Raw genomic sequence first — 72,089 nt, forward strand, 5'->3', positions numbered from 1 at the left:
TGGCTAGTAAAATAGTTTATAAACCATATAGAAGTTGGAATACAGTAGGTTTAACACCATATAAATAAATAATGAGTTCATTACAGTACCTTGAAGTGGTGTTGTGTTTTCTTTCGCTAACGGAGCTTACGAGTTTTCTGTTAAGTTTTGTGTTGTGAAGTTTTCAAGTTTTGGGTAAAGATTCGATGGACTATGGAATAAGGAGTGGCAAGAGCCTAAGCTTGGGGATGCCCAAGGCACCCCAAGGTAATATTCAAGGACAGCCAAGAGCCTAAGCTTGGGGATGCCTCGGAAGGCATCCCCTCTTTCGTCTTCGTTCATCGGTAACTTTACTTGGAGCTATATTTTTATTCGCCACATGATATGTGTTTTGCTTGGAGCATCAATTTATTTTGTTAGGATTTGCTTTCTGTTATTTAGAAAATTGTTTTTCATCTTTTATTTCAATAAAAGTGGCATTGATAGCCTTTACTATGCCTATGTTAGAAGTCCGCATGTTGCTGTTTGAAAACAGAAAGTTTACCGCTGTTGCGATAATTCCCTAGAAAATTCAGAATGTGATAAAATGTTGAAACCTTTTGCATATTAAGCTCTGATAAATTTAATACAGTGGGAATTTTATTTCATAATTTTTGGAGCTAGGGAAGTATGGATGTTGTTGCATTCTTTACAGACTGTCCTGTTTAGGCAGATTGCTGTTATGTTTGCAGTGTTTGCATATGTTTGCTTCTTTAATGATTCTATTTGAGGATAGGACTATTAAATATGCATAGGCATTTAGTATGCAATGTTGAATAATAATATTAGCGATTTGCTAAAGTAGAGTATGATAAGGTTTTGGCAATGGTTTATACTAACTTATCTCACGAGTCCTTGTTGAGTTTTGTATGGATGAAGCTTTTGAGATTTAGGGAGACCGTGATATGAGAGGAATTAAGGAGACACAAAAGCTCAAGCTTGGGGATGCCCCGGTTGGCATCCCACCTTTCTTCTTCAACAACTATCGGTTAGTTTTGGTTGATCCTAAGTTTTTGCTTCTTCACATGATGCTTGCCATTCTTAGAATGCCATTTTCTTTTGTTTTGCTTGCTGTTTGAATCAAGTATCAAGATCTGAAATTCTTAAATGTTAGAGAGTCTTCACATAGTTGCATAATTATTCAACTACTCATTGATCTTCACTTATATCTTTCGGAGTAGTTTGTTGTTGCTCTAGTGCTTCACGTATATCTTTTAGAGCACGGTGGTGGATTTGTTTTATAGCACCTATTGATCTCTCATGCTTGACTTAGATTATTTTGAGAGTCTTAAATAGCATGGTAATTTGCTTAAATAATCCTAATATGCTAGGTATACAAGATTAATAATAAAATCCTCTTATGAGTGTTTTGAATACTAAGAGAAGTTTGATGCTTGATGATTGTTTTGAGATATGGAGGTAATAATATCAAAGTCGTGCTAGTTGAGTAGTTGTGAAATTGAGAAATGCTTGCGTTGAAGTTTGCAAGTCCCGTAGCATGCACGTATGGTAAACGTTATGTAACAAATTTGAAACATGAGGTGTTATTTGATTGTCCTCCTTATGAGTGGCGGTCGGGGACGAGCGATGGTCTTTTCCTACCAATCTATCCCCATAGGAGCATGCGCGTAGTGCCGAGGTTTTTGATGACTTGTAGATTTTTGCAATAAGTATTTTAGTTCTTTATTACTAATGTTGAGTCCATGGATTATACGCACTCTCACCCTTCCATCATTGCTAGCCTCTTCGGTACCGTGCATTGCCCTTTCTCACATTGAGAGTTGGTGCAAACTTCGCCGGTGCATCCAAACCCCGTGATATGATACGCTCTGTCACGCATAAACCTCCCTATATCTTCCTCAAAACAGCCACCATACCTACCTATTATGGCATTTCCATAGCCATTCCGAGATATATTGCCATGCAACTTTCCATCATTTCGTTTATTATGACACGCTTCATCATTGTCATATTGCTTTGCATGATCATGTAGTTGACATCGTATTTGTGGCAAAGCCACCTCTCATAATTCTTTCATACATGTCACTCATGCATCATCGCAATCCCGGTACACCGCCGGAGGCATTCATATAGAGTCATACTTTGTTCTAGTATCGAGTTGTAATCATTGAGTTGTAAATAAATAGAAGTGTGATGATCATCATTTTCTAGAGCATTGTCCCAAGTGAGGAATAAAAAAGGAAAAAAAAGAGAAAGGCCAAAAAAAGAGAAGTCGCAAAAAAAGAGAAAGGCCATAAAAAAGAGAAGGCCCAAAAAAAATGAGAGAAAAAGAGAGAAGGGACAATGCTACTATCCTTTGCCACACTTGTGCTTCAAAGTAGCACCATGATCTTCATGATAGAGAGTCTCTTATTTTGTCACTTTCATATACTAGTGGGAATTTTTCATTATAGAACTTGGCTTGTATATTCCAACAATGGTCCTTCTCAAGTGTCCTAGGTCTTCGTGAGCAAGCAAGTTGGATGCACACCCACTTAGTTTCTGTTGTTGAGCTTTCATACATTTATAGCTCTAGTGCATCCGTTGCATGGCAATCCCTACTCCTTGCATTGACATCAATCGATGGGCATCTCCATAGCTCATTTATTAGCCTCGTTGATGTGAGACTTTCTCCTTTTTGTCTTCTCCACATAACCCCCATCATCATATTCTATTCCACCCATAGTGCTATATCCATGGCTCGCGCTCATGTATTGCGTGAAAGTTTATGAGTTTGAGATTACTAAAGTATGAAACAATTGTTTGGCTTGTCATCGGGGTTGTGCATGATGAGAGCATTCTTGTGTGACGAAAATGGAGGATGACTAAACTATATGATTTTGTAGGGATGAACTTTCTTTGGCCATGTTATTTTGAGAAGACATGATTGCCTAGTTAGTATGCTTGAAGTATTATTATTTTTATGTCAATATGAACTTTTATCTTGAATCTTTCAGATCTGAATATTCATGCCACAATTAAGAAGAATTACATTGAAATTATGCCAAGTAGCACTCCGCATCAAAAATTCTGTTTTTATCATTTACCTACTCGAGGACGAGCAGGAGTTAAGCTTGGGGATGCTGATACGTCTCCAATGTATCTATAATTTTTGATTGCTCCATGCCTATATTATCTACTTGTTTTGGATGTTTATGGGCTTTATTATACACTTTTATATCATTTTTTGGGACTAACCTATTAACCCAGAGCCCAGTGCCAGTTTGTTTTACCTTGTTTTAGAATATCGCAGAAAAGGAAAACCAAACGGAGTCCAATTGACCTGAAACTTCACGGAACTTATTTTTGGATCAGAAGAAGCCCAGAACTTGGAGTGCACGTCAGGGAATTCTACGAGGAGGCCACGAGGCAGGGGGCGCGCCCACCCCCTGGGCACGCCCTCTACCCTCGTGGGCCCCTCGTGGCCCCCTGACGTATCTTCCGCCTATATTCTCCATATACCCTAAAACATCCGGGAGAACAATAGATCGGGAGTTCTGCCGCCAGAAGCCTCCGTAGCCACCGAAAACCAATCAAGACCCATTCCAGCACCCTGCCGGAGGGGGCAATCTCTCTCCGGTGGCTATCTTCATCATCCCGGTGCTCTCCATGACGAGGAGGGAGTAGTTCTCCCTCGAGGCTGAGGGTATGTACCAGTAGCTATGTGTTTGATCTCTCTCTCTCTCTCTCTCTCGTGTTCTTGAGGTGATATGATCTTGATGTATCGCGAGCTTTGCTATTATATTTGGATCCTATGATGTTTTCTCCCCCCTCTACTCTCTTGTAATGAATTGAGTTTCCCCTTTGAAGTTATCTTATTGGATTGAGTCTTTATAGATTTGAGAACACTTGATGTATGTCTTGCCGTGCGTATCTTTGGTGACAATGGGATACCACGTGATTCACTTGATGTATGTTTTGGTGATCAACTTGCGGGTTCCGCCCATGAACCTATGCATAGGGGTTGGCACATGTTTTCGTCGTGATTCTCCGGTAGAAACTTTGGGGCACTCTTTGAGGTTCTATGTGTTGGTTGAATAGATGAATCTGAGATTGTGTGATGCATATCGTATAATCATACCCACGGATACTTGAGGTGACATTGGAGTATCTAGGTGACATTAGGGTTTTGGTTGATTTGTGTCTTAAGGTGTTATTCTAGTACGAACTCTAGGGCTGTTTGTGACACTTATAGGAATAGCCCAACGGATTGATTGGAAAGAATAACTTTGAGGTGGTTTCGTACCCTACCATAATCTCTTCGTTTGTTCTCCGCTATTAGTGACTTTGGAGTGACTCTTTGTTGCATGTTGAGGGATAGTTATGTGATCCAATTATGTTATTATTGTTGAGGAACTTGCACTAGCGAAAGTATGAACCCTAGGCCTTGTTTCAACACATTGCAATACCGTTTACGCTCACTTTTATCATTAGTTACCTTGCTGTTTTTATAATTTCAGATTACAAATACTATTATCTACTATCCATATACCACTTGTATCACCATCTCTTCGCCGAACTAGTGCACCTATACAATTTACCATTGTATTGGGTGTGTTGGGGACACAAGAGACTCTTTGTTATTTGGTTGCAGGGTTGCTTGAGAGAGACCATCTTCATCCTACGCCTCCTACGGATTGATAAACCTTAGGTCATCCACTTGAGGGAAATTTGCTATTGTCTGACAAACCTCTGCACTTGGAGGCCCAACAACGTCTACAAGAAGAAGGTTGTGTAGTAGACATCACCTGGTAGATATTTTTGTATGAGAACTCCGCGTAGGGTAAATTGTCGTCCCAACTAGATCCATAATCTAGTGCACAAGCTCTCAACATGTCCTCCAGAATCTGATTGACTCTCTCGGTCTATCCATCTGTCTGCGGGTGAAAAGTTGTGCTGAAATCTAGCCTGGTACCCAAAGTCTGGTGCAGCTGGTGCCAAAATTTTGAAGTAAACTGCATTCCTCTATCTGATATGATGGTCCTCGGAACTCTGTGCAGACATACGATCCTGGTCATATATATCTTGGCCAACTTTGCACTTGTATAGGTGGTCTTCACTGGGATAAAGTGAGCAACTTTGGTCAAACGACCCACTACTATCCAAATAGAATCATATCCCGATCGGGTCCTGGGCAATCCGGTGATGAAATCCATGTCAAGCTTGTCCCACTTCCATTCGGGTATCGGCATAGGCTGCAGTAATCCTGCTGGCTTCTGATGTTCTGCCTTCACTTTCTGACATACATCACATACGGCCACATACTCGGCAATATCTTTCTTCATTCCAGTCCACCAGAAACACTCCTTCAAATCCAAATACATCTTGGTGTTTCCGGGATGTATTGAGTAGGGCGAGTCATGAGCTTCCTGAAGTATCAGCTTCCTGATCTCTGCATTATTGGGCACTTAAACACGGTCCCCAAACCACAAGGTGTCATGCTCATCCTCCCGAAAACCTTTGGTTTTTTCCTTTGCTCATTCTCTCCTTTATCTCAGCAATTTCTTTGTCATCCTTCTGAGCTTCTCGAATCTTTCCCAATAATGTTGACTGAACCTCCATTGCTGCAACAAAACCTCTAGGGACTATCTCCAAACGAAGCTCCCTGAACTCCTCGGCTAACTCCTTTGGCAATCCTCCGCTTATGAGCGTAACTCTTCCGGCTCAAGGCGTCTGCTACGACATTGGCCTTACTTGGATGATAGTCCAGCTTCATAACATAATCCTTTATGAGCTCCAACCATCTCCTTTGCCTGAGGTTCAGCTCCTTCTATGTAAAAATGTACTTCAAACTCTTATGATCCGTGTACACATCACAACGGTTTCCAATAAGAAAATGTCTCCAGGTCTTGAGCGCATGCACTACGGCTGCTAACTCCAAATCATGCATGGCATAATTCAACTCATGTGGTCGAAGCTGTCGTGAGGCATATGAAACAACTCTTCCGTCTTGCATAAGTACTCCTCCAAGTCCTAAGCGAGATGCGTCGCAATACACTTGGAAATCCTTGTGTATATCTGGCAAAGTCAGCACTGGGGCTGTAACCAAACGTTTCTTCAACTCCTGGAAACTTGCTTCACATTCTTCTGTCCATTTGAACTTAGTATCTTTCTTCAAAAACTCCGTCATAGGCTTTGCAATCTTGGAAAAATTCTCAATGAATCTCCGATAGTATCCCGCGAGTCCAAGAAAACTGTGGATCTCTCCAACTAAGGTGGGTGCCAACCACTCAGTGACTGACTGAACCTTGGTGGGATCCACTGCTATACCTTCTCCTGATATAACGTGTCCAAGAAATCCAACTTCCTTCAACCAAAACTCACACTTGCTGAACTTGGCATATAACTGATGTTCCCTGAGCTTCTCGAGAACTAAACGCAGGTACTCCTTGTGTTCCTCTTCATTTTTTGAGTATACCAAAATATCATCAATGAACACCACAACAAACTTATCCAAGAACTCCATGAATACCTTGTCCATCATGCTCATAAAATAGGCAGGGGCGTTAGTCAATCCAAATGACATAACCATATACTCATATAGCCCGTACCTTGTGGTGAAGGCGTTCTTAGGTATATCCTGTTCTCAGATCTTCAACTGGTGGTATCCTGAACGCAGATTGATCTTGGAGAATACTTTAGCTCCTTGCAGCTGGTCAAATAGATCGTTGATCATCGGCAGTGGGTACTTGTTCTTGATCGTCACTTCATTCAACGCATGATAATCAACAACCATTCTTAATGATCCATCCTTCTTCTCAACCAAGAGCACTGGGGCTCCCCATGGTGAAGAGCTTCGTCGAATGTAACCTTTCTCCAATAACTCCCTAAACTGCTTCTTAATCTCCTCCAGATCATTTGCGGGCATCCGATATGGTCTCTTTGATATTCATCCGGTGCCTGGTAATAACTCTATCAAAAACTCAATGTCTCGATCTGGCGGCATGCCTGGTAACTCCTCTGGAAATACGTCTGGGTAATCCTTCACTATAGGCACTTCCTCCTGAACAACTCCTGAGAGAGAATTTACTTGGGTTCCCCTCGGCGCATGCGTGGATACATACTTGATCCCTTTTCCCTCCGGGGTGGTGAGTAGAATTGACCTACTAGCACAGTCAATATTTCCTCCATACTTCGATAACCAATCCATTCACAGTATCACATCCAATCCTTGTGACTCCAAAATTATTAGGTCTGAGGGGAAAACATGGTTACCAATGGTTAAGGGTATCCGATCGCACCATCGGTTGGCCATATACAATGCACCTGGTGAGCTTACTAACAAGGGTGTCCTAAGGGCTACGGTGGGTAACTTAACTTGTCCACAAATCCCCTTGAAATGTATGAATGCGATGCACCAATATCAAATAGAACAAGAGCGGTAAATGACTTAACCAAAAACTTACCGATAACTACATCTGACTGCTCTTCAACCTCCTCCACGTTCACGTGGTTCACTTGTCCCCTGTTGAAAGGGTTGGGCTTCTTCCCAGTGCTTCCATTGCCATTTCCGTTCTTCAACTCCGGACAATCATTGGCATAGTGCCCAGTCTTCCCGCACTTGAAACATGTAATGTGACTTTGATCCTTCTTGGCAAGGGTGGCTGGGTTAGAGCGGTTCTGATTGCTGCCTGCTCCATTCCCGTTTTTGTTCTTGGGGCCACTGTGGTTATGCGTACTTCCTCCATTGTGAGTGTGGCCTCCATGTTTATGGGTATATCCTCCCGAGTACGGGGTAAATCGAGGCTTCTGCTGGGCTCCTGAATTGTACTTCCCTTGTCCATACTTCCTTTTGCGGCTCTCAATCTGATGTTGCTTCCCTTCAATCATAAGAGCCCTGTCTACCAACTCCTGGTAGTTAGCGAATGTTGCTACCATCAACTGCATGCTCATCTCATCATTCAACCCTTCCATAAACTTCTCCTGCTTTGCGGCATCTGTGGCCACATCATTAGGGCATAGCGAGATAACTTACTGAACTCATCTACGTACTGAGCCACAGTACGATTTCCCTGGCGTAAGTTGCGAAACTCACGCTTCTTCATACTCATAGCTCCAGTTGAGACATGAGCAGTGCGGAATGCTTGCTGAAACTGATCCCAAGTGATATTTGCTATAGGGAAAGTGGTTGTGTAATTCTCCCACCATGAGGCTGCTGGTCCATCCAACTGATGTGCGGAAAAACGCACCTTCTCTGCATCTGTGCAACATGCGGTGGTCAGCTCCCTTCCAATCCTGCGTAGCCAGTCATCCGCAACTATTGGCTCGGTGCTACTGGAAAACACCGGTGGCTGCAACCTCAGAAAACGAGCTAAGTTGTCAACTGGAGGTGGTGGTGGCGGGTTGTTGTTGTTGTTGCCTTGGTTCTGGACTAATAGTTGCATCAAGGCATTCTGCTGCTGGATCAACTGGGTGAGCTCCGGTGGGAAGGCAAATTCGGGGGCACGTCTTGGAGGCATCTGATGGGTTTAGAGGGGAGAGATTAGAATAGAATGAGGTCTAGTGAGGAAACACTACCCATATGCACATGAGTCAAACACAATCATATCACACTAAATCAATTCAAGCAAGGGCATACAATCGGTCTAGAACTATCGTTACAAAAGTGCTCGGACTACTACTATATACATGGGGGAATACTACTAATCTTATGTTGGTCATCTAGAAATTTTGATCTATGGAAGACTCCATGATATCCACTCCAGCTTCGTCTTCATAATCATCATCACTATCGTCAGGGTCGGAGTCGGTGTCGTCGATGATGATGTAGTCTTCAGAACGAATTTCCTTGGGCTCATCGTCTTCTCCTCCTGGCGCGGGGTCTCCCATGAATACTCCGAGCTTCCTTGTCAGGTCGTCACTCATCTCCACTAGTATTGCGATTTCCTCCTCATATCCGTCGCGTGTAGACTTGAGTTCCTCTTCTAGCTCCATGTTCCTGGTCATCGCCTTCTTTAAATCTATCATGCTTGCGCACATCTGGTTCTCCTGTCGACGGATGTGCTAGTTTAACTCCTGGATGAAAGCTGCAATCGACCTGTCCTTCTTGGTGTTGATCTTCTCCCATTGCTCATCTCGGCACCCGCATATCTGGTAGATAGTGTCCTTCAGCTCCTGTTTGTAGACTTCTCCAATTCTTCCCATAGCAATGTGGGCTGTCATGCTCTTGCCTAGACTCCATGTGGGTGCATCAAAGGAAAACTCTATGGGCTCAGTGACTGGCGTGAATGTCCTTCCTGGAACTTGAACTCGAATCATCCAACGCTCCTCTTCTGGTAAAGTGACGGTGTAGGTCCCGGTGAAGCTTGGTATTTCGATGTTTAGGTACCTAGTGACTTCCTTCAAGTGTCGTCCAAAAGGTGTGTCTTCATTCGGTTGTAAAAACTTGTTCCTTGAGTCCGCCATCCTAAAGGGTAGAAAATGGAGAGGAGTCAGAAATGAGTAGAGAAGAGTGACCCATGGCTCATCTTAGTGGTCGTGTCCTACATTCAGCGTGTGCTCTGATACCATCTTGTAGCGATCTGACCTCAGACGGTCAAATCTCTATGTTCAGTGTCATCCCTAGATCGGTAATGCTGACACACACAGTATTTGAAGGATTTATAACAGAGTAGCAATCACACACTTATTACATCGAAAGTCTCAAAAGAGAACTTATTACAATAAATATGGCTTAAGGCCATCTAGACAAGATAACAGCAGAAGACTTGGAAGATAAAGTGAGTCCATCAACTCCAACAGCATAGCTGAGTGCATGACAAACGACCTAGCGCACCTTACTCCTCGTCTGAAAAGTCTGCAACATGATATGTTGCAGCCCAAAAACGGGTCAACACATGGAATATGCTGGCAATATAACACAGTAGAGCAATGAACAGATAAATGCTATCACTATATGCATATATGGCTGGTGGAGGCTCTATGGTTATAATGTTTTTTGCGAAAAGCCAATTTTTCCCTACGACAAAGGAATATATTTTATTTAACTATCATTATGGTTGAAACATTGAGAATGGTACCCCCATCTCAATCCCAATTAAAAAGTGTACATTAGCAACCCAACAAATTAATTTAGAGTGAGAGATCAAACCAATAATTCAAGTACCAGATACTCAAGTTGTCCATAACCGGGGACACGGCTAACCATGATTAGTTTGTACACTCTGCAGAGGTTTGCACACTTTTCCCCACAAGACTCGATCTCCTCCGTTGGATTTCTCGCACTACATGGTGTTTGAGAAATGGATGACCGAGACACAATCTTTCAGAAGCATTAACTCTAACCCCGGGTAGACAGTACCAACCTACATCCCCTACATCTGCTAGCCTACCACTGGACGAGGTCATGCAACATACTCAACTATGCTAGATCCCATAATATCTTGTGGCTGCACACGGAAGTTTCTAGCATGAATAATCTTATGATCCCTTTGAGCCTGGGTGGCGGACCATAGGAGGATCACACGGTATAACCCCGGGATCTCCTAGGACAACACTGGTATAACCCCATGTGCCCAAACCAACAATCCACCCAGATGTGTATTAAAGTTGCCACCTTAAGTTGTACCATTAGTTAACAATCTCACATCTGTCATGGATACACTCAAACCCAATCAACGTCTACGAGCATAGCATGGCGATATAAGCATAACGTAGAAGTAACTCCCAAGGTTTGATAATAAAATAGGTAATAGGTTCTACCTCATTATCTACTTCCCAATACCCACAAGTTAAACACATCCTAATCATGCAGTGTTTGAGGATTGTAACTAATGCATAAAAACTGGGTATGAAAAGAGTATGATCAATGTGTTACTTGCCTTGCTGACGATCTGCAAAACCTAGTGACTCGTAGTAGCACGCTTTGCACTCCGGGAATTCTATTGCAAAAAAACAATAGCATACATAAGCACTCAAGCAAAGATGCACGGGTAAAACTCAAATAAGAAGATATAACCAGAAAGTTCAACTGAAGAACTCCGGCTTGTAAAAAGAATCAAATCAAACGGAGCAACGAAACTCAAACTACGAAAGAAACAAGATCCGTTTACTAATCTGGACTAAAGTCAAATTTTACATTAGCAAAATCTTGTTCAAGTTGGTTAAACAGAAAGAGGGCTTCGAGACGAAGATCTAGGCGCTTGTTTCACCTGATTTGGATAAACGAGCAAAAAGATAAACTAAAACGAAGATCAGGGCAGAAATCGTGATAAAAAATAATCATGGAAAAACCCTGGAAAATAAAACGAGACAAACAGGCTAACGAACGAATGTTCGCTGTCTGCGGCTAATTGACGAACAGCGTTCATTAAAAGGAACATTTGGACGAACGTCCACTATTTAACAAAACCGAACAAAAATCGATCTAAAAATAAAACTGATCTAGGGTTTTTACCAAAAACAAAACCGATGAAAACCGGCGAAGAAAACTGCCGGCGCGAACTCCGGCGAGGCGGTGGGCGGCGGCGAGGCGACGACCGGCGGCGCGGGAGGCAGCGCGGCAGCGGGCGGCGTGCGCAGCGGCGGCGGCGGCTGGGCGGCGCTAGGGTTTGGGTTTGGGGAGACGGCGGCTGGGCCTCGGGGCGCCTCGGGCTTGGCTTATAAAGCCTGAGCTCGGACGAGTCCGGCTCGGGCACGACCCGATAGGTCGGTTGACTTTTTTGTTAAAATAATCCTGACGCGGAAAAACTAACAAAATAAATACTAAACAGAGTCCAAAAATCCTGAAATAAATTTTCACGGTCCTCTAATAATATTGCGGACATAGTGAACATTTATTTGGGCCTCTAATGCAATTTTGGAAAACACATATTTTTCCTAATTCAAAATAAAATAGCAATAAAATCCAAATAAAATTATTTATCTGATTTAAACATGTTTCCACCAATATTTCTTTTATTTTGGAGAAGTCATATTATCTCCTCTCATAATATTTTCGAAGCAAAAAAATAATTAAAACCAAAATGATCCTTGTTTTGATATTTGAAAAAAAATCAAATATGAAAATCGTGAAATCCCAACTCTCTCCGTGGGTCCTGGAGTTGCTTAGGATTTTGTAGGATCACAAAGCAAAATGCAATGAAATATGATATGCATGAATGACCTATTTATAACATTCCAAATTGAAAATTTGGGGTGTTACACCGTAAGAGGAAGCTATCGCCCGTTCGTTATCAAACATGCATTATTCCCTCTCGAAAGCACGAGCCTTCTAGTGAGTTGCTTCGGTTTGCGAGGGGTGTGTGTCCAAACTTTCGTCAAACATGCCAAATTTTTTTACCACATCATCTTGGTGGCATGACATTACATCAAGCAAGGTTTCATGTGTTTCTGAATTTTTTTAATTTTTTGGAATTTAAATGCCATGGCACTCCATGCTTAATTGTGTCATAGCCATGAGACCAATATATTTGAAAATTCCTTCTAATTTACTGCACATGGAATTAACACGCACACAAGTACACAAAATATGACTTCTCAAACCATTATGGTTAGCTGTTGCATGTACATGTAGTTCAAATTTGAATTACGGTCATTAAATGGCTAGAAAATCACTAAAATGTTTTAAAGGTCAAATGACCCCTGAAATTTTCAAAATTTGACACGACAGTTGTAGTAGTACTAAAAAATTTCTCATACATTTAAAACACCATCCATTGCCACTTTACTCCAAATTCGTCTTTCACAGCTAATAAAAAATATTAACAACATCACACAGTTTTTTGTAGGAACCACTTGCGATGAAAATTCCTGGGTCTATTTAAGTCTTCCTCCTTAAACTTCGCTGGCTCGTATGCTCCAGTGCCGGCAACACCTGAATCCACGAACCCCGATCCCCATTCCCGCAACCCATTCTTGCAAAGATGACGACATGGAAACGCTTCGTGAAGGCCCGTACGATGGTCGCGTCCTCCCCGAGCGCAGCCGCCTACGCCGAGAGTGTCGCCGCATCTGCATTGAGCGCGGCCGCATCCGCCGAGCAGGCGTCTGCGGCAGCCGACATGGTAGCTGTAGCAGCCGTCCCGGCTGCTGCAGCTGCTGCGACGGCGGCTGCAAACGCCGAGAGCGCTCGAGCTACCATCCGTGCCGCCGATGTCGCCCTGGCCCCGGTCGAGGCCATCCACGCCAAGATCGAGGACGCATACGCCAAGATATTCTAGGCCACCTCAGAATCCAGCATGCAACCCACGTTCGAAAAGGCGGTGGTGGCCATGGAGCACCTGCTTCCTCAAGAGATCGCTGAGCGGGAGCTGGAGATGCAGGAGGTGGCGGAGATCGAGAAGCGCCGAGAGGAGGAGTTGCGCGTGGCCGAGGTCGAGGTAGAGAAGAGTCTGTCCATCGAGGAATCGGTGGTGGAGTACCAACGTGAGCTCTGGCGCAACCACCACTACGAGTACTACAACCTTGAGGGTGGCGCCGAGGACGAGGACAAGGACATAGTCGACTTCAGCAGGGGGCGCGGAGTCCACCAACGGCGGCATGTCCCCAGGACAAATCATCGACGTCTCATCTCACACCGACGATACATAGGCCGGTGCGGCGATGGATTTGTTAAAATTATGCATACTTAGGCTTTGTTTTTAATGCTGGTCTTTTGTTAGAGCAATGTTTAGGTCAATGATGTCGCTTTAAGGTACGTTGGTATTTCCCCAAAGAGAAAGGGATGATGCAGCACAAAGGCGGTAGGTATTTCCCTCAGATATGAAACCAAGGTTATCGAACCAGTAGGAGAACCAAGCAACACAACGTAAACAGCCCCTACACACAAATAACAAATACTCGCAACCCGACGTGTTAAAGGGGTTATCAATCCCTTTCGGGTAACGGTGCCAGAAATTGGTGCGTTGACGGGAGAAAGTTGTAAATAAAGATAGATCGAACGCCAAATAAAATAAATTGTAGCAAAGTAGATATGAAAATAAAAGGCAAATAAAATAGATCGTGAAGGCAAATAATATGAGAAAGAGACCCGGGGGCATAGGTTTCACTAGTGGCTTCTCTCGAGAAAAATAGCAAACGGTGGGTAAACAAATTACTGTTGGGCAATTGATAGAACTTCAAATACTCATGATGATATACATGCAATGATCATTATATAGGCATCACGTCCAAGATTAGTAGACCGACTCCTGCCTGCATCTACTACTATTACTCCACACATCGACCGCTATCCAGCATGCATTTAGTGTATTAAGTTCATGGAGAAACGGAGTAATGCAATAAGAACGATGACATGATGTAGACAAGATCTATCTATGTAGAGATAGACCTCATCGTTTTATCCTTAGTAGCAACGATACATACGTGTCGGTTCCCCTTCTGTCACTGAGATCAAGCACCGTAAGATCGAACCCACTACAAAGCACCTCTTCCCATTGCAAGATAAATAGATCAAGTTAACCAAACAAAACCCAAATATCGGAGAAGAAATACGAGGCTATAAGCAATCATGCATAAAAGAGATCAAAGAAACTCAAATACTTTCATGGATATAAAAAGATAGATCTAATCATAAACTCAAAGTTCATCTGATCCCAACAAACACACCGCAAAAAGAGTTACATCATATGGATCTCCAAGAGGCCATTGTATTGAGAATCAAACGAGAGAGAGGAAGCCATCTAGCTACTAACTATAGGCCCGAAGGTCTACAAAGAACTACTCACACATCATCGGAGAGGCACCAATGGAGGTGGTGAACCCCATCCGTGATGCTGTCTAGATTGGGTCTGGTGGTTCTGGACTCTGCGGCGGCTGGAATTGATTTTCGTCAACTCCCCTAGGGTTTCTGGAATATTATGGTATTTATAGAGCAAAGAGGCGGTCCGGGGGGCACCCGAGGTGGGCACAACTCACCGGGGCGCGCCTGGGCCTCCTGGCGCGCCCTGGTGGGTTGTGCTCTCCTCAAAGCACCCCCCAGGCGCAGCCTTGGCCCATTAGGTGTCTTCTAGTCCATAAAAAATTTTCGTAAAGTTTCGTTGCATTTGGACTCCGTTTGGTATTATTTTTTGCGGTGTAAAAAACATGCAAAAACAGCACCTGGCACTTGGCACTATATCAATAGGTTAGTACCAAAAAATGGTATAAAATGACTATAAAATGATTATAGAACATCCAAGATTGATAATATAACAACATGGAACAATCAAATATTATAGATACGTTGGAGACGTATCAGTGAACTGGCTCTGTTTAATTACTAAAATTGCTCGATTCAGTAAGTGTGGTATGTGTGTTGTACGCTCTTTTGTGTGCCCAAATTAGCATGTGATGTTAAATTATGCAATGACATAGATGAGGACAATACCCGGGGAAATTTCCACCAAAATTTGAATTATCAAACTCATCCCATGCACGTAAAGCAGAAGAATCATTTGCGATGCACACAATTGTTCAAAGTGAATGGTGTCCGGCAGCACCGCGCACAAAGTTTCCCTCCACATTTCGAATTTTTTGTTCTACCGCCAAAATATCTACCCCCTTCCCCACCCCCTTTTCTCCCTGATCACAAGTCACATTTCCCCTGTTTCCTCCTTCCTTCCTTCCTTCGTAAGCTATAGCCGCTTCCTCGCTCTCGTCGTCTCGCATCCTACCGCCGGGGTCGCCATGGTCTTCTTCAATGACCTCTCCAGCGGTTCCTCCGACGACGACGACTCCTTCACCACCCGGGTATGCCACTCTTCTCTTTCTCGGGCTATAACTTGGAATGAAGGATTTTAACCCGGCGGTCGATTTGAGTCATTTCTTCCTCTTGTAGCTCCCTAGGACCATCAGTTGCAATGAATGGAGCGAGGTGGCTGAGGATCTGTCTGCTTGTTGTCACCATCAATCTCCATGCGTGAAGCTAGTTCCGTTTGAATCTGTGGACGGTGGGAGGAAGTTTCTGGCATGTGCAGAAAAGGTTAGCCCCTCTTTCGTTGTTACAAATAATTTGTTAGATGTGCTTCAGACACTATCATGGTCCCAACCCATTCATACCACACCTTTAACCAAACGCATCCTAAGACAGTATCACAATTTGTACCTAGTATCTAAAAATGATGCCATCTCATCGGCGGTGCCATTAGAAAATTATTTGGCACCGCTTCAGCAGTTTGTGCAGCCAACTTTGGTCCACGCATCCGAGTGGCCAAGCAGTAAAATACTAAATCTTTATGACATGAAGGAATTGGGCATCAGAGCAACTAGGTGCTCCGGAGTCCGGCTCCCTATTTTTTTTTCCGCTGCATCGGCTCACTAGTGCAGGGCACCGGTGCAAAATGTAGCAACAATTGTCTTTACACTGTTTTTGGCATACATAGTAGACGGCGTTAGTGCTATTAGTTCTATCTTACTAAATTTGTGCATGTACACACCTGTTAGTATCAATTTCCTGTCATCCAAACACTATCGCTATGTTGTTGCAGTTATATTTAGCTCCCTCATAAAATATTCAATTTGTTATTTATAGTACATGAGTAAGAACTTGTAGCATTGTTGTGGTTAATTATAGCTTCTCATGTTTCAGAATTTGGTTGTTGTCTCAGTAGTAGTTAATTCATTTGCACATTGATATTTTTTAGAAGATATGTCATAATTAATCTGTTTCTTCAGTTTTTTAAAATAAGGATTGGTGATTTTCTATGTTGCTGTAAACCCATTTCCCCTACAATTGTTATTGATCTAGTTTTAAATACTATAGGATGAACGGAAGTGTTCTTATTTGGAGTGGTTGATCAAGAGTGGCCACAGTCTTTGAAGATGTGCCTAGCAAAGCTCTGGAGCATGTATGAGGAAGAGAACAGAGGGATGCTTAGAGAAAGTGTTGTCAACGCTGAAGAATATTTGAAGATGCGGGATAATAAGAGGAAGGTGGAGAATGAGCTCAGATTTTTAAAATCAGACTTTGCTAAGATGGTGTTGGCGAAGGAGGAGGCACTTTCCCAGTTGGCTAGTGCAAAACAGGTTCTTACTGAACTGAAAGCAGAGGTGGATAAGATGAGCCTGGATGATCTTGATTAGGGAAATGAATATATTGTTTTTATGAAGTTGAACTAGCTATATGATGTAATGTGTTGTTTTCAGGTAGCTATCGCACTGTGATGTTAAAATATATTTATGTGCCTGATATGAAATTGGCAAACAGTTGTTCGATATGAAATGTGAATTTGTGTAATACTGGAATTATTAATTGTAAGCTAATAAACCTGCTAAATGGGTCATGGAACTTTGCAAACGGTTCTAGCAGTAAAAGCGCTTGTGATGGATAGTCCAATGCCACACAGTTTTCTTCATCAAATCGTGTGTGATGTAGTTGAATAAAAGCAAATGGTTAACCAGGGCAGAGCATGTGTGATAGTTACACCTATCACACACGAGCTTATACATAAAACCGTGTGGGATGTACATATGAACGGAAACGTTTTCCCTGGATTGACTGTGTGGGATGTACATACAAACGGAAATGATTTCCCTGGATTGACTATGTAGGATGTACATAAGAACGGAAACGTATTCCTTGGATTGACTGTGTGGAATGTACATAACAAACGAAAACGTTTATTTCGGACTGACTGTGTGGGATGTACTTACGACCGGAATCGATTGGGCCTGTATAATCGTATTTGATCGCTCTTCTGTCGCACACGACCTCATTTTTGCCGAGCGTGTGTGCCAAAAGAGCCTATCCACGACGGTTTCTGGGTCATGTGGGAAGGACCCCCCTATCGCCCACACTCACTTGGCTACGGTTCCAAATGCCATCACGGAAAGGGATTAAAAACCGTTTGTATAGCACATCATTGTACCAGTGCATGGCGATAGTATACACATTTGTCAGCTTCATTAACAACGAAGCCAACAGATGTCAGAGTTTTATTAAAATTATCATGTCGCTGCTTAGGTGCTTGTTTCAGGCCATATAAAGATTTCAGCAACCTACACACTTTTCTTTCCTGACCATCTATCACAAAGCCATCTGGCTGTTGCATGTAGATTTCCTCGTGTAGCCGTCTTAACATCCATCTGGTGGATGAGAAGACCACGCGAGGCCGTCATGAGAGTAATGCTCGAATGGTGGTCAGTCTTGCCACAGGTGAATAAGTATCAACGAAATCTTCCTCTTCTTTTTGGTCATAGCCTTTGGCCACAAGCTTAGCCTTGTACTTTTCAATCATACCATCGGGCCTAAGCTTCTTCTTGAACACCCACTTACACCCCAATGGTTTGCAACCATAGGGACGGTCAGTGATCTCCCATGTCCCGTTAGCGATGATGGAATCCATCTCGCTACAGACCACACCCTTCCACTAGTCAGCTTCTGGAGAGGCATATGCTTCTGAAATAGAAGTGGGAGTGGGAGTATCATCCACGAGGTACACGAAGAAATCATCACCAAAGGTCTTTGCAGTCCTTTGTCTCTGGCCCTACCAAGGGTTTCCTCGTCATCCTCCTCAGGATTTTCATCATGTATTTGTTCATAATATTCCATAAAAATGGCAGGCTCAGGAGTCTCCTCATATTCCTGTCTAGAAGTGCTTTGCATATCTCTCATAGGAAAAATATCCTTGAAGAATGTAGCATCCTTAGACTCCATAATTGTACCGACCTTCTGGTCAGGTACCTGTGATTTCACTACTAGAAATCTATAGCCAACGATATTCTTAGTGTATCCCAAATTAACGCAGTCCACAATCTTTGGTCCAAGCTTATGCTTTTTGGGGATAGGCACATTGACTTTTGCCAAACAGCCCCAAATACGCAAGTACGAGAGTGTTTTCCTTCTCTTAGCCTATTTCTCATAGGGAGTGATCTCATTATCCTTTATCGGAACTTTATTCAAGACATGGCATGCCGTCAATATAGCCTCCCCTCACCATGCCTTGGATAAACCCGATGTATCTAACATGGTGTTAACCAAATCAGTTAGAGTACGATTTTTCCGCCCGGCAACCCCGTTTGAGTAGGGTGAATAGGGAGGCGTCCTCTCATGAATAATGTCGTGTTTCGCACAAAAAGAATCAAAATCACTCAAGAAGTACTCTCCACCACGATCTGATCGGACTCGTTTAATTTTCTTTTGAAGTTGATTCTCAACTTCTGCTTTATAGATTTTAAAGTAGTGTAGAGCCTTATCTTTAGTATTTAACAGACACACATAGCAATATCTAGTGGAATCATCTATAAATGTCATGAAGTATTTCTTTCCACCTTTAGTCAACACACCATTCATCTCACAAAGATCAGAATGTATGAGTTCTAATGGTGCCAAGTGTCTCTCCTCCGCAGCCTTGTGAGGCTTGCGAGGTTGCTTAGCTTGCACACATGAAAGGCACTTAAAACCTTTGGCTAAAGTAAAACTCGGGATTAAATTCAACTTAGATCGCCATGTCATAACACCGAAACTAATGTGACAAAGACGCGAATACCAAACTTCAGATTAATTAACACTTGAATGAATATGGTTCATGACTTTATTACAAAAATCTGCGAGGGAAAGGCGGAACATCCCTCCGCTCTCATAACCTTTTCCAACAAATAGTCCATACTTAGTAACAAGTAATTTATTAGACTCGAAAACCAACCAAAACCTTTCTCTACATAGAAGGGAGACACTAACGAGGTTCTTCTTGATGGCGGGACATGTTGCACGTTCTTCAGCTGCATGATCCTTCCCGAAGTAAACTTCAGATCGACCGTGCCAACACCATGAACAGAAGCACTCGCGCCATTCCCCATCAATACATGCCCGTGGCCTGTGACCTGTAAGAAGAAAACAATGAAATGTCAGCACACACATGAACACCCGCACCTGTGTCCACCCACCAATCAGTGGGCTGAAACACTAAAAAAACAGTAAATTACCATACCCAGATGCACCATTCTCATTGTTGCCCACAATCATGTTGACAGACTTGGAGTCCTGTTCTTACTTCTTATACTTGTTTGGGCACTTGTTGGCCCAATGTTTAACCGAACCACAAGTAAAGCATCCCTCGTCCTTCTTGTTCTTCTTGAAGGTCTTCTTGCCCTTCTTCTTAAAGTTGGTACTGTGTTGGACACCGTTCTTTACCTTGGGCTTGTGGGAGTTGAAGTTCCTCTGGTTCATCATGTTTGCAACATAAATTCCTTCAACCCCTTTTTCGTGTGAGTCCTTTGCCCTTGAGTTCTGCTCAACACTCAGATGGCTGATGACGTCCTCTACTGAGAACTCACGCCTCTGATGTTTCAAAGTGGTAGCAAAGTTTCTCCATGAATTAGGGAGATTAGCGATTATACAACCCGCGACAAACTTGCCCAATAAATCACACTTAAGAAGGTCAACCTCCTTAACGATGCATATTATCTCATGAACCCGTTCCAATATAGGACGGTTCTCAACCATCTTGTAATCGTGGAACTGCTCTATAATATACATCTCGCTCCCAGCGTCGGTGGCCCCGAATTTAGATTCGAGCGCCTCCCATAAGTCCTTGATAACATGCACATGTAAATATGCATCAACTAATTTATCTCCGATCATGCTAAGAACTGCTTAGAGAAATACGATGGTGGCCTCGCTGAACGCCTTCTCCTGTCCAGGAGCAATTTGTTCCTGTGGAGACACCGGCGACCCAAAACATGTTCATAGCCGTGAGCCATAAAGTGGTCTTAGTCTGCCAACGCTTAAAGTACGTACCGGTAAACTTATCCGTTTTTAGTGCAGCGGCAAAGTCACTTGCCGAAAAATTCCTACACATAATAGGTTTTTGTATTGTTGAATAAGTAGGCAATTTTTCAACTAATTTAATCCATACAAATCACTAGTATGGCATTGACAGAATTAATGACATACTAATTCTAATCTAAACAAGCACGTACTACGAAAACAGTAGACACATCTACACGTAATGCTAGTACTGCTAATGCGGAAATAATCAGGAGTGGGATAAACGTGTTATACCCTCCAGTAGACCAGGCAGAAGCCGCGGCGATGGTGGCGGTAGCAGCGGCGGCCTTCTTGTCGGCCTCGAGCTTCTCAGTGGCGAGACGGTCGGCATCGGACTAAGACATGGTGATGATGAAGGTGATGCGGACGTAGACGAACGAAGGCGAGAAGTCGCATAGTCACTTCCGAAAAACCTATTCGCCCCTCTGCCGTACAGGATCCGGAGAGGCCGGGTTTCGGAGACCTGCTCTTCCGTCGACCGCGTACGCGGCGGATGGGATGCAGTCACCGGCGGCAGCAGCAACAAAGGAACGACAGTGGGCAGTGCGCGCGAAGCAGATGTGATCTGTTAGTGGCGGCTAGGGTTAGGAGACACCTCCCACTTATATAGACGCATCTGCGTGGAGAGATGTGGGCTCGACCCACGTCCGAGTCCGTGACAACCCACGATCCGACGTCTTAGATCGTGGCCCAGCTGTTAGAAAACTAAACTCTCCGTTACTGACTGGCAAAAATAAACGCGTAGGTGTGATCTCGGCTCGGCTCATTCCCGTAACCCGCGGCGCGTCGTGACGAGGCATGGCGTGGCGAGGCGGGTGGAGGAGGAGTGCGCGAGGGCCTCTTCTATTCTCAAGCTCCAATAGCATGTGGAAGAGAAACCCTTATATGGAGGTCCAACTCCTCTCCAACTTCTGGGGTGAGACTAAACTTCCCACTACACCTAGTGCCAATTAAACCCACATGGGCCCTTAGAGATTTCCAGAAATTGTTAGATGGGTCTTAGACCCACCCTGACATTTCAACAAAATCTAGCTGGTCTTCTCACTAGCAAATTGAGCTTGCAAAATCCCAAAAGCTCTCTCCACATCTTTCGTAGCCGCCGCCTGAGCATTGTGAAAATCAACATTTTTCTTACCTTCTAGTTTTTTCAACGGCTCACAAATGTTTGCCACCTTGGATAGATACCATCCGCAAGATAGTAGCCATAGTTGTATGTATGACCATTTGCTACAAACTGCACCGGTGGCAGTTCACCATTTGCAACCCTATTCATGAGTGGTGACCATTGAACAACATTGATGTCGTTCAAAGATCCTGGCATTCCGAAAAAAGCATGCCAAATCCAAGTCTCCTGATCGGCTACCGCTTCAAGGATTATAGTGGAACCTTTTTTCTGGCTGTGGAATTGTCCGTGCCATGCCTTAGGACGGTTCTTCCAACTCCAGTGCATACAATCTATTAAGCCAAGCATACCAAGGAACCCGCGAGCTTTATTCATCTCCAAAAGCCTTGCGGCATCTTCAACATTGGGAGCTCTCAAAAAATTCCGGACCAAACACTTGCACGATTTGATCCGCCGGAATACCATATGCCAACATACGCAAAGCGGCGATCACCTTTTGAAAGGTGTTATGCCCGAGTTCTCCGACGGCATTCCTCATTTGCTAAAAAAACCGATCATGGCTCGCCAGTCTCTCTGTAATGTGTTTGAACAACTCGATGATCATCCTAAAACGACGCCGAAAGTAGGGCACGGGTATGTGGGATTCTCCGCAAAATAGTTCCTCATCAATCTGTTGTGGGCATCGTTCATTTCCCTCCACATCTGATGACCAAAAACCGAACCACCGTGCTTCAGCTTTCTGTTGATGTGCATAGCTAGGACCATTGCAAGGTCCTCCTCCTCTTGAAGATCAAATTCTTCATTGGAAGAATCGTGGGATGCACTCATCTACAAATTTGAATTCGAACTAAAATTTAACACTACAAACAACATGCTCCGAATTCATCTACAAAAATGAAGTTAGAAGCGGCAAGCGTTTTGTCAAACACCTTGTGGGCGCCGAGCTACAAACCCCCGCCGGGCGCTGTTCGTCGGCGGAACAGGACGCTCGAGGGGTGGCCGTGGCGGAGGAAGCAGCGACGGCCACCAAGGAAGAGGGGGAAGCGACGCGCGCAGTGGGGAACGGCGGGGGAAGCGCCAACGGGTCGCTAGAGAGTAAGGATGGGGAAGGCGCGCACGAGTGGATATTTCAGATCCGGCGGTTCATGGACATTCTTGCGGGCAATTCGCTGTATAGCGCGTGATAGCGGGCACTTGAAAAAAGCAGCGCACGTTGCAGTTCTATTCGGCGCGCGGAGTGGTTTTTATCGCGCACGTGATTTTTGTGTGTCTGTTGGAGCTGCCGATTCGATCGCGCGCTAAAAAAAACTTTTTTTCAAGCGCGTGGCTTATTTAGTGCCTCTGGTGATGCTCAGTGCGCGCTTGCAAGGTTGAGAATGATTCGAAAACTACAGTCCTGTGCGTGTTGACTTGTTGCGTGAAACTCACGCTCGTCTGAACCGCTCGTCGTTTTCCAGAACTGAAAACTGCACCTGAAAACGACGGCTCCATTCCCCCACCTTTTTCCTTGTGTTTTTTGCGCTACGGTTAAAAGCGCCGCGTATTGCAGAGTGCACCTCAGCTGATCGATGCATGCCCGTGGACTCGGCGCACGAGACAGCTGGGCGGGCACACGCGTCTTCGGAGGACCTGGTCCATGCGATTACTAGTAGGCGACAACTAGTGCTCCTGCTCCTCCCAACAAAGTCTTTTGCTTAGCCTTGACACGTACGGTAATGAAGGTGGCAGTGGAGGAGGGGGCTATTTTGCAGTGTTTACTCTCACAAACGTACACCGGAATAATGCATGCTCGTATAGGGTTTGCCTTACCTACTCACATAGCCGCTCAAGTGCGATTGATCTACCCCGAATAGCACATTTACTCGGCATGGTTCATTTGACCAGAGCTGCAATAAATTTGAAGCTTTTTAGGTTGAGGTAATGCGTGCAACAAATCCCGACTTCAGAGAGGCAAAACCAAAAGTTGCCAAAAATGACAAAATTTCAGAGATGGGAGAATTTTGTTTTTGACACTCTAGATTTTGTCAATTTTTCTTATGCCACTCTAGATTTTTGACATTTCATTTTTGTCATTCTTAGTTTTTGACATCATAATTGTCACTCCCGTGGCAAAAGCAAAATTTTGTTAGTTTTTGGCATCAAATTAATTAGGCTAATACTTTGTAATTTTGTACTAAAATTCCTAACCATATTTCAAGCATTGGAAACACCAACTACAAAAAATTGAAACCACATATACAATACAATATAATCCAATGCATACAAACCAACAAAATTTGGGCCCACATCAGAATTTGACACTACACTAAAAAACGTCTTACATTAAGAGAGAGAGGGGGGGGGGGTAATATATTTGTTTGCGCATATACCCCCCAATAATACAATTGCCACTGTTATAAATTTTGTAAACCTCATATTTTAATATATGTGGCTAATATGTCTTAGATGCTCACCTGGTTTGTAACACCTTCTTTTCTTCTAATTAAAGGCGACCTGAGATTACTTTTGCTTTTGCAAAGTACTTTACTACTTAGAATGAAAATATTATTTCATTCCCCGCAAAAAAGAGAAAATATATCATTTATGCAGATGCCACACGACATATTTCTAACACTAGAAGCTAAAAAAAAGGGAGTCCTAAGGGTAAACAATATACTCAATAGTCAAATTTACAAGGGTCCAATTTTATTACTGAGCCCTCGAATGAGAAATAGAATTACCATTCACATCAAATGAAACCCACAAACTCATACACTTATGGTTCACATGAGTGCACATAGTAATAAAAGGTACTCCCGCTATTCGTAAATACTCCTACATGTCGTTTTGGACATCTGGTCAGGTAATTGTCACTTGCATATATTATTAAAAAATTAAATCATTTTCATGAAAAATCTATTTTTAAATGTAGAATTAATTTTTAAAACGTTTTAATTTTCAAAGTTACACAGCTTACTACACTAACTTTGTAGAACAACATGTATAATAACCGAGGTAAAATCGTGGTACATCTAGCAATTCACCATGGGTGTCTCTTCACTTTCCCTCTCCTCATCATCCATCCCTGGGCTGGAGAGCAAAAGCGGCACGCGCATACACACCCCCACCTCCCTCCCTTTCTCTCTCCCCCACCAGCTAGAGAGAGAGAGAGAGAGAGAGAGAGCGAGAGGCAAGCTGCCCTGCCGACCGCCGCCGCTGCCGACGCGATGGCCCGCCTGTTCCGCGACCCCCGCCGCGACTCCGCCTCCTCCTCCTCCAATGGCTTCGCGCCCCCGGCCGCGTCGCCCGCCGCCTCCGCGCTCCCGTCGCCGTTCCCCGACCTCGGCGTGCAGCTCTCCCCGGCCGAGCTCCGCGAGACCGCCTACGAGGTCCTCGTCGCCGCGTCCCGCACCACCGGCGGCAAGCCCCTCACCTACATCCCCCAGGCGGGCCCCGCCTCCCCGGCCTCGGCCTCCTCGGCGTCCTCCGCCAACAGTTCCTCCTCCTCGCTCCAGCGCTCGCTCACCTCGGCCGCCGCCAGCAAGATGAAGAAGGCGCTCGGGCTCAAGTCCTCGGCCTCGTCCAAGGGGGGCAGCCCGGGGAGCGGCGGCGCCGGGGTCAAGGCGGCCCCGCGGCGGCCGGCGACGGTCGGGGAGCTGATGCGGGCGCAGATGCGCGTGTCGGAGCCCGCCGACGCCAGGATCCGGAGGGGCCTCCTCCGCATCGCCGCGGGTCAGGTAGGATCTCTCAGTTGGTTGCGGTTGTTAGCGCGTCAATCCGTGGGATTCGAGCTGAAATGCAGCTTAAAGTTTGCTCATTTGATCGCCATTTTCGTGCTTGCTTGAATTCCGTGTCGGCAGATTGTGGTAGATCTGGGGTGGGTTCAGCGTGCCGCGGCAAAAGCATAGAAAATTTGATCTTCGCTTTGGTTCTACTAGTTTAGTTAGTGTTCTTCGCAGTTAGTTGGAGGGCTCGATAAAGTTCAAATTTACCTGAAAACATGCTTATTTTCTCACTTTCTATTTTTGGTTTTCCGTATCTCAAGTTGAGTTGAAATACAACTGGCGAGTGTGCGAGCCTTTTCTCGAGGGGTGTGAAAATAGTTTTCTTTCCTTTTTTTTAGCTTGAATCTCATAATTGTCGGCTGAAATGGAATAATTCACTTTCCCGTGCATCATTTGATCGTACCATTGATTATATAATAGGATTTTTAATTATATAATTAGTGGGAACCAGAAACCGTGGTAAGTTGCATGATTCTTATCTTGATACCGGGTTTTGCTTCAGTGACAAAGTGCTGTGGAAGTAAGGGGAGGAAATGGGAAAATATACCACAAAAGTGGAGAAATCAATGACATGGATGCTAATCCAGTCCACCATGCAAAGAGCAGTGTATATTAATTGCATCAATGAGGATAAGAAGTTGATGATATACAATAGAACTTCTAACAACTTGCTGAACTATCATTTGCTTTTAAAAGATCGAGGGAAAAAATGTTTGGGGTGAGCTATTACTTATGTCAGTTCCAACAAGTTATTAACTTGACATGCCACTGCAAAATTGCATTTTGCTCTTGCGCCAACAAGAAACAAATAAGCCTCCTCTTTCGCCGTTCTTGCAAGGAATGGAGACAGTATAATGACTCATGACAATGAATTTGACTGCATCCATGAGCATTTCTGTGAGTGCAGAGGTGTGCGTTAGGACTTGTGGAGTAGGTTAAAGAAAATGAAGTGTCATTGGATTGGCTGAATAAGAGGGTGTAATTATGACTGGGTTTTCTTGATACAAACCACACCTTGAGCTTCCTTGGCAACTTGAATTGTATTGGCATTCTGGCAATGCATTAGCAGTGTAGCTTTAGCTGTAGAACTTTGGTTTAACGGATGCATTTCTAGCAATGCTTCTGACATTTTTTTGCTTGGTTGATTCATGAACATGTGAACCGTTGCACACACTAACATCTTCTTTAGTGCTCACATCCATCTCGGTGAACTTCTTTGGAATGCTTGTTTTGGACTTCAGGTTGATGTCAACATGCTAAACATGAACTTTATGTCTATATATGTATGTATACAACCTAATAGTATGTCATCTGCTACTTCACATTCCTGTAGAGAATAAATTCAGATAAGATTTTTTAGCTAAGATAGTGGAGTCTCTATTGTTTTGATGGTCCTACTAAATCCATGTAAACATTGATGAAATTAATGTCCATTTCTGTAGTCATGTAGAACTTGTGTATACTTACTTTGAACTCCAATTTTCTTGGCAGCTTGGCAGGCGCGCGGAAGCTATGGTTTTACCCTTGGAATTCCTGCAGCAGTTCAAGGCATCAGATTTCCCTGATCTTCAAGAACACGAGGCATGGCAGGGCAGGAACTTAAAGCTTATTGAGGCTGGTTTGCTTGTTCACCCGTTTGTTCCGCTGAACAAATCAGACAGTTCTGCACAACGGCTGAAGCAAATCATACGTGGAGCATATGATAGGCCACTTGAAACTGGGAAAAACTCAGAGTCAATGCAGGTCTTACGCACTGCTGTCACGTCCCTTGCTGGAAGGTCCCATGATGGAACTTCTGATGGATGCCACTGGGCAGATGGTTTCCCCTTGAATCTCCATCTTTACCAAATGTTGGTAGAAGCTTGCTTTGATAGTGATGATAGCACTGTGGTTGACGAGATTGATGAGGTGATTGAGCTCTTGAAGAAGACTTGGGTTATTCTTGGAATTAACCAGATGCTTCATAATCTTTGCTTCGCTTGGGCACTGTTCAATCATTTTGTTATGTCAGGCCAAGTTGATATCGAGCTGCTTTCTGCTGCTGAGAATCAGTTGGTTGAAGTTGCAAAGGATGCCAAAACCACCAAGGATCCAAATTACTGTAAAGTATTGAGTTCAACATTAAGCTCGATAATGGGCTGGACAGAAAAAAGACTTCTGGCGTACCATGAAACATTTAATACAAGTAACATCGAGTCCATGCAAGGTATTGTCTCAATTGGAGTGACAGCTGCAAAGGTGCTTGTTGAAGATATATCCCATGAATACCGCCGTAGGAGGAAAGAAGAGACTGATGTAGCTCGAAGTAGGATAGAAACATATGTAAGGTCTTCACTCCGTACAGCTTTTGCTCAAGTAAGTCCCCTTCCGCTGAAAACTATGCCTTTACCTCGTTTGCTGAAAATGTCCAGTTGCTTCATTAATTATTTTGATTATGTCAACCGCGTCACTGTTCATGCTAGTGCTATTTTGGCAACAAAACTTTTAGAAGTACATTCCTGGTACCTAATCCCCAAGAAATTATTTTGCTGAAACCCAAACAGTACATTTAATAATCTTTTCTTACTAGACAATTTGAGCTGCAAATCTTACAGAAATGTATGTGACACACCTTTCACCTGTACAGAGAATGGAAGAAGCAGATTCAAAGCGATCATCAAGGAACCCTACCCCAGTTATGTCTATCCTTGCAAAGGACATTGGTGACCTAGCAATTAAGGAGAAAAATCTGTACAGTCCAATATTGAAGACATGGCATCCCCTCGCTTCAGGTGTTGCTGTTGCAACGCTTCATTCATGTTATGGAAGTGAGCTGAAGCAGTTCATAGCTGGGCTTACAGAGTTAACCCCGGAGACAGTTCAAGTGCTCAAGTCTGCAGATAAATTAGAAAAGGATCTTGTTAATATTGCTGTCGAAGATTCTGTGGATAGTGATGATGGAGGCAAGTCATTAATCAGAGAGATGCCACCATATGAAGCTGAAAATGCAATTGCTAATCTTGTGAAACTGTGGATAAAAGAAAGGGTGGATAGACTCAAGGGATGGGTTGACCGGAATCTGAAGCAAGAGGTGCTGTTATTTTGCTTTACTGCCATGTCTTATTTTCCCAGTATAAATAGAAACCTTCATAGTTTAGTACTTGATGTTGCATGATGTTATGGCTTGCAAGATTAAGTTACTCTATATCTGCATATGGCTAGTGTTCATGTGGCTAGTTTTCAGTTCGCTGTCAAAAATAAAATAAAATCATGCCACCATATTAGTTTTGTTCCGTCTAGTTGGCACAATAAGAGCTGTGTGTACAAACCCAAGCAATATATTGACTCATGCATCTTGAGTCTGAACGATCCCTATGTGAGGATTATGCCAACACAATTTGTTGCTCTATAGAAACAATTTTCACAGTAGCAGTTCTGTTAGGTTTAGCTTAAAACATGTGCCTAGTAAGTTTTCTGTTCCACTAAGCCTGGCAATATCTTCTATGCAGACATGGAGTCCAGGTGCCAACAGAGATAACTTTGCTCCCTCGTCTGTGGAGATGCTTCGGATTATTGGGGAAACACTGGATGCATTTTTCGAATTGCCCATACCAATGCATCCAGCTCTTCTTCCTGATCTGACAGCAGGTCTGGATAGAAGCTTACAGCTTTATGTGTCTAAAGCAAAATCTGGCTGTGGTAAGTACTACGTACACAAAAGATGGAATCGTTTTCTGTAACTTGGTGTTTGGATGCTGAGTAAAATTTCCCTCTGATTTAATTACAGGGTCAAGGAGTTCTTTTATGCCCGAACTGCCTCCACTAACACGATGTGAGGTTGGCTCTAAACTACTATTCAAGAAAAAGGAGAAGCCACAGAATCCACAGCATCGAGGACCACAGAATGGAGCAACCAATGGAACTGACCCCTTGGGCCTTCCTCAACTTTGTGTACGCCTGAATACACTTCAGTACATCCGAAGCGAGCTGGAGAACCTAGAGAAGAAGATTAAAACATGCTTGCGGAACGTCGAGTCAGCTCAGGCAGATATTACTAATGGATTGGAGTTCAAGTTTGAACTTTGTCAGGCGGCCTGTCAAGAAGGTATACAACACTTGTGTGAGACGACTGCTTACAAGGTCACCTTTTTCGACTTGGGCCATATTCTGTGGGACACCCTCTACATCGGTGATATTGCATCGAGCAGGGTGGAGTTATTGTTGAGAGAGCTTGATCCTATCCTGGAGACAATATCAGGTACGGTGCACATCAAGGTGCGGAACCGTGCCATAACGGCATTGATGAAAGCCACATTCGACGGCTTCTTGCTGGTTATCCTTGCTGGTGGGCCTCTGCGTGCTTTTACCCGGCAGGACTCTCAGATAATAGAGGGCGACTTCAGGTCCCTCAGAGACCTGTTTCTGGCCGACGGAGATGGTTTGCCGGAGGAGCTGGTCGACAAGGCGTCCTCCCAGGTAAAGAATGTCCTGCCCCTCCTACGAACAGACTCGGAAGGCCTCATCGAGCGGTTCAAACGACTGATTGCCGATTCGGATCAAAGCCGAACTGCCTCCAGGGGCAAGTTGCCGATGCCAACGACTACAGGCCACTGGAGTCCAAATGATGCGAACACGGTCCTGCGGGTCCTGTGCTACCGGCACGAGGAGGCGGCTACAAGGTTCCTCAAGAAAACCTATGGCCTTCCCAAGAAGCTTTGACGCATGGGATGACAGCTCATGACACACAGGTTGTACATTTCCAGCCGCCGCCGCTATCTATCACAACAGATATTTGCTCGGGATAATGTATTGGGTATGGCACGACCCTGCGAGTAACACCATTGTAAAGGTTCCACAGAGGGGAGGGGGTTTTGTTTTTCTTTTCTCACCCTTTTTTGGAGGGTGGGGGTATTTGTTGATTATTATTTGTATACATGTTTCTCTGACCCAGTTCTTTTGCTGATGTTAGCCTTTGTGCGCCCGTGTTTGTAACAGATATATCTCGATTCCGTTTTACTACTTTGCAACAGGTATATCCATTCATCTTTGTGAATAAATTATGTGTTTTGTGTTGGCATGGCCCCGTTCGTTTGGCGCTCGTTTTAGCTTGCTGTATGCAATGCACTGCGTTTTGGCATTTCATTGGTTGTTGGCTCCTCGCTCTCCTGTTTGTAGAACTCTGTGTTGTAGATGTTCTTGGTTAAGGAGAACCAACATGTGGTTGGTTGATCAGTAGGGCAGTACTATCAGGGTTCAAACCCTAGGTTTTTACGCTTTGGTGCCTCATAATGGTGGAATATTCATTTAGTGGGAGGTGATGTTCTTGTCGATAGCGAGGTGTCCGTGATGACTTTGTCAACCTCAAGACTTGTTGGCTTAGTTTTTTGGATGTGTTTATAGGGATTAGGTGTTGTAACCGCAATAATTTAAAGTTTTCATATAAGCACAAGGGTAACAATCTTGCAAATTTATATGCATTGTAACCGCAGGGCGCAGGCTATAACTTTAAAGGGCAGGCTATAACTTTGAGCAACTAAATTTGGATTGACCCGCTTGTTTCGGTGGGCTGACGGTGACCGGCACCCCTAGCCCAATTTTTTTTGTGAAGCAGACCTAGAAGTCATCGACCTTGAAATTATGGGCCGGATCAGTGTCCCAATGAGTAACGTTCGTCCATTCCCATCATGACATGTCATTCAAACAGTGAAGCTCATAGTTTAGCTAAGCATGCACTCTCTCTCGGTGCGAGGCGCCACATGTGGTTGGCTAAGCCTCATAATCCGAATTGTATCCCACTCCATATGAATTATGATCAATAAAGCTTAGCTTTATCTAAAAAAAAGATTTGCCATGAATGTTTATTAGGAAGATACTAACATGTCTGTAAAATTTTGGTCAGAAACGCTGCATGTTTCTAGCGCACAATTTGTTTTCGAGTGGAAGTATTAGAAAAATGTGTTTGGTTGGATGTCTGGGCCTGAGAAAAACGTAGACTCAACAAAACATGTATTCAAAATAAGAAAACACGGTTTGGATGTCTGGACCAGGCAGTTTGCCAACTCGCTCCCCGCAGCTTCCAGCAAGGATCCAGCCGTTCGTTTGAGTTGACGCAGTGACTCCGGGTCCACGGGTCCACGACGCCGCCATCTCCAGACCCGCCGCCCCGCCATGGACCGCGACGCGCTCCGCATGGTCTGCTCGCCCCAGTTCTGGCGCATGGGCGTCCTGTGGACCCTCTCCCTCCTCTACTCCTACCTCCTCCTCTTCCTCCGTGGCCGGACCGCCGCCCCTCGCCGCCGGGAAGACGTAGGTCGCGGCGGCCGTCCCATCTGCGTGGTCACCGGGGTAATCTGGAACTGCCCTACCAGTCACGCCCGCCTATTTTATGGTATTTTACTGTACTGTTTTCCATGGTGCGCGGCCTTCTCACGGTGCTCCGTCCATGGCGCGTGCTCGCAGGCGACGTCGGGGCTCGGCCGGGCGGCTGCGGCGGCGCTGGCACGGGAGGGATACCATGTCGTGCTCGGTGAGTCGCGCGTGTCTTGTCGTGCTCGTGCGGGCATTTCGTTGAGCACTTGGCGCGCCTGGTCTCGTGCAAAATAGAGTGCCCTTTGTTGAACGCTATATATCTGACATTCGATGAATCTGCAAACGCGGATGTCATGTTTCATGTCATTATTCACCACCTGCTCTACAGATAAATTGATTCTCTGCTGCATCTTGAATTCTCGATTAGGTTCATGTTCATTCTTTATTTTGTCCTTGTTGTGGGACTTGTATTCAGCGGACTAAAATGATACATGTTCTATTTTGCCTCAGCTGGGCGTTCTGCGCAATTGCTGAGTGAGGTATTGTTTGCCGCTTCGGTTGGGTGTCTGTTTGCTTCTGTTTGCCATTATCATCACTGCTGCACTCTATGTAAAACCAGACTGCTAAAGAAATTCATAGGCAACAGCCGGATGCCTGTCTTGAAGCCTTTCAAGTGGACTTGTCATCCCACAGGTCAATTAAGAAGTTTGAAGCTTCGCTCAATCAGTGGATTCGGGATTCGAATCTGGAGCCTTCCATTCAGCTTTTGATTAATAATGCTGGGATGCTTGCAAAATCACACAGAGTTACTGAGGATGGGATTGATGAGTACGTGCTTTCCTTGGAATTATTCTTGTGAAAGAATTATGTGGCTTCAAACCACATGTTCTCTTAATATCAGCATTATGCTTTCTTTTATCTAGCCAATTCTCTAAGTGAACCTTAATGTATGTGACTTTCAGAGTGATGCAGACAAACTACATTGGTCCATTTATCCTGACCAGCATTCTTTTACCACTGCTGAAGAACAGCCCGGTACCTTCCCGGGTGGTTAATCTAACATCTTTCACACACAGATGTGGTAAGTTTGAAGTTTTTCCTATTGTATATAGTACACCAACTGTACGAACTTTTTCTCAACCTATTTTGAACTATTGTTGCGGACATTGCCACATTATGTAAATTTTTGTATTTCATATATTAGTTTGCATCTATCTGACATAGAACTGGACATTGGTCAGGTGTCTAGGTGCGTGAGTGCATGCCAAGCCCACCTATCTGTTTATTTTGTTTGCATCTATCTGTTGAATTATGTTGCCACTCCCTATGGATTTCTTGGTTGTAGTAGCTCCATTGCCAAAATGTAGTGGACCACATATTTCCCTGTTGCGTCTATTTTGAATCTGGTATACTATGTGTACTATTTGCTCTTGCAGCTGGTCACATCGTACCACCATTCTAACAGTTTCCCTCTCCCCGTACACATTCTCTTTGATTAACACGTGCAATTATTATATCTCCAGTGTCAGAAATTGATGTGTCCGAGGAGGCACTGCAAGGAGTGAAGTTTGGTCAGCATTCAGTTGGGGGAAGTTACCCCTTAGCTAGTACTTACGAGTATACCAAATGTACGCCTCTTGCTTTAGTATTCACTTCATGCAGCTCTTATCTACAGAATCTATCTGTCTCATTTTTTCCCATTGCAGTTTGTTTACTTATGTTCTCATATGAACTTCATCGACAACTTCACATCTCTTCTGGTATCTCTGTCATGTATGTGCCATTTAGTCCTGTCTTGTGTTTTCCCCTTCCATTTATTCTTCATGCAGTCGTATTTGATTCACATGATGAGATGTGTAGCAGCGCTTTTTGCCCATTGCCCACCAAGTAAACCTCTACTAAAACATGTCTGACCCAAATGTCAAAGTCCTTGCAAAATTATGTTCTTCTGTAGTTCTGTTGTCTTTTCCTTTTTACCGAAACTCGTTAATTATCTTTGGTACAAGGATGGATTTCGAAGGCTCATCTCTCTGTCGTGCTATGCTACCTTAAGCCCTTTTAGTTGTTTTATCATTTGAATTTGTTTATTCTCGTGTTTAAAGTCTTAAATTTCATGCTTATAGGGCTGCGGATCCAGGTGTGGTAGAAACACGCATCATGCGGGAGCTCCCTCCATGCCTTTCTCGGTTCGCGTTCTTTATTCTGCGCACCCTGAATCTCCTACAGCAGCCAGATACGGGGATTGATGCTGTCCTTGACGCAGCCTTGGCGCCGCGGGTAACCTTCCTGTCAAAACCCTCTCAAAGCTTCTGCCATTTCGCAATGAAAAAAAAGATGCATCAACGTCTAGTACCATCTCTGAGTTTTAGTTGTTATATCGCAGGAAGCATCTGGGAAGTATTTTTTTGGAGGGAAGGGAAGAACCATCAGGTCTTCCGTGCTGTCCTATGACATCGAGATAGCCAAGAAGCTGTGGGCAGCATCTTCAGCGTTGCTCCGGGAACTGCGGCTTAGAGACTGTGAATCGAGGACTGGTTGAACCAGCTTGTAAATTTGACATCGTTAGAGCATCTCTAGCAGTCCCTTCGGAAACATCTGATAAAATTGGAACGATACAGAGAGCATCTCTAGCAGATCCCCTAAAAGTCATATTTGAGGGATTTTTTGGGGTTTTGGGGAATTAAGCCCTATCTAACAAATCCTATATTTCCTAAAAAATATATAAGGAATTAAGACACTTCCTGGAAACGGATTCAATACCGAGAGTGATTTCTCTCCACGATACCAAGCTCCAGACCAACATTTTCCTCTTGAAATCGCTCGCCCCGTGAAACATACATACCGGCTTGCTCAACATACATACCGGCTTGCTCACAGTGAAAAAGAAACAACGACAAAGGAGTGACCACTAGGAGCTCGACCACGACGGTTCTTCCTCTCCCCGCTCGCCATCATCTCCGCTAATCGTTTCCTGCTCGGTGCTCGCCACCGCTGCCCCTCCTCTCCCGCTCGCAACTGTTGCCCCTGCCTGAATCTCAAGATCCGGAGCACATCTCCCTCCCAATTCATCAACAGAACATCCAGACGTGAAATTGGTATTGCCTCCTTTGTTGAATTTCATGTGCAAGCAAACAATAGATTTGGTATTGTAGCATATTTCCGAAACAACACTGATTTGGTATTAGACCCAATGTAGTTCAGAGGCTCTCAATACATACATACAAACGGAGCGTGAATGTCATTGCATATCTGAGTGTTTTGGCCCTTAGCTGTTCACGGTACCAGCCTTGAATCAATCGACACATTGTAGCTTTTGATGCGGTAGTGATTGACACTGATTTGTACCAAGCACCTGCCCTTGTGCTCTTGCTCATATTGGGTACTTCTTCATATTAATATTGTTCAAAATTGACTTAATTTTTTCAAACTCCAAAGTAAAAATTAGATACTAAATTCATTGGGATATCCTCCTATGTGGGCTGTGAGGAGATGATCATTTGAAGACTTTTAGGCAGCCCAAAGAGGTGCAAAAGCCCACTACCTATTAGGATTATGACTAGGGTCATTTTCTGAAGGAAATATGCCCTAGAGGCAATAATAAAGTTGTTATTTTATATTTCCTTATTCATGATAAAGGTTTATTGTTAATGCTAGAATTGTATTGATCGGAAACTTAAATACATGTGTGAATACATAAACAAATACCGTGTCCCTAGTAAGCCTCTACTAGACTAGGTCATTGATCGAAGATGATTAAGGTTTCCTAACCATAGACATGTGTTGTCATTTGATAACGGGATCACATCATTAGGAGAATGATGTGATGTGATGGACAAGACCCATCCGTTAGCTTAGCATATTGATCGTTCAGTTTATTGCTATTGCTTTCTTCATGTCAAATACATATTCCTCCGACTATGAGATTATGCAACTCCCGGATACTGGAGGAATACCTTGTGTGCTATCAAACGTCACAACGTAACTGGGTGGTCATAAATATGCTCTACAGGTATCTCCGAAGGTGTTTGTTGAGTTGGCATAGATCGAGATTACGATTTGTCACTCCGAGTATCGAAGAGGTATCTCTGGGCCCTCTCGGTAATACACATCATAAGCTTGCAAGCAAATGACTAAGGAATTAGTTACGGATGATGTGTTACAGAACAAGTAAAGAGACTTTCCGGTAATGAGATTGAACTAGGTATGAAGATACCGACGATCGAATCTCGGGCAAGTAACATACCGATGGACAAAGGGAATTATGTATGTTGTCATAACGGTTCGACCGATAAAGATACTCGTAGAATATGTAGGAGCCAATATGGGCATCCAGGTTCCGCTATTGGTTATTAACCGGAGAGGTGTCTCGGTCATGTCTACATAGTTCTCGAACCCGTAAGATCCGCACGCTTAACGTTCATTGACGATATAGTGTTATATGAGTTATATGATTTGGTGACCGAATGTTGTTAGAAGTCCTGAATGAGATCACGGACATGACGAGGAGTCTCGAAATGGTCGAGAGGTAAAGATTTATATATATGACGATGGTACTCGGACACCGGAAGTGTTTCAGAGGGTACCAGGTAATTATCGGGTCACCGAAAGGAGTTTCGGGCATCCCCGGCAAAGTTATGGGCCTTATGGGCCAAGTGAGAGAACACACAAGCCCACAAGGGGCTGGTGCACCCTCTATAGGGGCCGGCCCTATGGGGAGGGAAAGGAAAGGGAGGAGGAAAGGAAAGTGTGGACTTGGACTCCCACTTCCTCCCCTCTCCCCCTCTTTCCTTTCCCCCTTGTCCATACAAGGAAAGGGGGGTGCAGGAGGGCAGGAGCCCTAGGGCCGGCGCCCTGGCTGCCCTGGGTGCCTCCCTCTCCCCTCCCACCTATATATACATGGGGAGGGGTGCCACACAAGGACACTTTTGGGTAACGTAGCATGCAATTTCAAAAAAAATTCTACGCTTACGCAAGATCTATCTAGGAGATGCATAGCAACGAGAGGGGGAGAGTGTGTCCATGTACCCACGTAGACCGAAAGCGGAAGCGTTTGACAATGCGTTTGATGTAGTCGAACTTCTTCTCATTTTGACCGATCAAGCACCGAACGTACGACACCTCCGAGTTCTGCACATGTTCAGCTCGATGACGTCCCTCGAACTCTTGATCCAGCAAAGTGTCAAGGGAGAGTTTTGTCAACACAACGGCGTGATGACGGTGATGGTGAAGTGATCCGCGCAGGGCTTCGCCTAAGCACTACGACAATATGACCGGAGGCGTAAACTATGGAGGGGGGCGCCGCACACGGCTAACAATCGTTGTTGTGGCACTATTCTAATCCCAGGATTAGAATAACTATTTGGATCACAGAGCGCTATATAGGGGCGATTTGCTGTTCCTGAGATCACGTAAAAAAAATCCCGACAAATCATCCCCCACCTCTCGCCCTCCCCTGGACACCGACTAATCCGCCGCCGCCCCCGACCCCTCGCATCGCCGCCCCCGACCCCTCGCATCGCCGCCTACGCCCCGACCCCGCACACCGCCACCGCTGAACACCCCCCCGCCCCTGACCCCGCCCGCCGCCGCTGTCGCCCCAACAATTGAAGGCGTCGCCGCCCCAGGAAACCCCCAATCCCAATTCGCCGGCGCGGCCCCGGACCCCGCCAGCACCCTGCGCGTAGGCGTCTCCACCGCCCAGCGCGACCCCTTCACCACCAACATCACGCCGCCACCATCCCGCGCGCCGCCACGGCAACTGCCGGCCTCCGTGAGCGCCGGTGCGCATGGATCCGGCGGGATCCCGACCGGACTTGTCTAGGGATGACCTCTGCGGGCGTTATGGTCACCGCGGACTGCACCCAACCGTCGCAGTGGACTGCTCCGCATCACCGGCGGGTTGGCCTGCGACTACTGCCGAGCCCAGCGAACTGGATCCGCCGTTTCTCACGCGTGAGAGGTGGTGCTTCTCGGGCGAGCCCCTCCGTCCTCGACCACGCTGCGCCGATGACGCCTTGCTCCCTCTTGTTCCTCCTCCATCCCCCGAGCACAACTTCGACGATCTTGTCGACCGGCGAGCCATCTGTCCCTACTGCTGCATCATCCCCCGCCCCATCCCCTACCTGTGCTGCCACCATCCCAGTTGCCCCCAGCGCCAGTGCCGAAGGGCGCCCTGCAAAATCCCTTCTCCGGTCGATGTAGTCTGTGCCTCCCACGATCACATCAACAGAAGTCCCCCGTGTGGGCTCCCGTCGTCGCTCCCTGTCCCCCATCAGCGAGGATGACAGAATCTCGTGGCGCACGCATTGGAGCAGTTTAGTTTCTGTTGTGTGGGCGTGAGTTGCTGTGTGAGCCCCAAAAAATGACATTTATCAAATGTTGGGTATTTGTATAAAGAATTGTTTGTAGAAATTTGTTGTGTTTATTAAAAATACAGAAGTTCACCATACGAACTTGTGCAGTTCAATTTGTACTAAAAAGATAGAAAATAAAACAACAGTAAAGTTCACTAAAAAAATAAAACAACAGTAAAGTTCACAAAAATCATGGAAAAATATGATTGTGTTATTTTCGGCGTTTGCTCATATGACGAGTTTAAATGTAGAAGCTTAGATATTTTTGGTTGAAACATATGGAAACAATATTTACAATGTGAAAAGGTAAATTCAATAGTAATCCATTTTTTCGTCTATAAAATACAAAACTAAGAACTTCAAATTTAAATAACACATTAGTTCGATGTCTATATAAAGAAATAGATTTTCCCTATTTCTAAACGATAAAACCAAGGTCAAATTAAAAATAACAGAGTAGTTATGCTCATTAATATTTTTGATTTTTCTCGTTTCTAAAAAATAACCAATTTATTTAAAAGTTAGATTTTCCTCATTTCTAAAAATAAGAGAGAAGGCCAACTCAAATAACAGAGTAGTTCAAAAAAAGTTTATAAAAATAGATTTTCAGAAAAAAAACTAGAAAACTTGAAATATCCGAGAAGGTCAAAAAAACATGGAAGTTCAAATTTGAAAATGCTAGAAGATTAATTTGAAATAACCGAGAAGGTCAAAAAACCATGAAGTTCAAATATAAAGACCTGGAAAATTATTGGCTTATTTAAAACCATATTTTTCTAAGAAGTTCAATGTAAAAGAAAAGAGAAGTTCGAAGGTTAAAAAACTTGGATGTTTTATCGTTACAAAATAATAAAATGAACAAATTGAAATTAAAAAAAAAAGGAAAAACTAAAGTCTCAAATTATTTTCTCGTTTAAAAAAACAGAAGTTCAAAATAAAATAACGACATGGTTCGATGTTTATTAAAAAAACTAGGATTAAAAGTTTCGCATAATAAAATGATGAAGTTCAAATTAAAATAAATGAGAAGTTGACGTATACGGGAAACTCAAATTATTACCGTCTCTAAGCAAGATAAAATTGTGAAGTGCAATTTAAAAAAAATGTTTGATGCTTATTTAAAAACATATTTATTTCTAAGAATAAGGCTAAGAAGTTCAAATTAAAATAACATAGAAGTTTGAAGTATATAAAAAACTCAGATTTGTTGCTAGAAGTGCACGTGCTCCTTCGTGCATGGTTCAGAATTTATATCACGGGACATCCGACCTCCAATTACATGTGTTAAAATGGCAAAAATTGATGTCCGACCTTCAATTGCGTGTAATTCGATGTATACACAAAAATGTGACAGAATTTCATAGTGAAAACAGTGGGAAGTTCAAGTACTGCAAGGGATGCATTTCAAATGAGAATAAAAAGTATAGAAAAATAAAAGCTTAAAAGGTTTGTTGAAAGAAGTTCAAGTGCTCTGTCCGGGGAAGTTCAAAAATTCTTGCGAGAGAGGTTCACCTTGTATTTCCAAGTTCGAGTTTTTCCATATAAAAATCCAATACAATTCTTTACTCAAAAATATAAAAAGTTGAACTTCAAATTGAAACAACAGAGAAGTTCGTAGTTTATTAAAACCTAGGATTTACCCGTTCAAAAAATAAAAAACACAACGCCATTTTTTGCACTTTTAAAAACAACTCATAAATGAAAAAAATGGTTGCTAGAAGTTCAAGTGCTTAGCGAGGAAAAGTTCAAAAATTCTTGTGAGAGAGGTTCACCGTGTATTTAGATGTCCAAAATACATAAAAAAATATGTTGTTTTTTGTGTTTTAAAATAACTCTCTCAAAGCAGAGAGAAGTTCAAGTGATAACAACCGAAAGTTCACGTACTACATGGTGTGTGTTTCATATAAGAAAAATACAATAAAGTGAAACAGAGTGAAGTTCAAACAGACATGCCCCAGAAGTTCAACTACTTCATGCAGTGCAAAAGGTAGCACGTCAAAAACAAAGTGAAGTTCAAACAGACATGCCCCAGAAGCTCTACTACTTCACGCAGTGCATTTCCGTTCGCGATGAACGCAGAAATCATGATCTCGCTATTTTTCTAATTTACCTCAAAACGGCAGGAATATTATTTGTGTAAATTCAAGTCCTCTATCGGAGAAAGTTAAAAAAAATTATGAGAGAGGTTTGTACAAAAGAAATATCATTTGTGTAACATTGACGAACGAATGAGAAAATTACAAACGAAAATACGTCATAGAAGTTCAACGTGAAAATAGCAGGAAGTTCAACTACTACAGAAAATGAATTTCAAATGAAAAACTTTTAAAATCGTCGCTAGTATGAAAAAACAATTAATACGGGAAAGTTGCGTGTTTACAGCAGCTTTCCATCGGTATATCACCCGCTCAATTCCCGTGAGTGGATGGAGAGCTACGAGCAGTGCATGAAGATCTATTAGCAAAAAAATCACGTGAAAAACAGAGTGAAGTTCAGGAACACGCACCGAGAAGTTCCGGTTCTTCACGCAGTGCATTTTCGAAGAATCTGTTTCGCGATAGAGGCAGAACGAACGATCCTACTGTTTTCGAAATTACTTGAAAACGGCTAGGAATAAGAGAAAACCATCAACATGAAAAAGTTTCGCATTTTACGTAGCTTTTCAATGGTATATTATTTGCCCAATTCAGATAAAGTTTGTAGAAATTACGGCAAAAATACGTTTTTCTCCATTTTCGAAACTTACTTAAAACCGTAAAGAATTAGGAGAAACAATACATACCAAAAAGTTTCGCATTTGTTCAAGCTTTCCAACGCCATATCATTTGCTGCATTCGGACGCACGGTCAAAAAATTAGCTCGAAAATACGAACTCGGTAGGACTTGGACCATTTTCCAAATTACTCTTAAACCATTCAAAATTAGAAAAAAAACTTTCAAGATGAAAAAGTAGCGCATTTTCATAAGCTTTCCTGTAAGTGCATCTAGTGCCACCCCTAGTTGGTTTTGGAGTATTGACGACAAACCTAGTTGAGGGACTAATGTGTTTGTGAGAATTGCAGGATAACACAGGTAGAAGTCCCTCATTGATTCGGTTTTACTACAAGAGATGACCCCTAAAACTTTATGAAGACATTGAAGTCAAAGGTGGTATATGAAGATATTCACATTGAAGACTATGACAAGAGAAGACACGATATGAAGCCCATGGAGCTCGAAGACTTAGATCTTTCGTAGTTCTTTTTCTTTTGTGTTGAGTCATAGGAACCACCGTACTGTTAAGTGGGGTCCAAGAGAACCAGTCAGAATGACTGAAGTGATGCCTAAACCAAAAACCTATGTCTTTGAGTGAAGACTATGAGAGTGAATCTTGTCCAGAGTCGGACAAGCCAGCTTTGCTTGTAGCCCAAGTAAAGTTGCCGTGTGAGTTTGAAATCTGACCGTTGGGACACGTGTCAGTTCCTTAGTGACCCAGGGTCATTTCGGACAAATCAGGTCGGGTTGCCAAGTGGCTATAAATAGCCCACCCCCTACAACCATAAACGGTTGGCTGCTCAGATAGAAAGTACGGCTTTTGTCGTTTGAGAGCAACCCACCTCGAAGCCTTTGAGAGAGAATTCCTTGCGAGGATAAAGCCCTAACCACCAGAGCCAGAGAGAATTGGGCATCACTTAAGTCTTCTTGTCTGTGTGATCTGAACTTATTACACTTGAGGACTGTGCATCCTCCAGCCGATTAGGCGTCACGTTCTGAGCATCCAAGAGACATTGTGGATTGCCGGTGAACGAAGTCTGTGAAGGTTTGGGAGTCTACCTTGAAGACTTACCAGAGTGATTGGGCGAGGTCTATGTGACCTTAGCTCAAGGAGAATACGGTGAGGACTGGGTGTCCTGAGCTGCGTGTTCAGGACTGGGTGTCCGGGACTGTGTGTCCTAAGGTTTAAATACCTAGCCGCTCCAACCAGACGTACAGTTTTCACAGCAACTGGAACTGGTTCAACAAATCATTGTCTTCAACGAGTCACTGGTTTCATATTCACTTCACTTTACTTACTGTTCCTCCTTGTGAAGTCATTGTATGTTTGCTCTATCATTTGTCTTCACTGAGTGACTGCATGTTCTGTTTGGCTTCACAATATCTTCCTACCTGATCCTTACTACCTAGCTGCTATTAGTCTTTGTGCTTTCACTTCATTGAATACTTGACTATGGTTTGCCTAGTGTAGTCTACCTTCCGCTGCATGGTAATAGGTTTAATTTTAGCGTTTATCTTCAAAACTCCCATGTTCTAAAGACTTTCATAAAAATCGCCTATTCACCCCCCTCTAGTCGATATAACGCACTTTCAATTGGTATCAGAGCAAGGTGCTCCCTTGTTCTGTGTGATTCGGTTTAACCACCTGGAGTTCTAGCTATGTCGACTGCAGGGATAATTAAAGTCTCCGCTGCATGCCCCGTCTTCGATGGAAGTGAATATCCCTACTGGAAGAATAAGATGCGTATGCATCTTGAATCCATTGATGTCGACCTATGGTATGTCGTCGAGAACGGCGTTCCCAAGGCTGGAGAAGGTGTCACTGCTGCTGATGTCAAGAAATTCGTTCAACTGGACTCTACTGCCAAGAATATCATCTGTGGTCATCTGACCAAAGGACAGTATGGCCGTGTGAGTGCTTTGAAGACATCCAAGCTGGTCTGGGACTGGCTCTCCGAGGTCAATGAAGGCATCTCAACCCAGAGAGATCAGAGAATCAGTGTCCTTCGCAATCTCTTCAACCGCTTCAAGAGAAATGACAATGAGAATGTCCAGCACACATTTGACTGGCTCACTGACATCACAAATGAGCTTCAAGCCCTCGGCGCCACTGAGATTACCAAACACGAAGTCGTCAAGATGCTGCTGAGATCACTTGATAGTTCGTTTGACATCCTGGCCCTGATGATTCAAGAACATCCTGATTTCAAGACACTCGATCCGTCTGACATACTTGAGAGGCTCAACACACATGAGTTTCAGCTTTCGGAGAAAAGAGAGATCTACGGTCCAAACTATGGGCGAACTCGTGCCTTGAAGGCAAAAGTTGTCTCCTCGTCTGAAGAAGAATCTGACAGCAGTTCTGATGACCCTGAAGACATTGGAAGGGAACTTGCTATGCTTGTCAAGAAGTTCCAAAAATTCACCAAGAAGAAAGGCTTCAGAAAGTCTTCCCGATCAAGTTCAAGGAATGATGAAGCTCCTGCTCATGACTACAAGAAGAAAACATGTCACAAGTGCAAGAAACTTGGCCACTTCATCTCTGAGTGTCCACAGTGGGACAATGAGAACAAAAAGAAGAAGAAGAGCAAGGAATATGACTCTGACGACAAGAAGAAGAAGAAGAAATACTCAAAGTCTTCTTCCAAGTCTTCCTCAAAGTCTTCATCACACAAGAAGAGCTTATCTGGCAAGGCACGTGCGTTTGTTGGCAAGGAAATGGATTCAGAGGAGGAGTCTGCTACTGAGGAGGCGGAGGTGGAGTCTGAGGAGGAATCCGACTCAGGCGTCGCAAGTCTGGCTACAACATACGTTGCCAAGTCCATCTTCAACACTGAAGACAATGACTTCATCACCGACACCGATGCAAATGACAAGGACTACTCCGCTTCTACCTACTGCTTCATGGCACGCGGTGCCAAGGTAAACACACGCACTACTCACTATCAAACATCTAGTGACGATGACTCTGATTGTGGTTCAAAACCTAGCTACAAAACACTTGCTAAAATTGCAACTGAACAACAGAAAGCTATGGAACATATTCAAAAACTGTTAGACAGAAGCGATGATCTGTTAGGTGCTGAAATGACTCGATCTGAATCCTTAATTGAAGACATAAAAAATCTTCACGTTAAGTATCAGGAACTTGAAAGTCGTCATGAAACTCTCTCAACAACTCATGAAAAGCTTTCCTATGATTATCTTCAAAGGAAGCAAGATCTTGAGAAATTGAGAGCGGTTCATGAAGATCTTCAAACGGAAAACGAGTCACTTCGCGCCAAACAGATCAGTCCCACTCAGGAAGGATTTGAACCACCATGTCTTAAATGCATTGAGCATGATAATGCTACTTCTGTTGCTGAATGTTCTATTGCTACTGCTGTTGCAATATCTTCAACTGTTGATGCGGTAACTAACCCCTCTACTGAGGATACCACCGCTATTGCTGATGAGAATGCTAGGTTGAAGACATTGCTTGAAACAGGGATGTACAAAAGTCTTAAAGGGCATCAGACGCTATGTGATGTCCTGAAAAAGCAGATTCTGAACCGAAACCCTAGGAAAGAGGGTGTAGGGTTCGTAAGGAAAATGAATGCAGATGGCTCTTACTGGAAACCTGAGCAGTACCCCAAAACCATGTGGGTTGCTGCAAAGGAACCTTCAGCAGATCCATCCAATCTATCTGGCTTCACTTGTGCTAACCCCATTATCATTGATGAATCCTTTGATGCAAACTATATACTGTTTAAAAATCAGAATGATGAAGTGTTTGCCAGGTACATTGGTACCAACTGCAGGAATGGACCGCCTATGAAGAAGATCTGGGTTCCGAAAAGGTGTCTGGAGAGTCTTCCTGTGAATGTCATCATGACACCTCACGTGAAGAAGACAAACCTCAAACCAAAGGCTTCATACGGTCCAAAGGCTTCATACAGATAGAGGACTCACCTGAGTCGCACTAACGCAAATGTTTTGCAGGAAAAACATACTCAGGCATATGAATATGAGAGCGGTTCATCAAACCGCCATGTTCATAAGACCAAGAACTATTCTGCTTATTCTTATGAGTACTATTATCCGCCTGCAAGACTGTTTGCTAAGGCTTCAAAGCCAAAATTCTCAGATGCTGCACTTAGACTTATTGCTTCTAAGCCACCCTTGAAGATGTGGGTGGTTAAGAAGGCTTAACTCTCTTTTGCAGGGAAAGGTCTCCAGCAGAAAACCAAAATCGTCTGACGCTATTGCTGGGGACCTTAAACATCTTGTAGGGCGCAAGATCAAATGCCCAAATGGTCTTACTATGTACTTCGTACCTGAATCGCTTGCTACTCTCCCTATTAGTCCTAACCTGGATCTAAGCTTTCATAACCCACTGGTTCGTCAAATGTTTTTGCTTCACAATGCTCTTGGTGAAGCCTATCCCCCTAACTGCACTGTAGGGTACGACACCAGCGTCTTCAGAATGGATTATTGACAGTGGGTGTACAAATCACATGACTGGCAAAAGAAGTCTTCTTATGGACTCAACCTTATGTCCATCCGACAAGAGCCACATCACATTTGCTGACACTGGTAAAAGTAAGGTATTGGGTCTAGGTAGAGTTGCAATCTCAAGGGATCAACACATGGATAAAGTCATGCTTGTTGAATCCCTTGGCTTCAACTTAATGTCTGTCTCAAGGCTTTGCGATTTGAACATGATCGTAATGTTTGGAAAATATCATTGCCTTGTACTAATGGAATCTGACAAGTCTCTAGTGTTTGAAGGGTATCGAAAAGATGATTTGTACGTGGTAGATTTCTCAGTAGGGCCACAACTTGCAGTATGTCTTCTAGCAAAGGCTTCAGAATGCTGGCTCTGGCATCGGAGGCTTGGACATGCTGGCATGAGGAACCTCCACACCCTTGCGAAGAAGAAGCATGTCATAGGCATCGAGGGCGTCAAGTTCAAGAAAGACCACTTATGCGGTGCCTGTGAAGCAGGGAAGATGACGAGGGCCAAACATCCCTCGAAGACAATCATGACTACTACTCAACCCTTCGAACTGCTTCACATGGATCTTTTCGGTCCCACTCATTACTCAACTGTAACTACTACTGCTTGCCTCTATGGCTTCGTTATTGTTGATGATTATTCTAGATATACTTGGGTGCACATAATCCTTTACAAGACTGAACTGCAGGATGTCTTCAGACGCTTCGCCAATCGAGCTATGAACAATTTTGGCGCCAAGATAAAGCACATCAGAAGTGACAATGGCACTGAATTCAAGAACACTGGCCTTGATACATATATTGATACCTTGGGCATCACACATGAATTCTCAGCCCCGTACACGCCACAGCAGAATGGCGTCGTCGAACGCAAGAACAGAACACTAATTGAGATGGCCAGAACGATGCTAGATGAATACAAGACCCCAAGAAAATTCTGGCCCGAAGCCATTGATACTGCATGCCATACAATCAATCGTGTTTATCTTCACAAGCTACTGAACAAGACATCTTATGAGCTCCTTACTGGCAAAAAGCCAAATGTCAGTTACTTCAGAGTATTTGGCGCAAGGTGCTGGATCAAGGACCCACATCACACCTCAAAATTTGCACCAAAATCACATGAGGGTTTTATGCTTGGATATGGAAAGGATTCGCACTCCTACAGAGTCTTCAATCTCTTTCATTACAAAGTGGTTGAAACAGTGGATGTGCGGTTCGATGAGACCAACGGTTCACAAAGAGAGCAGCTGCCAAGTGTGCTAGAAGAAGTTCCATCCAGTGAATCAATCAAGCTAATGGGAACTGGAGAAATTATACCTTCTGAAGCTCATCCTGAAGAAGAACTTATCATTTTAGCACCTGATCAACATGAAGACAATGCTCAGCCTGAAGACATTCCTTCCAACAACGACAATGAACAGCAAGAGCAAAGTCTTCGCCCTGTACATCCTCGCGTTGCCAATGAAGTGCAGATTGAAAGAATAATTGATAGCATCAATGCACCTGGTCCACTCACTCGTTCAAGGGTAACTCAGCTAGCAAATTTCTGTGGGCACTTCGCATTCGTCTCAATATCAGAACCCAAGAAAGTTGAAGAAGCCTTCATGGAACCTGAATGGATTCAAGCTATGCAAGAAGAGCTTCAACAGTTTGAGCTGAATAATGTATGGGAACTGGTTAAGCGTCCTGATCCACGGAAGCACAATATAATAGGCACCAAATGGATATACCGCAACAAGCAAGATGAGCATGGTCAAGTTGTCAGAAACAAAGCTCGTCTCGTTGCTCAAGGATACACTCAAGTGGAAGGCATTGACTTTAATGAAACACCTGCTCCTGTGGCTAGACTTGAAGCCATACGCATACTGCTGGCCTATGCAAATCATCATAACATACTTCTATATCAAATGGATGTGAAGAGTGCCTTTCTCAATGGCAAGATTGAAGAAGAAGTGTATGTTGCACAACCGCTTGGCTTTGAAAATCCAAAACATCCTGACATGGTATACAAGCTCAACAAGGCACTGTATGGCCTCAAACAAGCCCCTAGGGCCTGGTATGACACACTCAAATACTTCCTGAAGAGCAAAGGCTTCATACCTGGTTCCCTAGATCCCACTCTTTTCAGAAGACATATGATGGTGAACTGTTTGTGTGCCAAATATATGTGGATGACATTATCTTCGGCTGCACCAATCAGAAGTATAGTGAAGAGTTTGGATATATGATGCAAGAGCAATATCAGATGTCCATGATGGGGGAGCTGAAGTTCTTCCTTGGTCTTCAAATACGACAACAACGTAATGGCATCTTCATATCTCAAGAGAAGTATCTCAAAGATTGCCTGAAGAAGTTCGGTATGCAAGACCGCAAAGGCTTCACAACACCAATGCCAGCCAAACATCATCTGGGTCCTGACGACAATGGTAAAGAGTTCGATGAAAAGGTATACCGCTCCATGATTGGTTCTTTACTTTATCTATGTGCATCTAGGCCAGATATTATGCTTAGTGTTTGCATGTGTGCTCGATTTCAAGCGGCACCAAAGGAGTCGCATCACTTAGCTGTGAAGCGAATTCTTCGATATTTGGCTCACACCCCAACTCTAGGATTATGGTATCCAAAGGGCTCAGAGTTTGATCTGGTTGGATTCTCGAATGTTGATTATGCTGGTGACAAAGTTGATCGCAAGTCTACATCAGGCACATGTCACTTTCTGGGACGATCACTTGTATGTTGGTCTTCAAAGATGCAGAACTGTGTATCTCTCTCCACTGCTAAATCTGAATACATTGCTGCTGGATCTTGCTGCGCTCAGCTTCTGTGGATGAAGCAAACACTCAAGGACTATGGCATTCATCTGAAGCAAGTGTCACTTTACTGCGACAACGAAAGCGCCATCAAGATTGCCAACAATCCAGTTCAGCACTCGAAGACAAAGCACATTGAAATTCGTCATCACTTTCTCAGAGATCATGTTGTGAAGGAAGACATTGATATCATACACGTCAACACTGAAGAGCAATTGGCAGATATCTTCACCAAGCCCTTGGATGAGAAGAGGTTTTGCAAGTTACGGTGTGAGCTAAATATCCTGGAATCCTCAAATGTCCTGTGATCAGGCACACATCCTAACCCATATGCATATTGATGACTTAGATGTGCAACACACGAAGTGAAGTATATCTTCAATCAATGAAGACATACATTCTAAGTGTGAATACATTAATGTGGAATTTGACTTCGGAGCGCCATGATAATTGTGCGTCGTGTCTGGGTCTAATACTTCCTATACGGTGGGTAACACCACCACCAAACGTTCTATTTTGAAGTGTTTCACTCATGGCATTACCTTGCAATGTCTTCACATTTGGTTTGGCTTCGAACTCAACATATTTTCATGATTATCTTCACTATGTTGATTATATATATATATGCTAGTGTTCTGTCCTCTACAGCATTCACTTATAGCCATGTCTTCGTGTTGAATCTTTTGAACTAAGTGAATGTGATCAGACCCCAACTTCTCTATGCTTTCTATCTCAAACTCTATCTCTCCAAGTCATATGCATTCTATTGAAACTATCGAATGTCTTCTCTGCGTCCTTGTCAGCAGAAGATACAGAGACAACCATTAAGTCCGTTTTCAATGCTCATTCCTCCACATGAAATCCAGAGAAGTAGGAATGACCACCCGACAATCCAGGCGTGCGTGGGACGTGGAACAAACCCCAAAATTCCGTATACTGGCCACGTGTTCCTCAGATGCGAATCGCCAGGGGCACCTGTGTAATAGCACAGTGCCGCCCTTGTGCCTATAAATACACACTCACAGCGGTCATTATCTCTTCTTCCACCCTCGCACGAACCCTAGCGCCACCGCTAGCTCTCGACGACGCCGGCGACGAAGCGCTTCGCTGCCGCAACCTCTCCGATGCCGTCTTCACGCCGACCGCGGACATCGTCCTCTCCGCCGTCGCCGTAGGTGTCCTCCGTCGCCAAGTTAGGGCACGGAAGAGTGAACTGCTCGGCCTCATCTCCCACTCCGTCTAGCAGTTCTCAGTGTGGTAAATAAAACTCCCTTTTTACAGCACCGTTGATCCTATTGATCTGTCACTTTCTATCACAAGCAGTTTCTGTTCACACAAGCTAGATCTCTCTCATACTGCATCTCATAACATGCCTAGTATATTCACTTGTGCTTCACTAAGTAGTTAGATTCCTCACTTGTACTGATCTGTGGATTCGTACAAATCTGGAACCAACTTCTTATCTATGAGTGAATGTCTTCGCATGATGAGGTCAATGCCTTCTAAACTGATTTATCTTCAAAATCTTCTGAGAATGCATATGACCTCTTCCCCTTCCCTCGCACCTTAATGCTGTCACAGGTACATGTCCGTGGGAGAATCCTTTGGTTCTCATAGTCTGCATTCATTTGCAGAATTCTTATAGCATCACATAAATTCTCCTAAAGCCAGTTCCTGTTGGTCCAGCAAGAGAAAGCCTTTGAAGCCGTTGAATGTCTTGAAGCCTTTCAAGTTAAAGTTTATGGCTTCAGAGAAAGCAGCAAGGAAGGGGGGCAGACAACGTCGTGGCGGAACATCCAGAGATCTGCCTGATGAACTCGCAGAAATGTATAAGACAGATCCTGAAGAGGATTATGGTCAGCGCAAGACCCGAATCCAATGGATTCGACGCTATTGGGCAGAACAATGGTTCAAATACCGCTTCACAACCCAAGAGTATGCTGAGAAAAGTGCCATCAAAAGACTGTGGGGAGATATCTTATACAAGAATCTTCTACCCAGGTCCAGAGATGAAGCTATTGCCCAAAGCTTCTATCCATGCATGGTTCGTGGGCCACAGCCTGATGATGCACATCCGTCGTCACTACTCTGGTGTCGTGACGACAATCTGTTCAAGCGCAACTTCCAGTTTGCCCAAAACTCAGTGAAGCAGAACAAGAAGAAATTTGGGTTAGACTTCAACCCTGTTCTCTCAGCACCAAGGGCAGATGGCACACGAGAAGCAGAACCCAATGTCATCGGTCCTTATGCCAACCTTGAAGGCCTCATCACCCGCATCTTAGTTCAAGGGACCGCAGTGAATGAGCCTCCAGCTGACTCTGAATCAGAAGAAGCTCCTGCAGTGCAAGCCAAAGAAGATGAAGAAGCCTAAAGCTTCAAATCCTGCCTCTTCACCGAAAATCTCAAGGGCGAAGCCACTGGCAACTGCACCTCCTGAAGACAGTATGCAGTCTGAAGATTTATCACGCGTCTCCAAGCTCCAGAAGGCCAAGATGCCTCTGTCTCACACTAGCAAAGAGCTAACAGCTGCTGCCATCCTGCGCAATGACGACATTGATCTGTCAAGTGATGAAGATCTTGCAGATGACGCTCTTGAGCAACTCATCAAGAGCAAAGAAGAAGCAGAAATCTTCAATGATCTGCCTCTCTTTGATGTCACCATCATCCACAACTTCATTGACGAGTGGTTTGACATGCCAAACATCAGCTTTGAAGATCTGCAGCTACCTATAGGCCTCAGTGTCGCCTTCCAAGGCGCCATTGCTTTAGAACTTGCTATTGCCCAGCGCATTGTTGAACTGAAGCAGAAGATTGACTATGAAAAGGCTCAGTTCAAGAAGCATATGGCCAAGCTCAGCGTGCAAGAAGTGAAGAACTTCAAGGCAATGATGCACGAGCTCAAGGAAGCCTTTGTGAAGAAGCGTGCAGAAGCTCAGGGTTCGCGTGAGCGCATGAAGACTTTGGCTGATAGATGTGTGCAAGCCTATAATGAGGCTGACAAGCGCAAAGCACTTGGGCGTCCTGGCATCGACCCCAGGATGGCCGCAAAGAAGAAGAAGAAGCCTGCTACGGCTGAATCTGATGCACCAAGGCAAGAAGCAGTTCCGATTGTCTTCCCAACAAGAATGACTGGCTCGAAGCCAAAGAGCCGGTCAACAGCTTCAGAGCTCAAGAAGACAAGAACTGCTGAGGCTGAAGCCAGGAAGAGGAAACACTCTGAAGACTCTCCTACTGCCCTCACCAAGAAAAAGCGAAAAACCAAGAAAGCTCGGGCTGCTCCCACAGAGCCCTTGATAGTTGAACCCATTTCTATGGTTCATCCTGACGCAGAACGTCAACTGACGGTTCATGAGCCTGCTTCCACAGAGGCTCCTGAAGCTGAAGACATTCCAGCAGCTGATCCCATCGCTGCTGAAGACATTGGTCATCATGACAATGTAGAAGATGATGCATTCCTTCCTCAGTTAGAAAACAGCGAACTCATCAGCATTGGTCGTCCACTGACGCCAATTGCACATGATGCTTCATGGGCGGATCGCCCACAAGAGGAAGAAGACTATGAGGCCCAGCCCACTCCAACTCCACAGGCGTCGTCTGTGTTCCGCAGGCTTCGCAAAGGTCCAAGGCCTCAAGTCTATGCTGTAGACATTCCGGCTGCATCAGCCGCAGAAGAAGAAGTACCACAAGATCCCACTCCCCTGCTCCACCAAGAAGCAGTTCTCCAGGAGAACGTGCCTGTGACCGACCCTCCAGCTAGTCGAGTGGAGGATGAAAATCTTGAGGCTGCCACAACCAACAACGAAGCTAATGTGGAGCCCTCCCCAACAAAAGCTTCAGAAGACAGCGAAGCCACTGATCCCGCCACTTCTGTTCCTGAGTCTGCTGCCGGTCCTCAATTCAACTATCATGTTGAGCACAGGCCTCAGGTCCAGAAGCCAATCCCAAGACTGCCAAGGTTTACAGGTCCTGCATCAGCACCTGGCTCCTTCAACATCAATGGCTTCAGGGCAGACAACACGTTCTTCAATAGCTCCAGGAACCCCTACTCAAGGGAACGGATATCATATGATCGGTTCTGGATCTATCCTCAACGAAGCTATTACTCCTGCATTCTTTACAACCAAGGTCGCATCTTCCCACACAAGCGCCTTGACGTTGAAGCTATAGCTGGTCTGCCCTGTCTAGAAGAAGCGTTGGATTGCTTCAAGCAAGTGGGTCTGCTGCAATTTGTCACTGCTTCAAGACCCAAGAAGCGCACTTGTGTTCTCAACGACCGAGAGCTTCTTGTGGCCCTACATCAGAAACAAGATAGGCATCATGACTGGCTGAAGCGTCAGATGAAAAGCCTCTTGGTGGATGTTAATCGCACTCGAAATCTTGCCACCAAGAATGCTTTCGTTGCCCATGAAACCTGTCGACGCACTTGGAAAGGGCTAACGATGATGCTTTCTGAAGCTGATCTTCAAGAGGATGGCTTCACTGAGAGATTCAAGTTTCACTCCACACCTCCTCGAAGGGCTGTGCTGCTGGGAACTCCATCCCTTGAAGACTCTGAGTTCTCTTCCTCTGCTGCCACAGTCACTGCCAGAATTATTGAGGAAGAAGATGATGCTACTTCACCGCCATATCCTTCAGCACCTCCAAGCTCTTCTGCACCGCCAAACAACACCAACAACCCTGCTACTTCACCTACTCCTCATGGGAACGAGTAGAGGCTCTATGTCTTCAAACCTTTTTGGTCATTACTGACAAAAGGGGGAGAAGCATATGAGATTGATAGTCTTCAAGCGGGTTCATATGGGCGGGTGCCTTATATTTTGCTTCGTGCTTACAACTCTTGTTTTTTTGCTACCTTTGGTTCTTATGAGTTGTAACACTTAAACTAGATGGTCGTCTGCTACTTATTTGCCACCTTGTTTTGCGAAGATAAATTCCGCATGTGCGACGATAAATTCCGCACTTAGCTCATTCTGCAGACGTCCATTTTCCATTATGCATGGCATTATCTTCATATACTTTCACATGCATAGTGGATTGTCATCATAAGTTGAAGCGGATCTCCACAAGTACAACTTGCCATGTGCAGTTGCATTCCAAAAGCAAATTAACTAATATGCACATCTTCAGGGGGAGCCCTTGCAAGTTATGAAGACAATTCCTTATCCTTTACAGTTTCACAGATTATACTCCCCGTTGAAAACTTCAACTAGTTTGTCATCAATCACCAAAAAGGGGAAGATTGTAAGTGCATCTAGTGCCACCCCTAGTTGGTTTTGGAGTATTGACGACAAACCTAGTTGAGGGACTAATGTGTTTGTGAGAATTGCAGGATAACACAGGTAGAAGTCCCTCATTGATTCGGTTTTACTACAAGAGATGACCCCTAAGACTTTATGAAGACATTGAAGTTAAAGGTGGTATACGAAGATATTCACATTGAAGACTATGACAAGAGAAGACACGATATGAAGCCCATGGAGCTAGAAGACTTAGATCTTTCGTAGTTCTTTTTCTTTTGTGTTGAGTCATAGGAACCACCGTACTGTTAAGTGGGGTCCAAGAGAACCAGTCAGAATGACTGAAGTGATGCCTAAACCAAAAACCTATGTCTTCGAGTGAAGACTATGAGAGCAAATCTTGTCCAGAGTCGGACAAGTCAGCTTTGCTTGTAGCCCAAGTAAAGTTGTCGTGTGAGTTTGAAATCTGACCGTTGGGACATGTGTCAGTTCCTTAGTGACCCAGGGTCATTTCGGACAAATCAGGTCGGGTTGCCAAGTGGCTATAAATAGCCCACCCCCTACAACCATAAACGGTTGGCTGCTCAGATAGAAAGTACGGCTTTTGTCGTTTGAGAGCAACCCACCTCGAAGCCTTTGAGAGAGAATTCCTTGCGAGGATAAAGCCCTAACCACCAGAGCCAGAGAGAATTGGGCATCACTTAAGTCTTCTTGTCTGTGTGATCTGAAGACTTATTACACTTGAGAACTGTGCATCCTCCAGCCGGTTAGGCGTCGCGTTCTGAGCATCCAAGAGACATTGTGGATTGCCGGTGAACGAAGTCTGTGAATGTTTGGGAGTCTACCTTGAAGACTTACCAGAGTGATTGGGCGAGGTCTATGTGACCTTAGCTCAAGGAGAATACGGTGAGGACTGGGTGTCCTGAGCTGCGTGTTCAGGACTGGGTGTACGGGACTGTGTGTCCTAAGGTTTAAATACCTAGCCGCTCCAACCAGAAGTACAGTTGTCACAGCAACTGGAACTGGTTCAACAAATCATTGTCTTCAACGAGTCACTGGTTTCATCTTCACTTCACTTTACTTACTGTTCCTCCTTGTGAAGTCATTGTATGTTTGCTCTATCATTTGTCTTCACTGAGTGACTGCATGTTCTGTTTGGCTTCACAATATCTTCCTACCTGATCCTTACTACCTAGCTGCTATTAGTCTTTGTGCTTTCACTTCATTGAATACTTGACTATGGTTTGCCTAGTGTAGTCTACCTTCCGCTGCATGGTAATAGGTTTAATTTTATCGTTTATCTTCAAAACTCCCATGTTCTAAAGACTTTCATAAAAATCACCTATTCACCCCCCCTCTAGTCGATATAACGCACTTTCATTTCCAACACCATATCATATGCCTCCATTGGATTAGCCATTTAGAAATGACATCGAAAAAACTAACTCAGCTGTTCGGTTTACGAAATTATACGTTTTTTCAAATTACTCTTTAACCATAGGGAATTAGAGAAAACTTTCAATATGTGGAAGGAGCGGTTTTGCAGCCGCTTTCCAACGCCATATTATATGCCTCATTCCGATAAATGGTTTAGAAATGCGATCGAAAATACGATTCACGTTTTTTGTGTGAAGAAAAAACGATTTTCAAAACTGCTCTTAAACCGCTTATATTTTGCCAAAAATTTAACTTGGGTCATGATACTGATGTTCATAGCTTTCAAACGGTATATCGCAAGCCCTGTTTGGGTAATGTTGGTGGAAGTTCAACCTAGTTCACAGGGAAGTTCAACGTACTACTAGCGAGGCAGGTCAGGTTGTGATCAGAATATTATTCTGATCCCGTGATCAGAATAGTGTTTATATATATAGGCAGGTCAGGTTATATATATATATATAGGTTGGAGGGGAGGAGAGGCAGCCAAGGGGGCGCCCAAGTAGGAGGAATCCTACTTGGGCCCCTAGTTCAATTCGGCCTCCCCCCTTTCCTTTTACCAGAAGGGGGAAAAGGGAAGAGAGGGGGAGGAAGGAAAGGGGGGCTGAACCCCCACCTAGTTCTCCTATTCGGCCTCCTTCCTTAGGGGGCGCACCACCCATTGTGGGCTAGTGTGCTTCCCTCCTATGGCCCATAAGGCCCATTATTCCCACGGGGGTTCCGGTAACGCCCCTGGTACTCCGATATGTCCCGAAACACTTTCGGTGTCCAAATATCATCATCCTATATATGAATTTTTACCTCTCGACCATTTCGAGACTCCTCGTCATGTCCGTGATCTCACCCGGGACTCCAAACATTATTCGGTCACCAAATCACATAACTCATATAATACAAAATCGTCATCGAACGTTAAGCGTGCGGACCCTACGAGTTCGAGAACTATGTAAACATGACCGAGACACCTCTACAGTCAATAACCAACAACGGAACATGGATGCTCATATTGGTTCCTACATATTCTACGAATATCTTTATTGGTCAAACCGTAATGACATTATACGTTATTCCCTTTGTCATCGGTATATGTTACTTGCCCAAGATTCGATCGTCGGTATCTTCATACCTAGTTCAATCTCATTACCGGCATTTCTATTTACTCGTTCTGTATTGCATCATCCCGCGACTAACTCATTAGTCACATTGCTTGCGAGGCTTATTATGATGTGCATTACCGAGAGGGCCCAAAGATACCTCTTCGATACTCAGAGTGACAAATCCTAATCTCGATCTATGCCAACCCAACAAACACCTTCGGAGATACTTGTAGAGCATCTTTACAATCACCCAATTACGTTGTGATGTTTGATAGCACACAAGGTATTCCTCCGGTATCCGGGAGTTGCATAATCTCATAGTCGAAGGAATATGTATTTGACATGAAGAAAGCAATAGCAATAAAACCGAATGATCAACATGCTAAGCTAACAAATGGGTCTTGTCCATCACATCATTCTCCTAACGATGTGATCCCGTTCATCAAATGACAATACATGTCCATGGTTAGGAAACTTAACCATCTTTGATTAACGAGCTAGTCTAGTAGAGGCTTACTAGGGACACAGTGTTTTGTCTATGTATTCACACATGTATCAAGTTTCGGGTTAATACAATTCTAGCATGAATAATAAACGTTTATCATGATATAAGGAAATATAAATAACAACTTTATTATTTCCTCTAGGGCATATTTCCTTTAGTCTCCCACTTGCACCAAAGTCAATAATCTAGATTACATAGTAATGATTCTAACACCCATGGAGTCTTGGTGCTAATCATGTTTTGCTCGTGGAAGAGGCTTAGTCAACGGGTCTCCCACATTCAAATCCGTATGTATTTTGTAAATCTCTATGTCTCCCTCCTTGACTTGATCATGGATGGAGTTGAAGCGTCTCTTTATGTGTTTTGCTCTTTTGTGAAATCTGGATTCCTTCGCCAAGGCAATTGCTCTAGTATTGTCACAAAAGATTTTCATTGGACCCGGTGCACTAGGTATTACACCTAGATCAGATATGAACTTCTTCATCTAGACTCCTTCATTTGCTGCTTCTGAAGCAGCTATGTACTTCGCTTCACACGTACATCCCGTCACGACGCTTTGCTTGGAACTGCACCAACTGACAGCTCCAACATTCAATATAAATATGTATCCTGTTTGTGACTTAGAGTCATCCGGATCAGTGTCAAAACTAGCATCGACGTAACCATTTACGACGAGCTCTTTGTCACCTCCATAAATGAGAAACATATCCTTAGTCCTTTTCGGGTATTTCAGGATGTTCTTGACCGATGTCCAGTGATCCACTCCTGGATTACTTCGGTACCTCCCTGCTAGACTTATAGCAAGGCACACATCAGGTCTGGTACACAACATAGCATACATGATAGAACCTATGGCTGAGGCATAAGGAATGACTTTCATTTTCTCTCTATCTTCTGGAGTAGTCGGGCGTTGAGTCTGACTCAACTTCACACCATGTAACACAGACAAGAACCCTTTCTTTGACTGATCCATTTTGAACTTCCTCAAAACTTTATCAAGGTATGTGCTTTGTGAAAGTCCAATCAAGCGTCTTGATCTATCTCTATAGATCTTGATGCCTAATATATAAGCAACTTCACTGAGGTATTTCATTGAAAAACTCTTATTCAAGTATCCTTTTATGATATCCAGATATTCTATATCATTTCCAATCAACAATATGCCATCCACATATAATATTAGAAATACTACATAGCTCCCACTCACTTTCTTGTAAATACAGACTTCTCTGAAAGTCTGTATAAAACCATATGCTTTGATCACACTATCAAAGTGTATATTCCAACTCTGAGATGCTTGCACCAGTCCATAAATGGATCGCTGGAGCTTGCACACTTTGTTAGCGCCTTTAGGATCGAAAAAACCTTCTAGTTGCATCATATACAACTCTTCTTTGAGAAATAGATTAAGTAATGCAGTTTTGACGCCCATTTGCCAGATTTCATAATCATAAAATGCGGCAATTGCTAACATGATTCGGACAGACTTAAGCATCGCTACGGGTGAGAAAGTCTCATCGTAGTCAACTCCTTGAACTAGTCGAAAACCTTTCGCGACAAGTCGAGCTTTGTAGATAGTAACATTACCATCACATCAGTCTTCTTCTTGAAGATCCATTTATTCTCTATGGCTCGTCGATCATCGGGCAAGTCAATCAAAGTCCATACTTTGTTCTCATACATGGATCCTATCTCACATTTCATGGCCTCAAGCCATTTTGTGGAATCTGGGTTCATCATCGCTTCCTCATAGTTCGTAGGTTCGTCATGGTCTAGTAACATGATCTCCAGGACAGGATTACCATACCACTCAGGTGTGGAACGTGCTCTGGTTGACCTACGAGGTTCGGTAGTAACTTGATCTGAAGTTTCATGATCATTATCATTAGCTTCCTCTCTAGTTGGTGTAGGCATCACTGGAATTGATTTCTGTGATGAGCTACTTTCCAATTCGAGAGAAGGTACAATTACCTTATCAAGTTCTACTTTCCTCCCACTCACTTCTTTCGAGAGAAACTCCTCTAGAAAGGATCCATTCTTAGCAACAAAGATCTTGCCTTCGGATCTGTAATTGAAGGTGTACCCAATAGTTTCTTTTCGGTATCCTATGAAAACGCACTTCTCCGATTTGGGTTCGAGCTTATCAGGCTGAAGCTTTTTCACGTAAGCATCGCAACCCCAAACTTTTAAGAATTGACAGCTTAGGTTTCTTGCCAAACCATAGTTCATATGGTGTCGTTTCAACGGATTCAGACGGTGCCGTATTTTAAGTGAATGCGACTGTCTCTAATGCATAACCCCAAAATAATAGTGGTAAATCGGTAAGAGACATCATAGATCGCACCATATCTAATAAAGTACGGTTACGACGTTCAGACACACCATTACGTTGTGATGTTCCAGGTGGCGTGAGTTGTGAAACTATTCCACATTGTTTTAAATGAAGGACAAACTCGTAACTTAAATATTCGCCTCCACAATCAGATCGTAGAAACTTTATTTTCTTGTTACGATGATTCTCCACTTCACTATGAAATTCTTTGATCTTTTCAAATGTTTTAGACTTGTGTTTCATTAAGTAGATATACTCATATCTGCTCAAATCATCTGTGAAGGTTAGAAAATAACGATACCCGCCGCAAGCCTCAACACTCATCGGACCGCATACATCGGTATGTATTATTTCCAATAAGTCAGTGGCTCGTTCCATTGTTCCGGAGAACGGAGTTTTAGTCATCTTACCCATGAGGCATGGTTCGCAAGCATCAAATGATTCATAATCGAGTGATTCCAAAAGTCCATTCGCATGGAGTTTCTTCATGCGCTTTACACCAATATGACCTAAACGGCAGTGCCACAAATATGTTGCACTATCATTATCAACTTTGAATCTTTTGGCATTAATATTATGAATATGTGTATCACCATGATCGAGATTCAACAAAAATAGACCACTCTTCAAGGGTGCATGACCATAAAAGATATTACTCATATAAATAGAACAACCATTATTTTTAGATTTAAATGAATAACCGTCTCGCATCAAACAAGATCCAGATATAATGTTCATGCTCAACGCTGGCACCAAATAACAATTATTCAGGTCTAAAACTAATCCCGAAGGTGGATGTAGAGGTAGCATGCCGACGGCGATCACATCGACCTTGGAACCATTCCCGATGCGCATCGTCACCTCGTCCTTAGCCAATCTTCGTTTAATCCATAGCCCTTGTTTCCAGTTGCAAATATGAGTAACAGAACCAGTATCAAATACCCAGGTGCTACTACGAGCATTTGTAAGGTACACATCAATAACATGTATATCAAATATACCTTTGTTCACTTTGCCATCCTTCTTATCCGCCAAATACTTGAGGCAGTTCCGCTCCCAGTGACCAGTCCCTTTGCAGTAGAAGCACTTAGTTTCAGGCTTGAGTCCAGACTTGGGCTTCTTCCCAGGAGTGACAACTTTCTTGCCATTCTTCTTGAAGTTCCCCTTCTTTCCCTTGCCCTTTTTCTTGAAACTAGTGGTCTTGTTAACCATCAACACTTGATGCTCTTTCTTGATTTCTACCTCCACAGCTTTGAGCATAGCGAAGAGCTCGGGAATTGTCTTATCCATCCCTTGCATATTATAGTTCATCACGAAGCCTTTGTAGCTTGGTGGCAGTGATTGAAGAACTCTATCAATAACACTATCATCCGGAAGATTAACTCCCAGTTGAGTCAAGTGGTTACGATACCTAGACATTCTGAGTATGTGTTCACTGACAGAACTATTCTCCTCCATCTTGCAGCTATAGAACTTGTTGGAGATTTCATATCTCTCAACTCGGACATTTTCTTGAAATATTAACTTCAATTCCTGGAACATCTCATATGGTCTATGACGTTCAAAATGTCTTTGAAGTCCCGATTCTAAGCCGTAGAGCATGGCACACTGAACTATAGAGTAGTCATCAGACCGCGTCTGCCAGATGTTCAAAGCGTCTACATTAGCGGGAGGGGGCTTGTCACCTAGTGGTGCATCAAGGACATAATTCTTTTGTGCAGCAATGAGGATAATCCTCAAGTTACGGACCCAGTCCGTGTAGTTGCTACCATCATCTTTCAAATTAGCTTTCTCTACGAATGCATTAAAATTCAAGGAAACGGTAGCACGGGCCATTGATCTACAACATAGATATGCAAAAACTATCAGGTCTAAGTTCATGATAAAGTAAGCTCAATTAATCATATTACTTAAGAACTCCCACTTAGATAGACATCCCTCAAGTCATCTAAATGATCACATGATCCATATCAACTAAACCATGTCCGATCAACACGTGAGATGGAGTAGTTTCCAATGGTGAACATCTCTATGTTGATCATATCTACTATATGATTCATGTTCGACCTTTCGGTCTCCACGTGAGATGAAGTATTCCGCATGTGCAAAATTGTCTTGCACCCGTTGTATGTGAACGTAGAGCTTATCACACCCGATCATCACGTGGTGTCTCGGCACGACGAACTGTCGTAACGGTGCATACTCAGGGAGAACACTTATACCTTGAAATTTTAGTAAGGGGTCATCTTATAATGCTATTGCCGTACTAAGAAAAATAAGATGCATAAAAGATAAACATCACATGCAATCAAAATATGTGACATGATATGGCCATCATCATCTTGTGCCTTTGATCTCCATCTCCAAAGCACTGTCATGATCTCCATTGTCACCGGCTTGACACCTTGATCTCCATCGTAGCATCGTGGTCGTCTCGCCAACTATTGCTTCTACAACTATCTCTAATGCATAGTGATAAAGTAAAGCAATTACATGGTGTTTGCATTTCATACAATAAAGAGACAACCATAAGGCTCCTGCCGGTTGCTAGTGACTTTTACAAAACATGATCATCTCATACAATAATGTATATCACATCATGTCTTGACCATATCACATCACAACATGCCCTGCAAAAACAAGTTAGACGTCCTCTACTTTGTTGTTGCAAGTTTTGCGTGGCTGCTATGGGCTTCTAGCAAGAACCGTTCTTACCTACGCATCAAAACCACAACGGTGATTTATCAAGTTTGTTGTTTTAACCTTCAACAAGGACCGGCCGCAGTCAAATTTGATTCAACTAAAGTTGGAGAAACAGACACCCGCCAGCCACCTTTATGCAAAACTAGTTGCATGTCTGTCGGTGGAATCGGTCTCATGAACATGGTCATGTAAGGTTGGTCTGGGCCGCTTCATCCAACAATACAGTCGAATCAAAATAAGACATTGGTGGTAAGCAGTATGACGATCACTGCCCACAACTCTTTGTGTTCTACTCGTGCAAATCATCTACGCATAGACCTGGCTTGGATGCCACTATTGGGGAACGTAGCATGCAATTTTAAAAAAATCATACGCTCATGCAAGGTCTATCTAGGAGATGCATGCTACCTCTTGAGCACTGCGTTGGTTTTCCCTTGAAGAGGAAAAGGTGATGCAGCAAAGTAGCGTAAGTATTTCCCTTAGTTTTTGAGAACCAAGGTATCAATCCAGTAGGAGGCCACACGCAAGTCCCTTGTACCTACACAAACAAATAAGAACCTCGCAACCAATGCGATAAAGGGGTTGTCAATCCCTTCACGGTCACTTACGAGAGTGAGATCTGATAGAGATCATAAGATAATATTTTTGGTATTTTTATGATAAAGATTGAAATATAAAGATTACAAAATAAAATAGATTGGAAACTTATATGATAAAAGATAGACCAGGGGGCCATAGGTTTCACTAGTGGCTTCTCTCAAGATAGCATAAGTATTGCGGTGGGTGAACAAATTACTATCGAGCAATTGATAGAAAGGCGAATAATTATGAGAATATCTAGGCATGATCATGTATATAGGCATCATGCCGTGACAAGTAGACCGACTCCTGCCTGCATCTACTACTATTACTCCACACATCGACCGCTATCCAGCATGCATCTAGAGTATTAAGTTCATAAGAACAGAGTAACGTATTAGGTAAGATGACATGATGTAGAGGGATAAACTCAAGCAATATGATATAAACCCCATCTTTTTATCCTCGATGGAAACAATACAATACGTGTCGTTTCCCTTTCTGTCACTGGGATCGAGCACCGCAAGATTGAACCCAAAGCTATGCACTTCTCCCATTGCAAGAAAGATCAATCTAGTAGGCTAAATCAAACTGATAATTCGAAGAGACTTGCAAAGATAACCAATCATACATAAAAGATTTCAGAGAAGAATCAAATATTGTTCATAGATAGACTTGATCATAAACCCACAATTCATCGGATGTCGACAAACACACCGCAAAAAAGAGTTACATCGAATAGATCTCCAAGAAGATCGAGGAGGACTTTGTATTGAGATCCAAAGAGAGAGAAGAAGCCATCTAGCTAATAACTATGGACCCGAAGGTCTGAAGTAAAGTACTCACATCACCGGAGAGGCCATGGATTTGATGTAGAGGCCCTTCGTGATCGATGCCCCCTCCGGCGGAGCTCCGGAAAAGGCCCCAAGATGGGATCTCTTGGGTACAGAAGGTTGCGGCGGTGGAAATAGGGTTTCGTGGTGCTCCCAGGTGTTTTCAGGGTATATGAGTATATATAGGAGGAAGAAGTAGGTCGGTTGAGCCATGAGGGGCCCACGAGGGTGGAGGGCGCGCCCAGGCGGGGTAGGCGCGCCCCCCTGCCTCGTGGCCTCCTCGTTGGTTGCTTGACGTCCACTCCAAGTCCTCTGGATCACGTTTGTTCGAAAAATAACTCTCCCGAAGGTTTCATTCTGTTTGGATTCCGTTTGGTATTCCTTTTCTGCGAAACACTGAAATAGGCAAAAACGGCAATTTGCACTAGGCCTTGGGTTAGTAGGTTAGTCCCAAAAATAATATAAAAGTGTAAAATAAAGCCCATTAACATCCAAAACAGATAATATAATAGCATGGAACAATCAAAAATTATAGATACGTTGGAGACGTATCAATGCATAGCAACGAGAGGGGGAGAGTGTGTCCACGTATCCTCGTAGACCGAAAGCGTTTGACAACACGGTTGATGTAGTCGAACTTCTTCTCATTCCGACCGATCAAGCACCGAACGTACGACACCTCCGAGTTCTGCACACGTTCAGCTCAATGGCGTCCCTAGAAATCTTGATCCAGCAAAGTGTCGAGGGAGAGTTTCGTCGGCATGATGGCGTGCTGACGGTGATGGTGAAGTGATCCATGCAGGGCTTCGCCTAAGCACTACGGCAATATGACCAGAGGCGTAAACCGTGGAGGGGGGCGCTGTACATGGCTAACATTCGTTGTTGTATATTCTAGCGGTGCTCCCCCCCACATATATATAGGTTGGAGGGGAGGATAGGCAGCCAAGGGGGTGCCCAAGTAGGAGGAATCCTACTTGGGCCCCTAGTCCAATTCGGCCTCCCCTCTTTCCTTTTACCGGAAGGGGGGAAAGGGAAGAGAGGGGGTGCCAAACCCCCACCTTCTTCTCCTATTCGCCCTCCTTCCTTAGGGAGGGCGTACCACCCCTTGTGGGCCGGTGTTCTTACCTCCTATGGCCCATAAGGCCCATTATTCCCCCGGGGGGTTCCGGTAACCCCCTCGGTACTCCGATATGTACCCGGTATGTCCCGAAACACTTCCGGTGTCCGAATATCATCATCCTATATATGAATCTTTACCTCTCGACCACTTTAAGACTCCTCGTCATGTCCGTGATTTCATCCGGGACACTGAACAACATTTGGTCACCAAATCACATAACTCATATAATACAAAATCATCATCGAACATTAAGCATGCGGACCCTACGGGTTCGAGAACTATGTAGACATGACCGAGACACCTCTCCGGTCAATAACCAATAGCGGAACCTGGATTCTCATATTGGTTCCTAAATATTCTACAAAGATCTTTATCGGTCAAACCGTAATGACAACATACGTTATTCCCTTTGTCATCGGTATGTTACTTGCCCGAGATTCGATCATCGGTATCTTCGTACCTAGTTCAATCTCGTTACCGGCAGGTCTATTTACTCGTTTCGTATTGCATCATCCTGCGACTAACTCATTAGTCACATTGCTTGCGAGGCTTATTATGATGTGCATTACCGAGAGGGCCCAGAGATACCTCTCCGATACTCAGAGTGACAAATCCTAATCTCGATCTATGCCAACCCAACAAACACCTTCGGAGATACCTGTAGAGCATCTTTATAATCACCCAGTTACGTTGTGATGTTTGATAGCACACAAGGTATTCCTTCGGTATCCGGGAGTTGCATAATCTCATAGTCGAAGGAATATGTATTTGACATGAAGAAAGCAATAGCAATAAAACTGAACGATCAACATGCTAAGCTAACGGATGGGTCTTGGCCATCACATCATTCTCCTAATGATGTGATCTCGTTCATCAAATTACAACACATGTCCATGGTTAGGAAACTTAACCATCTTTGATTAACGAGCTATTCTAGTAGAGGCTTACTAGGGACACGGTGTTTTGTCTATGTATTCACACATGTATCAAGTTTCAGGTTAATACAATTCTAGCATGAATAATAACATTTATCATGATATAAGGAAATATAAATAAGAAATTTATTATCGCCTCTAGGGCATATTTCCTTCAGACACAACATTGTCTTAGCCGTGTGCGGCGCCCCCGTCCATTGTTTACTCCCTTGGTCATATTTTTGTAGTGCTTAGGCGAAGCCCTGCAAAGATCGCATCACCATCACCGTCACCACAACGTCGTGCTGTCGGAACTCATCTACTACCTCGCTGTCTTGCTAGATCAAGAAGGCGGAGGACGTCACCGAGATGAACGTTTGCAGAACGTGGAGGTGCCGTACGTTCGGTACTTGATCGGTTGGAGCGCGAAGAAGTTCGACTACATCAACCGCGTTGTTAAACACTTCCTATTACGGTCTACGAGGGTACGTAGACACACTCTCCCCCTCGTTGCTATGCATATCCATGGATAGATCATTGTGTGTGCGTAGATTTTTTTTGTTTTCCATGCTACGTTTCCCAACATTTTGGACTTTGCACATGAGAGGACAGGGATGCTTTACCCTCCATCCGGCAGTCACCACCACCATATTTGCTGAGATTGTTTCAATCCCTTGCTCTTGAGCCTCAAATCTTGTTGTGTTCATCCAAGATTCAGAAATCTTGATGTGTGTGATTGAAAGTGCAACTATCCCTAGGTGGTTTTGGTAATTCATAACAACATATAGCTCATTGAGCTAATGCTATTCCAAGATGATTATTTCAGGAAAGCTCAATGATTGGCATGGCATGGATGTGAAAGTGGAACCCTCAAAATGCTAAGGACAAAGGATTGGCTCAAGCTCAAAAGCTCAAGACTCTTCATTTTATATTTTAGTGATCCAAGATCACATTGAGTCCATAGGAAAAGCCAATACTATCAAGGAGGGATGAGGTGTTGCTTAATGATCCTCTTGCTTCATGTGCTTAGTGATATGCTCCAAAACCCTCAACTACTTTCCCATATCCACATATGACCTAAACCCTAAGCCAAACTCGGTCCTACCGATTCTTCCTATCCGGCGCCACCGAGTTTCACTTGTCATTAGCCACTGCCAAACCCTAGCAATTCGGTTCTACCGATAAGGATCTCGGTCTCACTGAGATGGGATTGCAAACTCTCTGTTTCCCTTTCGTAACTTTTCGGTCTCACCGAAAGAGCGAATCGGTCCCACCGAGATTGCAATGTAAACTCAGTGTTTCCCCTTTGTAACTTTTCGGTCTCACCGAGTTCCACTCGGTCTCACCGAAAGAGCAAATCGGTCCCACCGAGTTTGCCTGACCAACTCTCTGGTTAGCTAATTACCAAATTCGGTCTCACCGAGTTTGTGTAATCGGTCTCACCGAGATTACGTTATGCCTAAACCCTAACCATATCGGTCCTACTGAGTTGCATGTCAGTCCCACCAAAAATCTTTAACGGTCACTAGGTTTACATTTTCGGTCCGACCGAGTTTGTTGATTCGGTCCCACCGAGATTGGAAAACTGTGTGTAACGGTTGGATTTTGTGTGGAGGCTATATATACCCCTCCACCTCCTCTTCATTCGAAGAGAGAGCCATCAGAACACACACACCATTCCAACTCATATGTTCTGAGAGAGAACCACCTACTCATGTGTTGAGACCAAGATACTCCATTCCTAACATATGAATCTTGATCTCTAGCCTTCCCAAGTTGCTTTCCACTCAAATCTTCTTTCCACTAAATCCAAATCCTATGAGAGAGAGTTGAGTGTTGGGGAGACTATCATTTGAAGCACAAGAGCAAGGAGTTCATTACCTACACACCATTTGTTACTTCTTGGAGAGTGGTGTCTCCTAGATTGGCTAGGTGTCACTTGGGAGCCTCCGACAAGATTGTGGAGTTGAACCAAGGAGTTTGTAAGGGCAAGGATATCGCCTACTTCGTGAAGATCTACCGCTAGTGAGGCAAGTCCTGTGTGGGCGATGGCCATGGTGGGATAGACAAGGTTGCTTCTTCGTGGACCCTTTGTGGGTGGTTGCTTCTTCGTGGACCCTTCATGGGTGGAGCCCTGTGTGGACTCGCGCAACCGTTACCCTTCGTGGGTTGAAGTCTCCATCAACGTGGATGTAGGATAGCACCACCTATCCGAACCACGGGAAAAACATCTGTGTCTCCAGTTGCGTTTGAATTCTCCAAACCCTTCCCTTTACATTCTTGCAAGTTGCATGCTTTACTTTCCGCTGCCTATATACTCTTTGCATGCTTGCTTGAATTCGTGGACCCTTTGTGGGTGGTTGCTTCTTCGTGGACCCTTCATGGGTGGAGCCCTGTGTGGACTCGCGCAACCGTTACCCTTCGTGGGTTGAAGTCTCCATCAACGTGGATGTAGGATAGCACCACCTATCCGAACCACGGGAAAAACATCCGTGTCTCCAATAGCATTTGAATTCTCCAAATCCTTCCCTTTACATTCTTGCAAGTTGCATGCTTTACTATCCGCTGCCTATATACTCTTTGCATGCTTGCTTGAATCATGTGATGATTGCTTGACTTGTCCTAAATTAGCTAAAATCTGCCAAGAACTAAAATTGGAAAAGGTTAAGTTTTTATTTGGTCAAGTAGTCTAATCACCCCCCCTCTAGACATACTTTCGATCCTACAAGTGATCAGAGCTTTGGTCTCCATTTGCTTTGATCTCCATAGCTTTTGGTGGTCATAGCCTTGGTTTCACAACCTAGGAGAGTATGGCGTCTAGCGAGGGAAATTATCACCGTAGAGGTCCTTACTTTGATGGTACTAATTTTGCTAGTTGGAAGCATAAAATGAAAATGCACATTCTTGGACATAACCCCGCCGTTTGGGCTATTGTGTGTGTTGGTTTGCAAGGTGACTTCTTTGATGGGAGAGAACCAAACCGTGAAGCTACCGCAGATGAGTTGAAGATGTTGCAATACAATGCTCAAGCTTGTGATATTCTCTTCAATGGATTGTGCCCCGAAGAATTCAACAAAATCAGCCGTCTTGAGAATGCAAAGGAAATTTGGGACACTTTGATTGATATGCACGAAGGTACCGACTCCGTCAAGGAATCCAAGTTGGATGTGCTCCAAAGCCAACTTGACAAGTTCAAGATGAAGGATGGTGAAGGTGTCGCTGAAATGTACTCTAGGCTTGCTCTCATCACAAATGAGATTGCCGGCTTAGGAAGTGAAGAGATGACCGATAGATTCATCATCAAGAAGATTCTAAGAGCCTTGGATGGAAAATATGATACCGTGTGCACATTGATCCAAATGGTGCCCAATTAGAAAGATCTCAAGCCAACGGAGGTGATTGGAAGAATTGTTGCTCATGAGATGTCACTTAAGGATAAATAGGAACTTCACAACAAATCAAGTGGTGCCTATAAAGCCTCATGTGAAGCCCCTACATCGTCGAGTGAGAAACAAAACTTCAATGGAGAATTGAGCTTAATGGTGAAGAACTTCAACAAGTTCTACAAGACTAGAAGCAAAGATAGAAGCTTCAAGTCAAGGTCCTACAATGACAAAAGATCTTCTGGTCGAGAGCGAAACTGCTACAACTGTGGAAGACCCGGACACTTTTCCAATGAGTGTACGGCTCCCTACAAGAGAAGAGAAGATTCTCCAAAAAGAAGAAGCAAAGGATCACCACCAAGAGAGAGAAGGAGTAGAGATGATCGTTATGAACGAAGATACTCACGGAGAAGCAAGGATTCGGAAAGGAGGGAAAAATCATCAAGGAGCTATACAAGACGAAGACATCAAGCTCATGTTGGTGAATGGGTATCCGGCTCCGACTCCGACAACCACTCTGAAAGAAGTTATCACTCCGACTCCGAAGATACTCAAGATGAAGGTGTTGCCGGTCTAGCACTTGTGTCAACCAACTCCTACGACATATTTGACTCACCAAATGAAGGAATTGGAAGATGCTTCATGGCCAAAGGTCCTAAGGTAACACACCCCGAGTATGTTGATTTCAATAGTGATGAAGATGACTTGTTAGGAGATGATTTGCTTGTTGACAACCCTAGCGATGAATACTATGATGAAACGTCAATTAAACATGCTAATCAAGATAAAACGAATGACAATGATAAGGAGAAGATTGAGGCTCTAACTAAAGAACTAAACACTCTTAAGTTGGCTCATGAAACCATCTTCGAAGATCATCGAGAACTTTTAAGAGCTCATGAGAAATTATGCTTTGAGAAGCTCAATCTTGAGCAAGAGCATGAGTTCTTAAAAGCAATCAATGATGATCTCCGCAAGAAAAGTTCTTCTTACATTGCCAAGCGTTTACTCTTATCCACTTACATGCCTCAAGTCAAGTCTAGTAACAAGAAAGATTCTTCTTCTAGCAGTAACAATGATCATGTTAAATCCAATATTGTTGCTTCTAGTAGTTCTCTTGATTCCACTAATGATTCTCTTAGCCAAGTTACACTTGAGCAAGAAAATAGTTTATTGAAGGGAATTATAGAGAAAGGAGTGTACAAAAGCCTTGCCGGGAGTAAGCATTTCGAGGAAATTGTGTGCAAGCAAGGAATGCACCGGAAGAATCAAGGTGTTGGTTTTGAACAAAAGTTCAATGCCAATGGAGTTGAGTGGGAAGAAGATCAATACCCCAAGACAAAGTTTATTCCTCAACAAGAGAAGTATGATACTTCTTTCAAGGGGACACAAGCTCAAGATGATCTTCCACCACAAGACTACAAGCAAAAAGGCAAGGACAAGCTTCAAGAGGAAATTGATGCATTTGAAGAAGCTCCAAAGACCTTAGTCAAGTGGATTCCCAAGACTACTTCAAGTTCCACTTCATCAAGTACGACTACAACTCCAAGGATTCCCATCAAGATGGTGTGGATCCAAAAGAAGAAGAACTAGAGAGTTCTCGAGGGTGACTCCGCCAACATACTTCACTCTTATCATTTTGGCAAGAACAAGTGCAATCAACTTCCACATCTTGCACTAGTTCAAGGAGTCACAAACCCTCTTGTTGGAAGACAAGGGACAAGGTAACCTAAAAGTTTTCATGGACATCATCTTGTGTGTGCATCACTCTATGTCTATGGATATCCTTGTTTGTTCCTTGTGGGACTAACCCATGTAGGTATTAAAGTGCAATTCACTCAAATGGATAGCTCCAAGAGATCTACATCAACATTGAGCATCCACATCTTCAATATCTACATGAAGTCATCATCGACAAAACCCAAGGTTAGTTCATCCCTCTTAGGGGGGATATCACATCTAGGGGGAGCTTTACTCTAAGACTTGAGCTAAAGCAACTCTAAAGATGTGAACACAACAATGCTTTATGTAAAAGTGGTAACCCCACTTGAGCTTAAACGATGAGTATGACCTATGATCAAGTGTTCTCACTTGACTCCTAAGTCAATATACTCATATATAGATGACCTAGTCATCGCAAATTGCTTGATAGATGCTAGAATTGGTTGTGCATGCCTTGTCACATATTTCATTTGCCATCTTATTGTGTGAGCATGCTGGATGCATATTTTACTCATTCGAGGACATCCACTTGTTGTTTTGATTGTTCGGCCTTATTTCTTTTTGCCAAGTGGATGGACAAGAATGCCTAAGAACCTCCTCTAGCTATCTATGCTTTTCTCGTCTCAAACTCTATTCATGTTGCATCACAAAATTTGATCAAGTCAGATTCGAACCACTCTGTGTGAGGAGCGCTCGGAGTCCCCGATTCGTCATAGACTTAAACTTCCAAAACCTCTTTATGATTCTCGGTCTGACCGATACTCCACTTTCGGTCCTACCGAGATCATTAAGTTGATCTAGGTTTTCGATCTCGGTGCAACCGATTTGAACCTTTCGGTCACACCGAGTTTCAGTAACTGCTTGCAGTTATGAATCTCGGTGCCACCGAGTTGTTCCACTCGGTCACACCGACAGGGTCGGGCTATATATAGTCACGGGCAAAATTTTGGAAATTTCTCCGAATCCCTTCGCCCGCGCGATAGCCTGCTCTGCCCTCGTGGTCTCCGGATCGTCTTCTCGCCGCCAGCCGCCTCCAGTCGCTGGTATCCGTCGCCATCAATGGGAATTCTGCCCCGCTGTTGCCGCCATAGTAAGTCCCCGCCAAACTAGGGTATGGACTTGATCTTTGTGCTATTCTCCAATCTGATTCCTAGCACATTGTGATCGTCATGATTCTTGCCACGATTGAAACACTCCTATCCAGTCAAAACGCTCATAGATTAGGTTTGATTCGAAAATTCTAGGTTTAGGTCTCCGCCGAAACCATCTCGGACCCACCGAGTTGAAAAACTCGGTCCCACCGATTTGGCTTATGCCATTGCACAAGTGAGACTCGGTCTGACCGAGAATTACTTATCGGTGTGACCGATTTTGGAACTCTGTGAAACCCTAGCAGTCTCGGTGCCACCGAACTGTGACTCGGTCCTACCGAGTTCACTAGTTTAGGTTCCGAAACTGCTTCGGTATCACCAAGTTTGAAAATCGGTAGATCCGAGATGATTTCAGTGGGAAACTAAAACTAAGTTTTTGGATCATTCTTTTGCAAAAATCTCTGCATTTTGTGATGCTCATCCTTTCTACCTCATCTATAATCTGTTCACAGGGTCAGCAGTCAGTTTGCAGCATGTCTGATCAAAGTGATAGCCAAAACATGTCAGAGCAGCAGGTGCACATGAGTGAGGGCACTAGTCCCTCAAGTTCTTCAGATGAGGGCATCAGGAGCACCCCTAGCAACTTGCCAAAGGCTGCCACGAGACAGAGGAAGAAGAGGACTTCAGATTCCGAAGATGAGGACTATGTGGCAGAGGAAGAGGCCACTTCCAAGAGAGTTGAGCCAGCTCAAGGCACAAAGCCAGGGCTGAAAATCAAAAGGCCAGCAGGCAGGCAGCCCATGTCAAAGGCAAGAGCTTCAACTGACAAGCCCACTCCCAAAG

The 72,089-nt window shown here is 43.9% G+C and overlaps 2 protein-coding genes across 2 annotated transcripts; both read left to right on the plus strand.

Moving 5' to 3' along the window:
* The first annotated feature begins 24,899 nt into the window (after window positions 1-24,899).
* LOC125509162 (protein unc-13 homolog) lies at window positions 24,900-30,647 on the plus strand. The gene is made up of 5 exons (XM_048674067.1): window positions 24,900-25,543; window positions 27,083-27,946; window positions 28,218-28,661; window positions 29,080-29,269; window positions 29,358-30,647. Exons 1-5 carry the CDS (start codon window positions 25,034-25,036, stop codon window positions 30,287-30,289), a joined length of 2,940 nt encoding a protein of 979 aa, XP_048530024.1. The 5' UTR covers window positions 24,900-25,033; the 3' UTR covers window positions 30,290-30,647.
* Window positions 30,648-31,635: 988 nt separating this feature from the next.
* On the plus strand, window positions 31,636-34,616 carry LOC125509163 (retinol dehydrogenase 13-like). The gene is made up of 9 exons (XM_048674068.1): window positions 31,636-31,915; window positions 32,030-32,096; window positions 32,390-32,418; window positions 32,499-32,707; window positions 32,842-32,960; window positions 33,403-33,507; window positions 33,586-33,652; window positions 34,003-34,156; window positions 34,263-34,616. Exons 1-9 carry the CDS (start codon window positions 31,739-31,741, stop codon window positions 34,416-34,418), a joined length of 1,083 nt encoding a protein of 360 aa, XP_048530025.1. The 5' UTR covers window positions 31,636-31,738; the 3' UTR covers window positions 34,419-34,616.
* The last annotated feature ends 37,473 nt before the right edge of the window (window positions 34,617-72,089 follow it).

This window comes from Triticum urartu, chromosome 5 (genome assembly GCF_003073215.2).
Source record: "Triticum urartu cultivar G1812 chromosome 5, Tu2.1, whole genome shotgun sequence".
Taxonomy (NCBI): Eukaryota; Viridiplantae; Streptophyta; class Magnoliopsida; order Poales; family Poaceae; genus Triticum; species Triticum urartu.

Excerpts from the sequence above, each read along its gene's own strand:
- LOC125509162 (XM_048674067.1), top strand. The coding sequence starts at position 25,034 with ATGGCCCGCCTGTTCCGCGACCCCCGCCGCGACTCCGCCTCCTCCTCC. Across the intron at positions 25,544-27,082 it reads TCCGCATCGCCGCGGGTCAG|CTTGGCAGGCGCGCGGAAGC; the intron begins GTAGGATCTCTC and ends TTTTCTTGGCAG. Across the intron at positions 28,662-29,079 it reads ACCGGAATCTGAAGCAAGAG|ACATGGAGTCCAGGTGCCAA; the intron begins GTGCTGTTATTT and ends TCTTCTATGCAG.
- LOC125509163 (XM_048674068.1), top strand. The coding sequence starts at position 31,739 with ATGGACCGCGACGCGCTCCGCATGGTCTGCTCGCCCCAGTTCTGGCGC. Across the intron at positions 32,097-32,389 it reads GGGATACCATGTCGTGCTCG|CTGGGCGTTCTGCGCAATTG; the intron begins GTGAGTCGCGCG and ends ATTTTGCCTCAG. Across the intron at positions 33,508-33,585 it reads TACTTACGAGTATACCAAAT|TTTGTTTACTTATGTTCTCA; the intron begins GTACGCCTCTTG and ends TTCCCATTGCAG.